Source organism: Sorghum bicolor, chromosome 5, assembly GCF_000003195.3.
Source record: "Sorghum bicolor cultivar BTx623 chromosome 5, Sorghum_bicolor_NCBIv3, whole genome shotgun sequence".
Lineage (NCBI taxonomy): Eukaryota > Viridiplantae > Streptophyta > Magnoliopsida > Poales > Poaceae > Sorghum > Sorghum bicolor.
Window position 1 is genome coordinate 62,913,480 of NC_012874.2, and position 72,089 is coordinate 62,985,568.

Here is a 72,089-nt window from a genome sequence, read left to right on the forward strand (position 1 = left end):
ATTATTTTTATCGTTTTCATTTTCATTTTTTCGGTTACCACTACCATTTTCGTTTAGGCCTAAAAATCGGAAAAAAAAACTCAAAAACGATTTTGAAAAATCGAAGATTATCGTTTTCGTTTTCATCCCTACAGTCAGTAATCTTTCAGCTCTTTCACTATACAATTCCTCCCTAACAAAAGAATTACAAGAAAAATGATGAAGCAATGAGGTAGGCAACTTGCCTTATGGCCTGAAGGGCATTCTTTTGGGAAGTATTTTTCAACAAGGGGACTAATTGCCTTTGTTATTTCCTCTTCGGATGCATAGCATGTCACCTCAGCAGGCAAAACTCGCAGAATAAATCTAGTATGCATTCAGATGGAGAGTTTATAAGTGTGAGAGCAACTCAATAATCTGGATCAGCAAAGAAAAATTGCATCTTTAAAAATAATTAAGGGAAGACGGGCTGCAATAGCACCAAATCCGAACCTTGACATATGTTTACGAGTCGAAACAGCAGATGACATCATGTTTTGTACAATCTCAACTGGACCAGGGTCTCCTGCTCTTTTATGCATTTGAATGAATATGCATCCATTGCAGCCAGACTCAAGGCTTGAAAAGAGCCTCTGTTCATAATACAAAATGTCATATAGGTTAGCATATAATGCCATAAAACATAGTAGAAAGAAAGAAAGGAAAAAAACAGATACCTAGCTTAGTCAATATGTATTGTTTTTGCATATAATATAAAGGGATTGCCAGAAAGGTTTCCAACAGAACTGAACAAATGAAATACACAAGCAGATAAGACCTGGATGATGACTTAGCTCAAGGTTCAAATAAAAAGTTGCTGAAAAGGTGCATATAATACCAATTTCCACCACTTCATTAGTCAAGATTTCATACATGATCTTCATCCAACAACAGATTGTTTAAGCTGAAGTGTACTGATCTACTTATACATGAACACTCAGTGATGTTGCAACAAGATTAAATCCAGTATCAAGTGATTAGCTAGATACAACAATAATCAACCTCCAAAGTCATGCCTGAAACAATTTTATCCTGTACAACCTAAATTTAAATTTTGAATCTGAGCTAGAGAAGATTATTAAGCACGAAAATATTTGACTTGGGTCACTATAGGACTTGGATCTACAGTATAAATTTGTATGATAATAGTAAAAGGATGGAAAAGTCTACAGTAATTTAAAAGCATTACTAAGTTCCGATGCTGAAGCCACTGCTTAATAAGAACAAAATTTAGAAAAGATAAATGGATCAATCAATCCTCAACTATGGAGAAAATGCTAGAAACTTCAGTTTATTCTTTGGTATAAATTATATGCACTATACCATAACAGAGAGGAGCACTGCAGCAGATACAGTAAGCTGTATAACTACACCAGAAAGCAAACATACCTTTTTCCTGTCCCCTATTTCTTTCAGGTCCTCATCAATTAAATCATCAATATTTTTTTCACTGGGTTCTTTTGGTTTATCAATGGACCTCTTTGGTTGATCAGCAGTCACTTTTTGCACAGTTTGCTCAGAAACTGGAGGGTCTTCCACACGTTGCTTCTTTTCTTTTGGTTCATCAGCAGTGACTGTTTGTTCCTCATTGTCCTTGCTCGTGGTATCAGAGGTATCAAGTACCTCCTGTTGCTTCTCAGATTGAGTGGTATTGTCCTTGCTCGTGGTATCAGAGGTCTCAAGTACCTCCTGTTGCTTCTCAGATGGAGTGGTATTGTCCTTGCTAATGGTATCAGAGGTATCAAGTACCTCCTGTTGCTTCTCAGATGGAGCGGTTTCATCTTTCTCCACATCATTCCCATTCCCATTGTCAGCTTCCTCGCCAGAGTGGTCTTCATCCTCATCATCTGAGGAATCAGAGTCCTCAAACTTTATCTTTTTGTTCAGTGGCTTGTCTGGAATGTTTTTAGGCTTGTCATCCGATCCTTTCCCATCCACTAAGTCTTCGTAGAACTTCAGAAACAACAATGCAGTACACAGCGTAATGAGCCAAAAGCATATTAGCAAGATTGATCGTACAACTTAAAGCAACAAGCAAAATGACATCATTTCCCTGGACAGAAAGCATGGTAACTAAACTTGTAATAATAACAAGGTATGATGGACAGTTGGACAGCAGTGCCATCACATTGCACAACTTACAACTGTTGTATATATAAACCAGGTATAATCATCTTTGTGGAATTGTGCACATAAAACCCTAAACACCTTCTGATGACAAACAATGGGATTAAGCGACAGTGTAAACTCATCAGCAGGAAAATCACCAGCAAAACCGGCGACGAGTCCGCTGCAATTCACACCGTCCCCTCAGCCAGACCAGGCAGGCCGGAAATTTGGCGAACACCTAACCAGCGTGCACACGGGGGCCAATGACACGCACGGAGAAGCGGAGTAGTGGAAGAGCAGCTTACGGAGTCAAGGAGGGAGAGCGCCTCGCGGGTGGCCTGGCGCTCGCGGCCGCCGTCGCAGGTGATGAAGAAGCCCTGCACGCCGGGGCGCAGCGGGTAGGCCCCCTTCCGCACCGGCTTGCCGTGGGGAAGGAACTTGCGCTTCCTCCCACCACCCTTGGCGCCGCCGCCGCCCGTGTTTGGCTTGCCCTCGCCACCGGGGGCCATCTCGTGGTCTGGGGTTTCGTTGGGAGTGGTCAGGTGGCCGTAGGGTTTTGGGGCCCGTGGGGATTGCGGCGGCGGCGGCGCTGCTAGGAAAGGGAACTGGCGAAGTGAGGCCGCTCCGGACGAGGTTGGCCGAGCGCTAAATCACCACCGTCGGATCATGGGTAGAGGGGAAATTGCTCCTGCTCCTAAACAAATACAAGAACTTTTGGGCCAGTTTCAAATTTGAAAACAGAGTAGATTTAAATCAGTTTTTGATGATTCCACCAAATTATGTCACATTTCTCAAATTTTAGGGTTTGTTTAGGAAATATTCCCAAGTAACACAATTCTCAATGCTCAGGAAAATCTGTAGCTGTTCCCTACCATCAGATCTCAAGTAACAACGACAGCTGGTATACCATTGTCCATTGAAACAGCTCGATCATCAGTAACATTTCAGCATCAGTTGAAATGAAGACATAGAGAGGGCTAATCCACAATTATCTTGAGAAGATAGTAAAAGGAGTCCCGAACAGAAATTGTGGTCCTGGGAAATTTGCAATCAGTCATCAACAAACAGAAATACTCAGCACCCGAAGAACAGATAAAGAAACAAACCATGACTCAACCTGCCAAACTATTTCAGTTCGCATCGGTCCTCATCTTTTACACAAAATCGCTGGTTCTACAGAAGCATGTCACCCCAAAACACACACACATCTACTCCCTGAGTAGCGAAGAGTATCCTGGGCACCATATAAAATACTAGTAGCATGCAGGTCTCTCTAATCAAGTTTTACTGTCAGGCAGGACCGACAAGGACTCCCTGAGCAGTGCCTTCCTTCTTGCCGCCTTCGTCCTCGGCGTCATTGTCAGCCTTCCGGATCCTGATCTTGTACTTGAGCTCGAACTCGGTGATCTCCTTCTTCTTCCTCTCCAGCGCCTCATGCATGCGAGCAATCACCTCTTCGAGTCCCTCCTTGTTGCGCTTCACCGCAGGCAGGACCTCCCTGATGGTCCTCTCGACCAGGACGCCGCCGATCATCCTGTAGCAGCGCCTCGAGGGGTCCAGCGGTTCGATCGCACCGATCACAAGGGAGTGCTCACTGACCTCCATCTCCAGCTCTGTGATCTTGGTGTAGAGCTGGTTCATTTCGGTACGCATGTTGGCATAAGTGTTGGCAATTACTTGCTCGTTTATGGCTTCTTTGCCATCACCACCTGCTTTGCTTGCCATTTCCCTTGTGATGCAGATAACTGGAGTATGAACTCACGAATGACAAGACCTGCACAGAGAAAAGGCATCTTTTAACCACAGGGCACCAGGCCAGAGTTCATCACAGCATCTGAGGCACACAATAAAAGACTTACTATAACATTAAAGAGTACGAGGAGAACTAAATAAAGAAAAAATGAAGATATAATGTTACATTGCAAAGGTATACATATTGACATAGAGAAACACATTTCTAGTGTGCTATGCTGCCCCAAGTAATGTGTGCGGCAGTTCCTAGGACAAACCAGGCACAACACGACACCAGGTTGCAAGGCAAATTAACTCATGAACTACTGAGTAACCTTTCTTACGTACATCTCATAATATCATGATTTGCCTGATTTTTTGTAAGCTATATTTGTCCATGCTGAATTAAATGTAGCCTTGCCTATTCACTGAGTAAGTTGACAGCTTTGTTTCAGACTTAAGGAGGAATATGGTACGTATTAGTTAGAGATGCACATCCAAGCTGTCACCCTTTTTATGACTATATAGCAGTATATGAATTATTGCAAACGCAGGCTTCCTGCTCCGTTCCCTCACGGAATTTTTGGAAGAATAACATACCGGAAAGGATAGTCCACTAACATCAACAATTAATGAGTTCAGCAGAACCCAGACATGGAATACCATATTCCAGTTAAGTGAGCAGAGAAATAGATAACGAAAATAGCAAGGAAAATACTATAGCCAACTTGTAAAGAGAGAAAGAATTTGCATAGCAGAGCCATTAATTAGCCTACCATCTACTAGCATCATTCTGCGTTACTTGTGATGCAACAGAACTGCGCAGATCATGATCTGGATAAAAAGATGCTTCCTCCCAAACACAAGAACTAGCGCCACCTCAATACGGGATTCTAGATGCAAGTGGGAAATGTCAATAGTTAATTGGGGACACAAGATTTCTCAGGATGGTTGTTGAGTAAGAAAGAAATATAGGAGCCCCCAAAATTCCCAGAATGGTTTCAGACATACAGTAAGAAACAAGTTTATAGACACCTGATTTTTTTCAGAATGGTATCAGTAAGAAGGAAACATGGGATTCAATACATTAATCTTTAACTCTTGCTGATGGTAAGATTATACACAGAAAAAAGAGCACATTTACCCTTCTTCAGTAGTTCCCTTCATGCTAGTGAGACAAGGCATAGGTATATGAGGATTCGGCGGGAGGCAAAATTGCTGGCCCGTCAGAGCTCCAGTTTTTTCTAGACAGACAGATACTAAAACTAGCAACAGTTGATTGAAAGAAGAGAAATCTAACTGTAGCCGCCGACGCCCCCGAATATACCCATCTCACTTAACTCGGGGACGGGGTCAGTTGAGCCGCCGCAAAATAATTTGAAAACAAACTGCTACACTAATACTGCCGCAGCACGCAAATCCGTAACAATCTACATGGATGAACAGCTCAGGAAACAAAAAAAATCGCAGTTTGGGTGTTCGGGATAGCGAAATAGATCCTACAGGACGGAACTCGCTCACTGTCAAGGCAATCGATCCAGCGGCTTGCTTACCAGGAAAAGAAGCAGCGATCCAAGCTCGGATGGAGAGGGAAGCCCTGAGTCGGAGGAGACGACCTCCTTCAAGTGGCGGGACAACGCCTAGGCGGCGCGGGACGGGCGGACGGCGGAAGGAGTCAGGAGGCCGTCGGCCGTCGCGGGTGGGATGGGGAAGAGGGCGGACCGTCGAAGGTGCCTTCGTGTTGGGTAGACTGGGCTGTTCAGAAGATTAGCTTTGAGCCTTTGATTCAGCTGACGGCCCAACAAACTAAAATAAGCCCAGCAGTTACTAACAGCAGCCCACGTCACTTTGTTAAACTCTGCTAAAAAAGGTGTCAATTGTGCTAAAAAAAGTCAATTGTCAAATATATTTCTCCAAAAAAGGTTAAATGTCAAACATTCATACAAGAAAGAGTCTTAACCTCCCTTTAGGAGAACAGTGCCTGCAAGGCGCCTAGGCGCCACATCTTCCAAGAGAGATATAAAACAATCTACGTTAATAGTTTAGGGGACCAAATAGACTTTACCAAGAAAATATATAGGAAAAAATCTTCAAGAAAACTACCTAAGGAATATTTTTTAGAAAATATGAAATTTAAAATCGTAAATTAGATTTAATCATAGGAAATTTATCTTAGACCAGAAAAATATATAATCAGTTTAAACTTTTTTTAGTTGGTCTGAGTGGAGATAATAGTAGTAAAAGAAATTGGACTCTGACAATTGAGTGGTGGTATTTTTTTTACAAAGTTGAGTGGTATCTGAACTCTCAGTCATGCCTCTATGGGTCCGACCCTTAGCAGGAGCAACCGACCAAAATATATATGCGACGCAAACTCGACCGGAGATAGAGAAATGAGAGTGTATGCAAACATGGAGAGATTTGCCCCATGTAGAAATGTAGAAGCATATAAGACTTTGATACTAAATATCTAACAATGATGTGGCACTGAAATTGCAATCCACCGAACACCCCCCGAAGTTCCTCAAATCCCCGCCACCACCACCACCACCACAAAAAAACGGTCAAGAAGCAGCAATCTTCCCATTGGAAATCTGAAACTCAAACGGTCGAATTCAATAGCTCTCTTTGTCCGTCCATTCGCTTTCGGATTTCACGGGATTTCTGGCCGTCGATCCAATCGACGATTTCCCAACAAAAAAAAAAAAAAAAAAACACGTGGCGCGGCCTGCCGCCTACTCAGCTGTAGCCAGCTAGCCCAGCTAGGCTTTTGTAGCCCGTTGGGCCGTGGCGTGCCCCAACAGCAGCAGGTCTCCACTCGCCACTCTCGAGCGCCGAGCGCGGCAGCGTGCGCGCTCTCTCTCTCTCTCCCGTTCCCGCCTCGCACGGCCGCCACCCTTTCCTACACTCACACGAACCCCGACCCACCCTCTCGGTCCCGACGCCCTGACCTCCGCAGAGGCCCCACCTGTCATCTACCTACCCAGAACCCAGGCGCGTACCCGCACCGCACCACTCCCCTCCGCCACGCACGCACGCCACCCGCCCCCCCTGTCGGTCCCACGTGTCAGTGACGGAACAATTGCGCGGGAAACCCCGCTGCTCGATCCCGCGCTCCCGTCCCGTCGTCGCGCGTGCCCCGACGCCCGCCCCCGTGCCCGCCACCACCACCACGGTACACCCCGATGCGGTCACGTAGCACCCTACCCCCTTCCACTGACGAGTGGCCCCAACGGCCATCTAGTCTTCCATGGTCCCACCAGTCATCCGCATGGAGTGAATCGCGGCGGGTGGCGGTCGACTCGCCGCAACCCGCCCATAAACCCACCACGCCCCCCGCACGGCCGCACCCATGTGACCGTTGTGCTCGTCGCCGCTTCGCCCCCCCACCCCCTGTTCCCCCTCCACTCCGCCTCCTTCCTATTCGGCGGTGCGGCTCCCTTCCCTATAAACCCCGCCGGCACCGCACTGGAGGAATCCCCCCACAATCCCCAATCCCCGTCGCTCGCTTCCCGCCGTCCGGATAGCTATGGCCACCGCCGTATCCACCCCCGTTGACCTGTCGCCGGCGCCGGCGCCGGCCCCGGCACCGAGACGGCGTGGCCGGCCGCCGAAGAACCCGGCCCCCGCCGAGGCGCCGGGCAGCAGCCCGGTGTCCCCGCTGGCTGCGGCGGCATCGGAGGCAGACGCGGGCGGGGAGTACGAGCGGCAGAGGGCCGCGAGGATCCGGGAGAACATGGAGCGGATGCAGAAGCTCGGCATCCTCGACCTCGCGCACACCCTCAGCCAGTCCGCCGCCGCCTCGGGCAGTGGGGGGCGGCGGCGACGGAAGCCCGTGGAGCAGGGGTCCGTTGACGCGGCCAGGGTGAAGCCCTCGCCGCCGCCGCCCTCGCGGAGGTCGCTCAGGTACGGACCGAAAATCGTCTTGTTTGCGGTGGTGGATCCGTGTCCGGGTTACTTTCTTGTGATGCCTAAGGCTTCTTGCCTCCGGATTCCGGAAAGGTGGCGTTACGAGGCTGTGGAATGTGCAAAGATCTATCTTTTTTTATTTTTGGTTCAGCACGTTCTGTGTCTTCGTGAATCTAATGTAGTGACGACAGTCGTTTATTTTTCGTCGTCTGAACGGATCTACCTGCAGTTCCTGTTCGTGGAATGTTTTACTATTATTTCCACCCATTAGCTCAACACGTTTCAGGATATAAGTATTGCTGTCTATTTCATCTCGTGCTTGTAGTTTCATTGCTGTATGGATCTGAATGGATGTGGCTGTCCTTTCTTTTGTTTCATAACGATCCTGTCAATATCAATAGCATGCGCACAATCTTGTCCTAATGGCATTAACTGCTAATGCTTTTCCCCTGAGGCACTACAAAGTCCTCAGTCATGTTTTCTGCTCCAAATTTGCTTGCCACATGTCAACTAAATAGGTTTACTAAACCTTGAATGTAGATGTCCTGCAATTATTATCTCATTGGATCTTTCATGACATTAGCAGTAATCATCTTGAAACCTTTTTTTCGTTTTTTTAGGTTGAAGGACGTGGAACCAGTAAGCTATTGTGAAATTGAGCCAAAGAAAGAGGAACACTCTGAAGATGGCAAAACAATGGTAATAGAGGTAGGAGCAAAGGAAGAAATATACACTGAAGAGCATGACAAGCTCTTGGGTACATGCAACACTCCTTGGACTCTCTTTGTCGATGGCTATGGCAAAGATGGAAAGCGCATCTATGATCAAGTGAGGGGCCAAACCTGTCACCAGTGCCGGTAAGTTTCTACTTGAGTTACTATTTGGCAATTCTCTATATTTGAATCAGTTGCCTTTGCCATATGTGATGCTATTCTATATAGGAAGATGAACAGAATATTTACAACTTTAATAACAGTAACAATAATGCAGTTCCCTTGATATCGGAGAGGGTGCTGGGGGGGGGGGGTCTTAATACAATGACATTCTTCTGCTAGTGCACTGTTAAATATTTTTTTACTACCTCTTTTCTAATTGATGTGGTTTGTGTGTGTTGGATAAACATCAATGTGCACTCTGAAGTGTAGAGGTGAATTTTAATGTGCTCAAGTTCATTTTTTCTATGTTGTATAAATGGCAAGTTAATTTTCTTGTTCAGAGGTTTTTATAGTTAATGATCTGGAGGATGCCTGATGTGTATAATCTTGTAGCATATTTACTGTATTAGTTTTCTTCACCTTTGGTATAATGGCATAATGCTTCCATGTTACAGACAGAAAACTCTTGGTCATCATACAAGCTGCTGTAAATGCCAGATTGTCCAAGGGCAGTTCTGTGGAGATTGTCTGTATATGAGGTGAGCATTTCTTAATAGTAATAGTAATTTCTCATTATTTTGGTTAAATGTTGACCTGATCTGCTGCTAGACAAAATTAAGCATAGAATTATCTTCATGACCTGTGTCATCTCTGTTATTTTCTTAAGGACATGTGTTATATGCAATTTATGACTTACAATGAATTCCCTCTTCTGCATATAGCATATACACCTGAAAACAAAAGGATAATTTTAGCTCTAAAAGTTTAGCTGTATACATCTTTAGGTTAGAAATAAAAATCTGTCTAGGTTTATCCTAAGTCAAGCCCTTTTTACTTGGACAATCAATATCTAATATTTTATATAGATTGCCCACAGAAGACTGATGATATTTAGACTTACAATAAAAACTACATATCACAACTCTTTTCATTTGAGAAGCTATATGTTCATAGACATTGGTAAAGTTATTTTCTTCTGATTTACTTATTTGTGATTAAAAATATAACAGAGATTTTCCAATTTATGGTTCACAAATTAAAACAAAATTACCAGTGCTGAAGCTGTACATTTTTCTTTGATTTTTTTTGTACACCTCTCTAGGATTTGGGTTGCAATATATATAAAAAATACTTAACTGGAAATTTTCAGTTGCATGTCTGTGCTAATTAAAAGAATTCCATGTGTTCCCTACGCTTAGTTGAAAAATGTTTTTTATAAGTAGTTGAAAAATGTTGAAACACTACATGCATCTGAATGCGAATTGTGCTCTGTTTTCTTTTCTCCTTGCAAAGCTGTACTTGACAGTTAGTTGTACTTGACAATTAGTTTGTTTCTGGATTGACACCTTGTTGCTGATGCAGGTATGGTGAGAATGTGTTAGAAGTTAAAAAGAATCCTAATTGGATATGTCCAGTTTGCCGTGGCATCTGTAATTGCAGTATATGCAGAACTAAGAAAGGATGGTTCCCTACTGGTGCTGCGTATCGCAAGGTATATTTAATAGCAATATTCCCTATTACCTTTGAAAGGCACAAACTGCTAACTGAAGTGGAAACAACTTAAAATAATCTCCTTTGTTTCTGGACCATGTGTGTAGTCTATGTCTAACCTACTTGGTTGTGGTTAGAGGCTTTGTTATTATTGTGTTAATTTATCTTAGGAAAAAGCTAGGTAATGGACCGGATCTAATGTTGGTATTATGCATATACCTATTTGTCAATAATCCAATAAATCAGACAATCCTGCATCTTCCTTCATGCAGGTGGTTGGACTTGGGTACAAATCTGTGGCACACTTTTTAATTGCAACACATCGAGCCTCATCAGTTAACCCAGAGGATTCAAGCTCAGCTGACAAAAAGAAGTTGCTGTCTGCTAAATCTGAAACCTCGTGCATTTCTGATCATGATGGCCTGGATGCCAATGAGAATCCAGAGGATGGAGAAACGAGCAGCAAAGCTAAGCTGAACAAATCAACTCACTGCCAAGTGAAGAGTTCTGATGGTGACAAAGATGATAGCAGAAGCGTGGTGACATCTGATTGCCAGGATGATGAAGCCAACAAGGATGCTGGGTGTGTCACTCCATCTTCTAAGCCAATGTCAAGGAAGAGGAAGTACGTTGAACGAAGCCCTGACTGCATCGCAAGCAGGCTGCGGTCACGGCTCAACATGCCATGAGCACATGACCAGTGATCAGGTTCATGGATCTCTTTTGCTGCACTACTGCAGGCTCAGCCCCTTTTGCGATGAAGTTCTGGCTCTTTTCACTTACAAGCAGTTCATGGCATGTGAGTGAAGATGTTTAGTTTCAGCAGGTGATCGTCGCGGCAGTGTTTTGCATAGCTATGTATTTATGGCATTAGTGCCAATAGTTGATTGTAGATTTGTTGTGCTAGTATCTGATGTGAGGTGTTGCGGTAGCCTGCAGTTTAATGTACAATTCATGTTATTTGAGTGAAGATGATTCCTAGAAATACCTGTCTCATAAATTGTTCTGATTCAGTTGTGTTGATGCAAAAACCGACTTTCTCATGGCATGACTGCCATTGGGAGCAGATCAGAGTTGTCCGAGCTGCTGAGATGAGCCCTAGTCGTTGCAAAATAATATCTTGTATTACAGACTAGGTGTGAAATATGGTCACATTGCAAAATCATTATTTTATACATCGCTGCTCATTATATTAAATATGGTCATATTGACAGACTAGTTGAAACTAAATTGACAGCAATCTTCTCCTTTGCCTGGCACACATACATAACAGGAATTGAACAGCATTCAAGATGTGACTTCAAAGAAAACAATATGCAACCAAACAAAAGACTGGACACCTTTATTTCTAGTATACATGTGGTCGCTTTGCCCAATCTTACCAATTGGCTTACTGTGTAGTTGTCTGTTTGGCCTATCTTGCCCATGTAACAACGGCATACCTTGTCAAATGCTTTGTCGAATAGACGAAAATGAGCAATCCTCCATGATTTCTTGAATAAGAAGAGACAGAACACCACCCAGAGACCAACCACATATCCTATGCAAAGGAAAATGTAAGTACCACATGTTCCATCTCTCTTTTGGTCGCCATGCTTTGGTTCTCTGTTGTCGTCAGTGCAATTCTTGTGAAGAGGATACCCACAAAGACCAACGTTACCATCATATATATGAGGATTCTGTGAGTGAAGGGATTCAAGCTGTGTCCCTGATGGGATTCTTCCCGTGAGATTGTTGTGCCACAAGTCCATAAAGCCTAAATATGTTGTATTTTTTAGACCGTGTAAAGCATATTTTTCATTAAGCAGAAGAGCGAAGACATTACAATAGGTGATCCTTGGTAAGCCTAAGCTAACCACCCCCACATACACCACTGAACACAAACACACGCGACAGAAGAAAAACAGGCGCAAAAGCGCGAAAGAGAGGTTGAGCTACATGGTTAACCCCAGCAACCGAGCCTAATACACAAAAAAAACTCTCAACACATTGATAGCCAGCGGTGATAGGAACCGTAAACGACAAAGCATCCACAAGAATTCCAGACAGCAGATCATCCGTCGAAGCAACCACAACAACCTCGGCGACAAAGCATCCGTCGGAACGCCTCGGTCACCGAAATGGCTATGACCAACAATGCGGCAAGTGCCGCGTACTCCTCTGAGTCACGGAGGGCAGGTGGCCCTCGGGACCATGGGCGAGGAGGACCTCCATGAGATGCACACGTCGACGGCAACACAACCTCCATGACAACATCCTCCACAACACCAGCGGCAAAGCCTCCGCACCATTCACGCGGCAAAGCATCCGCGACCGGGGCCAACACACTCCCAGCAGCAAAGCATATGTATGAGAAGGGGCCTAAGCGACGACTACGGCTACAACAAGCACCAGCTGGACATACCAAGTGAGGAGAAGCATGAAACACAATTAGGCACAACGCTGCGACCAGGGTGACCACACGGGAGGAGCGAGGGGCAGATCTTCCGCTTTTGCCGCGGTGCTCCAGTGATGCCTTTAGGAAGGAAATTGACACCTCCAGATGCAAATCAATGTTGGAGAACCCACGAGAAAGACTTTCATCCCCAGCCTGTCCACGACAGACAGAAACTTTAACGACGCCTTCAAGAAGGTTGGTGACACAAGCCTTGCCACCATCGTCGACCCAGATGAACCAGGAAGGGTTTTCACCCAGTTTCTGTGAGTCCGCAGATGGCAAGGTGGAAGACCACCGTGCCCCGTAGCATCGACAAGCTAGGGCAGCCACAACAGCCGAGCAGGCACCCGTGCACAGGCGCCGGCTGGCTGCACGCGCATCTAGGGGCGTGCGCTTGGGTAACGCTGTTGGGCGCCACCGGAGCCTCGGGCCGATGTAGCCAGGCGTCGGGGGACACCAGAGCACCGGCACACTGCGACAAAACCCACCGTCGGAGGATGTGGGCACGCGGCATGGGCCGCAACCATGGTTCGCGGTACGCGGCCACGCGCTAGATCCGAGCAGCAGGGCACCAGATCCGCGGCCAGGGAGCATGGATGCGCCGCCTCAAAGCCCGCCAGCGGTGTCCAGTTGCTGAGGAGCTCACACCTTAGAAGAGAGAGGGGAGGGGGGAGGGAGGAATACGGGGGAGGGTGGGTGCTGCGGGGAGCCAAAAAAGGGGCGCCTCTGCGGGCGACCGCCACCGCTAGCTAGAGCTGTGGCGATGGCGGCCGGAGTTGGCCTACGAACGCCAGGGCGAGTGGCGGTGCGGCGTGTCGCCTCGATTCGCCTAGGGGACTCAGACTCAGACTAAGGGTTGGCTCCATAAAGGTTGTTTCTTGAGAGGTCGAGCGATTCTAGTGGTTGCATAGCCCCAATCCTTTCTGGAATCTTTCCAGACAAATTATTCCTTGATAGATTCAAATTTACAACTGCATTTAGAGAGGCTATTTCTTCTCGAATTCTGCCGGTCAAGTGATTTGATGACAAGTCAATGCTCACCCTGTGAGAACTATAGTAACAACGTTCTTGCCCCTTCATGGTCATAGACAAGTTAACTGTATATTGGATGTCATATTCGTAAGATCCAAGGAACCCTATTTTCATCCCCCATAATTTTGCCAAATTATGGGGTATGGTACCTGATATACTATTGCCTGCCAAATTTAGACAAAATAGGCCTCCAAGACGGGCAATGGCTGGAATGCTTCATGTGAAATTATTCCATGCTAGATCAAGGACATCACTGCCACACGTTCGGGCATTAGCACCGGTCGGGAAGGGCCTGTTGCCCCGGTTCCCGAGCCGGTGCTGCCCTTCCGGGACTAAAGGCCCACCCTTTAGTCCCGGTTCCGTTAACCAGGGCTGCCACGTTGCAGGACCCTTTAACACCGGTTGGTATTACCAACCGGTGTTAAAGGGTTTCTTTTTTTTTTGGTTCACTTCTTCGGTTCTGTTTATTGTTTATATATAATATATAATAATAGGTTTTTCAATACATGTTTTGCTGATACAATAATATATTTATATTACACGCATATTAAGCATATATAAATGAAAATTATAGGCTAAGCTTAATAGTTAAGCTTTGCCTATAATAAAATGAATAGACCACATCAAAAATTAAATATATATGTAAAAAGCTTTATATATATATAGTTTTATATGTACAAAATTCGTAACACATATATACATAGAGTTTGTTCTCTCAATGTCTACAAACGATACAAATGATCATCGTTGTTTGGTATAAGAGTTTCGTTGCCGTTGAAGTGAAACTCGCCGTTTGGATTGATCACTTGGTCGCGGAGAAATCCTGCTATCGTCTCTTGGATAGCTTTGATTCGGTCTTGTTGTAGGACCTTTTCCCTCAGCCATTCCGTCTTTAATTTGAAATAAATAAAAAAGGTATTAGTTATCTAAGTTATTCAATATAATTCAGGAGATAATGAAAAGAGACATGTAACGTACTCTGAGCGTCTCTGTGGGTGTTTGATTGACTTGTGCCATCATGAATTTGCACACGTAATATGCACATAGATTGTTCCCCCTTCTTGTCTTAAACACCACTGTACGATGTATATATATATAAAAATATTCATAACCACGACAATAAGAAGGCTAAAAGTTAGCGAAAGTTTGTTAGCTAGTAGAACTTACTTGTGGATGTATTATGTTAAGCGGCGCTTTACATCCACTGAGATGTTCACGGTCAATGAATCTTTCCCAAACCCTATACACAGCCATTGTGGATCGTGAACTAATAATTACAGAGTCATATTATGATATTTTTGTAGCTGAGATCGACATTAGGTACCTTTGAATAATGTTTACCATTTGTTGATAATTTTCTTGTGGTTTTCTCATTGAGTCAAAGATTATCAATCGGTTCTTGGGAATTTCAATGACCATGAGTATCCAGTGAAAGCTGTTTACACACACATATATAGGGTCAGTCCTATAATGTAAAATAAAATATGCATGCACTTAATAACTATATAACTCACTCGAAGTTGAAGGGGAAGAGTATTTTTTGTTTTTCTTTTTGGTTTACAAAGAACCTCATAAGATTGGTGCAGATTTCTGTCTCATAATCTGCTGTCCACACTGCCTGCGGAGCCTTGAAAACAATATAAGGGTCAACGAACCCAATACTATTGTCATTTCTCATTCTGAGCTCTCTCATTTGGTGCCTGCATATATACATACAAATCCTAAGTGTGTAAGGATTATATACATGTAATTAAAGAAGTTAGAAGTATAATAAAAAGGAAAAATACTTACAGACAAAAGCAGCTGACAAGAGATTTGTCAAGAGCGTCGAGGTGGCATAATTGGTGCAATTCTTCGAACTGCACGTATATGAGGTCATCTCCACGGAAGTAGTGATGTTGTCTAATACGAACAGAAATCCAATTCTCTCCCCTTTTAGACGCCTCAATGCACCATTTGTTTATTGCAAACATTTGTGTGCCGAGCTCGTGTAAACGCTTAGGGTCGAATAGACTCCTGCCCGGTTCATATCTTGCCCTCCATTGATCAACTACCTCGGCTTTTTCAAATGTATGACATCCAAGAATGGCGGTAATTTCTTCTATATTTAAACCGCTCTGTCCAAAGTAACTCTCAAGCGAGTCTAGCTCAGACAACGCTAAGGATTTCTTTGGCATCAAGTCTTCATTTGAGCCGTATTGATTTGGCACAATCAAAGGGGGCACCGGTTTTGATACTTCTCCGAGCTGTGGGACCCCCTTTCCTACTCTCTTCTTAGTAGGCTGTGAAGACTTGACCAGAGACCGCTCATAGTCCGAAAGTGCTGGCTTTTTCTGAGCTTCGCGTTGCTTCTTTTGATGGTCCGCCACCTTCTGCCTCAGTTCCGATGGCTTCACGTAAAAGTACGGCTTTTCTGGGTTAAGCCGTTTTTTCCTTTCCTCCTTTATTTTATCAAAAAATTGTTGGACCTCAGCTTTAGATGTAGCAATTACCTCCTCTTCACTCTTTTCGTAAGGTAATTTTTCTGGCGTCTTAGCTCTCTTTGCTGAGGCAGCCTTCTTTGGAGGTGGGACCGATGACTTCGGTCCTTCTTGGACGGACCGCTTCTTACTACCTCGCTTTGGAGGCGAGGGGACCGACCGTGCACTCTTTGGAGAGGGCGGTGCAGGCGGTGGAGGGGGTGGGGCCGATCTTTTTGGCGTTGGAGAACGCGGTGGAGGAGTTGGAGAACGCGGTGGAGGAGTTGGAGACCTCGGTGGAGGAGGTGGAGACCGTGGTGGAGGCGGTGGCGGGGTCGGTGTGGCCGCCGCAGGTGTTGGAGGAGATCTAGCATTGTCACCGCCCGCAGCACTATGATGCGCTGGGGAGAGAACTGGACTTAGGTTGGAGGAGTCCCTGCAAAGAAAACAATTACAAGTTTTGTGAGTAGACTTTTTTTAAATTTCAATACATAATAAATAATATAAGAAGTAAAATCACACACAAACCTATGCTGAGGAATAATTATGAAGCGCTTGCGCCAACAAATAAATGTCTTCTCAGCTTCACCTAAGGTCTTCTCTCCGTCTCCCCCTTCTATGTCTAGTGGCACATTGCCACAACCTTTCTCAACCCTATCAACCGAGACGCTAGCATATCCACCAGGTACTGGTCGATTATGGATTCTTGGAGTGCCCGTTCGGTCGATAGGGTTGACAACAGCGATAGCCACCTTTTTGGTGGCATTCCCATCTGGTACATGCAGCTCACAGGTAGTAAAAGCCTCTGTGACATCATCCACGGGGAAGTGTAGCTTCGTGTCATCCTGAATGGTTGGTACTTCCGTGGATGCGCAGCTGCTTTTCAACTGGCCTGGGGGGCTAACATTGACCTCAGGCTGTGATGTACCTTGCCCTTTCGTCATTTGACTAAGTGCTGCTTGCACTTGCCTTTGAATCTCTGCCTGCATCCATTCTTCACGAGCTTTCTCGCGCTCTTGTGACTGCAGAACAAAAGCTTCCAGGCGGCGGATCCGCTCTGCCTCCTCATCCTTCTTTCTCTGGCGGCTTCTGTAGGTATCTTGATCGGCTTGGAATGATTGCAGCCATGGAACTGCCCCATAGCCTCTCGTACGCCCACCGTGCTCAGGATTTTCAAGCGCATAGGTGAGTTCATCCTTCTCCCTGTTAGGCCTGAACTCACCAGACTGAACCGCCTCTCGTGCACGGACTAGTCTCTCTGCTGCTCTAGAGATTTCTTGGCCCCAAACTAGCGCCCCGGTGTCTGGGTCCACGCTTCCCCCATGACCGTAGAACCAATGCTTGGAGCGCTCGCTCCAATTCTTTGCTATTGTCTCGGGTGTGACCCCCCTAGCAAGCATCTCCTGTTCCATTCGGTCCCACTTGGGAGCAGCACTCTTATAACCACCTGATCCCATATGATGGTGGTATGCCTTTTTACTGGCATTCTCTTTGTTTCTATTGGCTCGTTCCTCGCCCTCTTCTGATGTTTTGTACTGCACAAAGTCATCCCAGAAGGCCCTCAGCTTTACATATTGCTTGAGGTTGAAATCTGGAGTCTCGTTTTTCTTGACATATTTATTGTACAAAGACTTCTTCCAATTCTGGAAGAGTACTGCCATCTTCTTCATAGTCCAGTCATAAATTCGCACCTTCAACTCTTCATCGTTGGTGTCGAAGGTGAAAACGTCTGTGACGGCTTTCCAAACTAACTCCTTGTCACGATCAGAGACAAAACTGATCTCAGGAGCACCTCGCTTCTCTCTCCATTCACGACAACTGATCGGTATTTGATCTCTCACAAGATATCCACAGTGATTAACATATTTATTTGCATGCTCACCAAGTGGTCTGCCTGTAGCTATCTCAAACTCAGAGATTACATAGCGGCCCTCCAACGGCTTCTTTGGCCCTCATGGAGGTACGCTTCTCCCCGTAGAGGTCGATCCAGAAGGCTACACGTACATATAGAAACAAAAATACTAAATTAATAACCAAGTAATAAGTCTAAAACCTAATGTAAGAGATGCATTATTTATATATGTTTATATTTACATACCTCGCCAGTATTTTCTTCTTGTTGCACGACAAGTTGTTGCTCAGGGGCATTGCCCTCTTGTTGCTCAGGGGCATTGCCCTCTTGTTGCTCAGTAGGATTGCCTTGCATGATGTCGTGGTAATCAACGAAGTACTGACTACCGTCGTCGATTATATTTTGAATGGCAGCTTCCATATAATCAGGATCATCATGAGGACGGTCAGCCATTTCTATGTCTGCAACCATACATATATATATTCTATATAAGATAAGAAATACACTAATACTACTACAAATGAAAGTGTTGGAGTGCTCTAAAAATAATACTAGGATCTTTTAAGCCAAGTAATATATTAGAATAAAAAACAATACTAGAATAATACATACATACAAAAAATATTACATATATATGTGTGTGTATATGTACAAAAAATAATATACATACATACAAAAAATAATACATATATAAAAAATAGAACATACATACATACTATATATATATATACTAGAATAATATATTAAAAAAATAATACATACATACATACATACAAACATTTATAATTCATACATACAAACTATATATATGTGTGTATATGTACAAAAAATAATATACATACATACAAAAAATATTACATATATACAAAAAATAGAACATACATACATACTATATATATACTAGAATAATATATTAAAAAAATAATACATACATACATACATACAAACATTTATAATTCATACATACAAACTATATATATGTGTGTATATGTACAAAAAATAATATACATACATACAAAAAATATTACATATATACAAAAAATAAAACATACATACATAATATATATATACTAGAATAATATATTAAAAAAAATAATACATACATACATACAAACAATTATAATTCATACATACAAACTATATATGTGTGTGTGTATATGTACAAAAAATAATATACATACATACAAAAAATAATACATATATAAAAAAAATAAAACATACATACATACTATATATATACTAGAATAATATATTAAAAAAATAATACATACATACATACATACATACAAACAATTATAATTCATACATACAAACTATATATATGTGTGTGTATATGTACAAAAAATAATCTACATACATACAAAAAATATTACATATATACAAAAAATAAAACATACATACAAAAAAATTTACATATATATACAAAAAAATATATACAAAAAATTACATATATACATACTATATATACTAGAAATATATACAAAAAATTACATATATATAAAAAAAATATATACATACTATATATAATATACATACTATATATAATACTACAAATCAAAACAACATATATATAATATACATATACACAAAAAAAATTACATATATATACATAAAAATATATACAAAAAATAATACTACAAATCAAAACACCATATATACATATATATATATGTATATATATATGGTGTTTTTATTTGTAATATTATTTTTTGTATATATTTTTATGTATATATATGTAATATTTTTTGTGTGTATATATATATATATTTCTCTAGTCTAGTGTATATAAATACGTAATTAATCAATGACGTCGTTCTCGATCTATACTTAGCACACAGCCGGCCGGAGAAGATCGCGCGTGGGGAAGATGATGTACTGTGCAGTGGCCCGCGCGCTCGATCTGGCCGTGGCCCGCTGCGGCGGCGTTGGCGGAGGGCCGCGGCGGCGCTGGTGGAGAGCCGCGGCGGCGCTGGTGGAGACGGTGGTCGCGGCGGCGAGGGAGTCGAAACGACGGCGGCGAAGATGAACCCGGCGGGGCGCTGGAACGAAGACGAAGACGATGAACTGCCGGATCCAGGGCTCCTGCTCATATTTATAGGGGCAGACCCTTTAGCACCGGTCCGTGGCTGGAACCGGTGCTAAAGGGTCCTAGGCGGGCTCGGGCGGGGTCCTGAAATTTTCAGGACCCTTTAGCACCGATTCCCACTATGGGCCGGTGCTAAAGGCCCATTTTTTTAGTTTAGGGTTTTTCAATTGTTTTATATATACGGTTTATATTATAAATTGTATAGTAAATTAAATATTTTGCATAATGTTTTTTAAATAGTGACATATATTGTAATTTGTTTTAATGTACACATGAAAATTTTTAAACTTAAATATCTTATTGTATTTTTATAATTTACAATGATTTTGTAAGAAATGTTTAGTATTTTGTTAATGCAAAAATATATTATTCCAATAAATTTACAAAAACTATATCCAATGAACTGGAAATTTATTTTCACATCATATTGACGTAAAACTTTTTATTTTTGTTATTTATTACTAGGAATGCTACTTGGGTATAATTTTCATCAAATAAAAAATCATATAAAAATATATATCTTGATGAACACACCCTTTGACCGAACCCTAGATTGTCCCAAATGGAAAAGTCATGAATACAAAGTTTGCTACACTCATCAAGTTCTACATTTTGTCTAATGGTCAACTTTTCATTTGGAAAAGTTTGAACCACTGAATTTTGAATTTTCATGGAACTCATAGCCACGCAGCGGTTTCGGAACCCTACATGGTCTCGAATGGAAAAGTCATGAATACCAATATTGTTCCACTCATCAAAATCTACATTTCATATATAGACCATTTTTGCATTTGACAAAGTTTTGGGAAGGTGTAGTTGAAAATCCACAATTGACACATATAGTTTCATATAGTTTGTGTGAGAACTTAGAATTGGTGGGTATTGTTAACTTAGATTTTCTCAAATGGAAAAGTTGTGTATATAAAAAGTTTAGATCTTGAAGATATCTAACAACTTGGTATTCAAAATATTTTCATTTGAAGTAATTTAGTTTGTCATTTGACCAAGTTTGACCGAAACCCGTCTTGGATTTTATAGAAATGTAACTAGAATTGGCTCAAAATTATCCAAATGGAAAAATGGACAATATATAAAATATAGATTTTGATGATCTCTAACAACTTTGTATTCAAACTTTTTTCATTTCAAGTCATCAAATGGGCTATTTGACCAAGTTTGACCAAAGTCAAAGCATTGGTTTTTACAAACACACCCTTTGACCGAACCCTAGATTGTCCCAAATGGAAAAGTCATGAATACAAAGTTTGCTACACTCATCAAGTTCTACATTTTGTCTAATGGTCAACTTTTCATTTGGAAAAGTTTGAACCACTGAATTTTGAATTTTCATAGAACTCATAGCCACGCAGCGGTTTCGGAACCCTACATGGTCTCGAATGGAAAAGTCATGAATACCAATATTGTTCCACTCATCAAAATCTACATTTCATATATAGACCATTTTTGCATTTGACAAAGTTTTGGGAAGGTGTAGTTGAAAATCCACAATTGACACATATAGTTTCATATAGTTTGTGTGAGAACTTAGAATTGGTGGGTATTGTTAACTTAGATTTTCTCAAATGGAAAAGTTGTGTATATAAAAAGTTTAGATCTTGAAGATATCTAACAACTTGGTATTCAAAATATTTTCATTTGAAGTAATTTAGTTTGTCATTTGACCAAGTTTGACCAAGTTTGACCGAAACCCGTCTTGGATTTTATAGAAATGTAACTAGAATTGGCTCAAAATTATCCAAATGGAAAAATGGACAATATATAAAATATAGATTTTGATGATCTCTAACAACTTTGTATTCAAACTTTTTTCATTTCAAGTCATCAAATGGGCTATTTGACCAAGTTTGACCAAAGTCAAAGCATTGGTTTTTACAAACACACCCTTTGACCGAACCCTAGATTGTCCCAAATGGAAAAGTCAAGCCGACACAACAGTGAACTTCTTCTTGACGTATGACCCTTGGTTATGATCCTGCCGTAACCATGGAGTATCCTCATTGTTTAACAGAATGCTTGGGTCTTTGTTGACTATGAAGGGCGGAATTCGATCATCCCTTTCGTAATCGCCTGACATGTCTGACTTGTCCTCAATTCCGACAATGTTTCTTTTCCCAGAAAGGACAATGTGGCGCTTTGGCTCATTGATGATTGAGTGGTCATCATTTTTTCCTCTCTTTGGTTTCGTAGACATATCTTTGACATAGAACACCTGACTCACGTCTGCAGCAAGGACGAATGGTTCGTCTTTGAACCCACTATTGTTAAGGTCCACGGTTGTCATCCCATACTCCTTGTCGACTGTTACCCCACCTCCGGTCATCTTCACCCATTGGCACCGGAACAAAGGAACTTTAAAATTAGCTGCATAGACTAGTTCCCATATGTCTTCTATGCGTCCATAATATGTTTGCCTGTTCCCATTTGGATCCGTGGCATCCACGCGTACACCACTATTTTGGTTGGTGCTCCTTTTATCTTGGCCAACTGTGTAAAATGTGTTACCATTTATCTCGTACCCTTTGTATGTGAGGACATGCCATGATGGTTGCGTGGCCAACAAATAAAGCTGCTCATCAATGTTTTCATCACCTTGACATTTTTTGCGCAACCAATCGCCAAAAGTTTCCATGTGCTGACGCATTATCCAAGCTTCATTCTTCCCGGGCCACTGGGACCGTAGGTAATCTTTGTGTACCTCAACATATGGTTCCACCAATGAGGAGTTCTGGAGAACTGTGTAGTGTGCTTTATTGAAGTAATCGTTTCCCGTACCAATATATGTTTTCTTCCCAAGTGTTCCCTTTCCGCTGAGTCTGCCCTCGTGTCGAGATTCAGGAATGCCAATTGGGTCAAGGTCTGGAATAAAGTCAACACAGAACTCTATGACCTCCTCTGTTCCGTAGCCCTTGGCAATGCTTCCTTCTGGCCGGGAACGACTATGGACATATTTCTTTAGGACACCCATGAATCTCTCGAAGGGGAACATGTTGTGTAGGAACACAGGACCGAGAATACGAATCTCTTTGACCAGATGAACTAGGAGGTGTGTCATGATATCGAAGAAGGATGGAGGGAACACCAACTCAAAGCTGACGAGACATTGAACGACATCATTCTGCAGAGTAGCTAGTTGCTCTGGATTGATTGCCTTCTGAGAAATTGCATTGAGGAATGCACATAGCTTTACGGTGGCTAGACGTACGTGTGGAGGTAGAATTCCTCTTAAAACGACCGGCAGCAATTGCGTCATTAGAACGTGACAGTCATGGGACTTCAAGTTCAGGAATTTCTTCTCTGGCACATTAATTATTCCCTTGATATTGGAGGAGAATCCAGATGGGACCTTGATGCTGCTAAGACATTCAAACATGCTTTCCTTCTCTTCTTTGCTCAGAGTGTAGCTAGCAGGGCTTAAGTAATGACGTCCATCATCTGTCTTTTCTGGATGCAGGTTGTCTCGTTCTTTCATGCGCTGCAAGTCTTGTCATGCTTCAAGTGAATCCTTAGACTTCCCGTAGACACCCATGAATCCGAGCAAGTTCACACAAAGATTCTTTGTCAGGTGCATCACGTCGATCGCGTTGCGGACCTCTAGGACATTCCAGTAAGGTAGCTCCCAAAATATGGATTTCTTCTTCCACATGGGTACGTGTCCCTTAGCATCCTTGGGAATAGGTTCGCTGCCTCGTCCCTTTCCAAATACCACTTTTATATCCTTGACCATTTCGAGTACATCATCCCCGGTTCGATTGAGAGGTTTGGTCCGGTGGTCTGCCTTGCCTTTAAAATGCTTGCCTTTCTTTCGTACTGGGTGGTTCACAGGAAGAAACCGACGGTGGCCAAGGTACACGACCTTTCGACATTTTTTCAAAAATACACAGTCAAGGTCTTCATAACAATGTGTGCATGCATTATATCCCTTGTTTGACTGGCCTGAAAGATTACTCAGAGCTGGCCAATCATTGATTGTTACAAACAGCAATGCTCGTAGGTCAAAGTGCTCTTGTTTGTACTCATCCCACACGCGAACTCCTGGTTTGCTCCATAAAAGTTGAAGTTCCTCAACTAATGGCCTATGGTAGACATCTATGTCATTGCCAGGTTGCTTCGGTCCTTGGATAAGCACCGGCATCATAATAAACTTCCGCTTCATGCATAGCCATGGAGGAAGGTTGTAGATACATAGAGTAACTGGCCAAGTGCTGTGACTACTGCTCTGCTCACCGAAAGGATTCATACCATCTGTACTTAAGGCGAACCGCAAGTTTCTAGCATCATTTGCAAAATCTGAGAATTCTCTGTCTATCGCTCTCCACTGGGATCCATCGGCAGGGTGTCTCAGCATATTGTCTATCTTACGGTCTTCTTTATGCCACCGCAACAACTTTGCATTGTCCTTATTTCTGAACAGACGTTTTAATCGTGGTATTATAGGAGCATACCACATAACCTTGGCTGGAATTTTCTTCCTATGACGTTCTTCACCCTCAACATCGCCAGGATCATCTCGTCTAATCTTATACCGTGATGCCTTACATACTGGACATGCATCCAAATTCTCGTATTCCTCCCCACGGTAGAGGATGCAGTCATTAGGACATGCGTGTATCTTCTGGATTTCTAATCCCAAAGGGCAGACAACCTGTTTTGCTTCATACGTAGTGGTGGGCAATTCGTTGCCTTTCGGAAGCATCTTTTTTATGATCTTCAATAACTGCCCAAATGCCTTGTCAGATGTACCATTCTTTGCTTTCCATTGCAGCAATTCTAGTGTGGTACCCAGCTTTTTTTGCCCCTCTTCAGCGGTGGGATATAGCGATTTCCTGTGGTCCTCTAGCATGCGCTCGAACTTGGCTTTCTCTTTATCACTTTCACATTCTCTTTGTGCATCACGGATGGCATCACCAAAAGCATCATCGCCCCGATCATCTTCTGCCGCCACCTCTTCTTCATTATCTCCCCCCATTGCAACATCATTGAAGCCACCGTACTGAGCAATAATATTGGCATGGTCCAATTCTTCTTCTTCTTCTTCTTCACCTTCATCCATTATAATCCCGCTTTCTCCATGTTTGGTCCAACAAATATAGTTTGGTACGAAACCAGACTTTAATAAGTGTGAATGAAGAGTTCTTGAGTTAGAATATTCCGTCAAATTCTTGCACACGGCACATGGACAGCACATGAAACCGTCCCTCTTATTTGACTCGGCCACACTTAAGAAATAGTGCACGCCATTAATGAACTCTTCGGAGCGCCGATCGGCATTATACATCCAATTACGTGTTACCATCTGCATTAAAGATAACATATATATTATGAAAACCATGCACACATATAGTTTCTCATCTTATTGCACAACATGTCTAAGATACATAGTTGATTAATTTAGAAAAGCTTGGCTACAACAAATACAATCGCAACTAGCATTAAAAAAAACAAAACTAAAATGCACTTAAGCAACATAATTAGTTCGCGTCCGATCCCAACTATAATAGATAGATCATTCGCTTGATCAACATCATTGAACTTCTTTCGTCGGCTCACTGCCTCACCACCTTCAGCCTCAACCACATGTGCAAAAGATTTCTTAATGTGTTCAATGTATTCTTCCTCCCAGTACCAACCTGTACATCCGCCGGTACCGTCCCACTGAAATTAAAAGAGAGAATCAAAAGTTTAATTAATATCATTTAAAAAAATATGCACATATATAAGCAAATGTCTGGAAATAACTCACATTACGATCTGGACACTTGTAGAATATACGACCCTTGTTTACTCCCTCTTTCGACACTTTGTACTCCATCAAAATCTTCTGCCCACACTTGCCACAAGTAATGAGAGGGAGTTCCGGACGGTATCGCTTTTGAACCCGTTGAGAGACGGAAGACCCGGTCACGGTTGCCATCTACTATCCATACTCAATTTTAAAACAATTATAAATTCCACATTTACTAGTAAACATGTATGATACAATGGACATTATATGTAGTAATAAAAATAAATCAAGTGATATTAACAAACCAATTAATTTGAACTATCCTACTTTCTATGATCATAAAAATATACTATAATTCATTCTTGCAAAATATATTAAAACTAGGTCAACCATGAAATATGATATATATATATGGATACTAATTCATGTGAATGATTCAAAATAACAAAGTGGATTTGAGCTAAAAAATGATGGGAACATCACAAGCCAAAAACAACATGAAAAAGACAAGAAAGGCTGAAGTTAGTCACCTCTAAACGCGAAGAGACGATGACGGAGTCGAAGAAGATCAACGATGGGCGTTGGAGATGAAGAACAAATGAAGAACAAGCAAGAAGAAGCTCCAAGAACAACAATGGTGCTCTCGGTTTCAAATGGGCAGAGGGGAGGAGGGAGCCGGCCTATAAACCGGACCTTTAGCACCGGTTCAGAGCAAAAACCGGTGCTAAAGGGTTACCTTTTAGCACCGGTTTGTAACACAAACCGGTGCTAAAGGGTTTGCCTCGGCCCGTGGCTCTGGCCGGTGCTAAAGGGACCCCTTTAGCACCGGTTCTTGTTAAAAACCGGTGCTAAAGGGTCCCTGCCCCGACAGCACATGTCAGTAGCCGTTGGGCAGGACCCTTTAGCACCGGTTTGTAACACGAACCGGTGCTAAAGGGGTCTTTAACCCCGGGCCGCAAAAAGGCCGAGGTTTTTGGCCATTTTGGGCATCGACCAATGCCTCATTCTGTAGTAGTGCATGCAGTTCTGTGTATGTTTTTAAAAGAGTAAAATCCATCGCCGCTCCTTAAACTTGGCCAGTGGTGTCATCTAAGGGCTTGTTTAGTTCTAAAATTTTTTGGAAAATCGACACTGTAGCACTTTTGTTTGTATTTGACAAATATTATTCAATCATGGACTAACTAGGCTTAAAAGATTCGTCTCGTCAAATCCGACCAAACTATGCAGTTAGTTTTTATTTTCGTTTATATTTAATACTCCATGCATGCGTCTAAAGATTCTATGTAACGGGAAATCTGAAAAATTTTGTAAAATTTTTTAGTAACTAAACAAGGCCTAAGTCCCTAAACTTCTAAAGTGATATTTGTGAGTCCGTAAACTTGGCAGACTGTATCATTTAGATCCCTGAACTTTCAAAGTGATCACCACAGGTTTCTAAACTTAGCAAACGTTATCATCCCTATCCAAACATAGTCTAACCTACTTTATAAGCTAACATAAATCCAACATGTGTCAATTAATCAATCATTATTTATCTCATATTTATCATGAAAACATAAATAATATAAAATAATTTACATCGACAAAAACAAATTAAAGTATTAAAATAATTTACAATAACAAATATATTAGGTTTAAACTAAAGTATAAAAATAGTAAAATGAATTAAATATTTATGTACCATTGATAGTATTACAACATAATATTAAAATTCCTATAATATTAAAAGTTCTCTCTATTAAAAGTTACTTCTAGTTTTAGTATTATGTTAAAACTTTTCATAATGTTATTATAGAAGTTTCCTCTAATAGTAGTAGTATAGTTAAAACTTTAATAGTAGTATTATGGTATTTAAATATTTAATAATAATGTGATAGTATTAATAATAGAGAAAAGTTAACCTTTAATAGTAGTATTATAGTATTAAAACTTTTAATAGTAATATTATGGTATTAAAATATTTAATAATAATGTGATAGTATTAATAACATAGAAAAGTTACTTCTATAATAATACTATTAAAATTTTAAAAATAATACTAAAATTAGAAGTAACTTTTAATAGAGAAAACTTTTAATACTATATATAGGAATTTTAATATTATTTTATAATACTATCAATGATACATAAATATTTAATTAATTTTACTATTTTTATACTTTAGTTTAAACTTAATATATTTCTTGGTGTAAATTATTTTAACGCTCTAATTTATTTTGTTGATGTAAATTATTTTATATAATTTATATTTTCATGATAAATATTAGATAAATAATGCTTGATTAATTGACACATGTTGGATTCATGATAACTTATAGAGTAGGTTAAACCATATTTGGATAAGAATGATATCTCTTGCCAAGTTTAGGGATCTGCAGTCTTCACCTTGAGAGGTCAGGGATTGGAATGACACCACCAGCCAAGTTTAGAGACATGTGATGATTACCTTGAAAGTTCAGGGATCTAGATGACACCGTCTGCCAAGTTTACGAAATCACAGATATCACTTTAGAAGTTTAGGATCCTAGATGACACGGCCGGCCAAGTTTAGGGACCGGCGGTGGATTTTGCTCTTTCTATGGCATTGTTTAGTTCGCAAAAATTTTCAAGATTCCCTATCACATCAAATCTTTAGTCGCATGCATGGAGCATTAAATATAGACGAAAATAAAAACTTACTCCGTGATTGGACAATGTTTGTCAAATAAAAACAAAAATGTTATAGTAGCCAAAAACCAAAAAATTTGCCAACTAAAAAAGGCCTAAAATCAACTGTAGTTTTCCAGATAACATATTGTTACCTAATATGAGTATGCTGGCCCTCCTTTGCTGATTACACACCGGCAATTTTCCCTCCAAATGGTTGTTGGCTAAATTCAATTCTTTTACATTCAGATCGCAAATGTTTGATGGTAGTTGCCCAGACTAATGTTTGAATGCTTGTTTGAATCCAACTTGAGATACTGTAATGATTTCATATTTTCCAAATTTGTTGGCAATGTGCCATTGATTCCATTGTTCGTAAGGACAATGATGTTACCTTTGAAAAGGTTGTAGCAAACCAGTTAGGAAGACTGTCAAATATTGATGTGTTTGATATGTCTAGCTCAAGATCAACCTAGGACTGTAACCAGGTAGGGAATAAGAGGACCCATCTGGCAAGATGCAAAATATGCCCTGTCAAGTCTGAAGGGTGGTAGCCACTCAGGATCCACTGCGATCTTCAATGAATTACGTGACAAGTCAATAAGCTTCAATGTTTTTAGGCCAGCAAAATGCTGTTGGGTGATTGTGATTACACCATCAAGATTATTGTTGCTGAGGTCTAGCTCGACCAAATTCTTTAGTGTACCAAGCTCAGAAGGCACAGGCCCGGTGAGATGGTTTACCAATGAGATTGTTGAACCCCAGATACAGTCCCTTCTGCCTACTAGGGTAACATCGTGGTAACCTTTGGAATAAATCTCTTATGTTGCCATAAAAAGAGTTGCCCCTCAAGTCTATCTGTCTATGCTTTCCAAATTGCACAGATTTGTCATGTTTGCTGTCATGATGTCAATGACTCCAAAACCAAAGCTAAAATCAAGGGCTTGGAGGGACACCATCACACCATACCTCCCAGCGCATCAGGAATTTGACCGTATAAGTTGGTTCGTGCAAGGTCGAGATGGTGGAGGCCAGTCAAATTCCAGAACCAACATGATGCTACTGGGTGGTCAAAGGTGTTCCTAGAGAGACTGAGCTCCACAAGGTCTGTAAGATTAAGATGCTGGAGAGATTGGTTTGCACCTGTAAGACAGCAATGGGAAAGATCAACGAAGGACCCTCAAAGAAGGAATCATGTTCACAACATGAGCCCAATCAACCGTCCCATTAAGGATCACATAGTCCATTGTCGAGGTACATCATAGGCAAATTTGATAACCAAGAGATATCCGTAGAGTACAATTCTGGAGCACCCCACGGGAGTAGGAAGTCATCATTGTAAAGTTTGAGAAATTGCCGAGCTGAGGTGGCACCCTCCCATACAACGGCATGGTAGAGAGGTTGAGGTATCTCAGGTTCTTGAAACGGCCCAAGAACTCTGGCACTCTGTGCCGATATTTTCCACCGGATGTTTTCCGCCCGTCTCAGAGCAGCGCACCAATATTTCTTATGTCTGTGTTTCCTATGCGTCCGTACAAGTAAAGAGACGGTCCATCAGCCAACCCATGAAGCACACTGCAGTGTCCAGTTTTCTCTTTCCTCTCTTATTAATGTTACTATTTCTCTTTTCTTTCTTCTTAATTCTCGGTTGACTAGTAGTTAGCTTCTCTTTTCTTATTATATATTTCTTCACTCCGGCAAATTGCTAGGTGAGTGTTGGAAGGGTTTTTTTTTTTGCCGGCATATGCCCTCACTCTCCTACACATTGGATTCGGTGAGAGAATTTCTTTCTTTCTTTCTTCTTTTCTTTTCTTTTCTTATTTTTCTTTTTTCTTTTTATTGTCATCTATTTTATTCTTTGATCTTATTATTCTTTCTACTTTGCTTATTCTTTGATCCTTTTTTATTTTTTATCTTTCTTTTTCCTTTTTTTTGTTTCTTTTCTTATTTCTCTCTTATAATCACATAGTAGTTTTTTCTATTTCTTTGTCGTTATTTCTTTGTTTTTGTTTTTCTTTTCTCTTTTTTGGTATTTTATTTTTCTTTTCATCTTTTAGTTTTAGTTTTTCAATTTTTCTGTTATTTTATTCTAATCAATTGTTTTGTTTATATTTTTCTCTTTCTTTTTTATTCCTTTTTTCTTTAATTTACTCTAGGAAGTTTTTTCTTTCTTTCTAATTATGTTTTTCTTTGATTCATGTTTCTAATTTTCAATCTTTCTTCATTTCCCTTTTTTCTTTTCTTTTCTTTTTTCTTTTCGTGCATCATGCATTTTTATTTTCCTTTTATGTTTTATGTGTTTATTATTTTTTTTATGTTTTTACCTTTCTTCTGTTCTGTTCTTTTCTTTTCTTTTCATTTTTTATGTTTATGTAGTATGCAAGTGATATCATATGTTTTTTCTTATGTTCTTGCGTTATACATGTGATGTTGTTTTTATGTTCTCATGGTATATATGATGATGTTATATGGTGTTTTTGCGATATTTGCGTAACATATATGTGATGTTTTATGATATATTTAGTGATGTTCACTTAATATATATGTGATGTTCTATAACGTATTTAGTGATGTTCTATGGTGTATTCAGTGATGTTAACATACATGTGATGTTTTTTATGATGTATTTAGTGATGTTCCGTAATATATATACGATGTTCTATAATATATTTAGCAATGTTCTATTGTGTATTTAGTGATGTTCACTTAGTACACATGTGATGTTTTATGATGTATTTAGTGATGTTCCGTAATATATATACGATATTCTATAATATATTTAGTGATGTTCTATAGGGTATTTAGTTATGTTCCCGTAGTATAAATATGATGTTCTAGGTATATTTTATGATGTTCTTTGAATTTTTTCGCTATTACGCATTTTATTTTTTTTCTTATGCTTTGCTCCAAATTTAATTATTTTTTATTTATGTTATATATTTATTTTATATATTATAATAACAATTCTATGAAACTAAAATTAGAATCCTGAACATTTTTATTGTAAAGACGAAACATTATTTTTAACCTAGAACATCACATCTATTCCATACTAAAAGCTATCTTTTATAGAACAAATGTTAATTAATAAAATTTTATCTAAATATATTCATGGTCCTGTTTTGAAGACTTTATTATAAAAAATTTAATAGTATAATCAGAATCTAATTTAGATACTCAGATTAGTAGTTATAACTTTTTTTATTTGTAAAAAATGCTATGCACGCAAATCAATTAATAGAATAAAAATAAACAGACTCCTTCTCTGGGCGTATAGACTCCATGGGAACTCTCGCATGTGGCTGACGAGTGGGCGGGAAACAAGACGTGGAGTCTGCCAACTCTCACATGTGGGCTGACGAGTGGGCTGGAAACAAGACATGGGAGTCTGCCAACTCTCGCATGTGGACTGACGAGTCGGCGGGAAACGAGGCGCGGGAATCATCGGACAAAGTTTTCTGTCCGAATGACCAGACTGTAGCAGTACAAGCTGAGATCAAGGCTCTCAAGATGATGCAAGGAGAGCAATGAGGGACTTATCTCGCCTGACAAAGCCATGTTGCCGGGATAATCAGTGTACATGCCGTTGTCAAGACGGAGGCCGATGACATGGCCGTGTGAAGTTTGCGTTAACGAGATGCCGTTAGGGATCTCGGTTCCGTGTTAACAAAGGACGGGAAAAGCCCTCGCCGTGGCATGTACATCAAGAAGAGATTACAACAGATCAATCTACTTAACAAGATACTAACCAACTCTATCTATCCTGGTTACAATGTATCTAGACTATACACCGTAACAACCTATCATATATCTTAACACCCTCCCCCAATCTTAACCTGCCACAAGATTAAGATTGTCTCTGAAGGCAAGCAACTTAGCTAATGGTAGCGCTTTTGTGAACCCATCGGCTAGCTGATCACTAGAGCCAATATGCCGTACATCCAACAATCTTTGAGCCACTCTCTCTCTCTCTAACAAAGTGAAAATCAATTTCAATATGTTTTGTTCTTGCATGAAACACAAGATTAGCTGTTAAATATGTGGCTCCTATATTGTCACACCACAGTTGAGCAGCAGAGGGATGTTGTATCTTCAACTCAGCTAACAACTTTTGAACCCACATTATCTCAGCTGTGGCATCTGCTAATGCTTTATACTTGGCTTCAGTGCTTGAATGAGATACTGTGGACTGTTTTCTTGCACACCATGAAATCAGATTACACCCAAGAAAGACAGCAAAACCACCGGTTGAGCACCGATCGTCAATACACCCAGCCCAATCAGCATCAGTAAAGGCACTAACTAGCATAGACTTTGTTATGATATGCAACCCTAGTTTGGAGGTTCCATGTATGTACCAAAGTATTCTCTTGACAACACTCCAATGAACAGTTGTGGGATTATGTAGAAACTGACATACCTTGTTAACAACGAATGAAATATCAGGTCGAGTCAATGTTAGATATTGCATAGCTCCCACCACACTTCTGTACTTTGTTGCATCTTCTGGTCCGAGTGGATCCCCCTCTGTTGCGCTGAGTTTTTCAATACTAGATAAGGGTGTGTTGATCGGTTTGCAATTGTGCATACCTATCCTTTTGATAATATTGTCAGCATATTTTCCTTGAGACAAAATAAGACCCTGAGAATCTCTTTTCACTTCAATTCCAAGAAAATAATGTAGATAATCAAGATCCTTTAGAGCAAACTCTTTCTCAAGATCTCGGAGTAAGGCATTGGTAGCTTCTTGTGATGAGCTGGCTACTATAATGTCATCAACATAAACCAAGACAAACATAGTGTGCTTCCCTCTATTATAGTAGAACAGAGATGTATCTGCTTTGGATGACTGAAACCCCAACATTTGTAATTTTCCACACAATCTAGCATACCAAGCACGTGGTGCTTGTTTAAGTCCATAGAGGGCCTTATCTAATTTGCACATAAAGGTTGGTCTTGACTTATCAATATACCCTGGTGGTTGCTTCATGTAAACTTCTTCTTCTAGTACTCCATGCAAGAAAGCATTTTGTACATCTAACTGTCGTAGCGACCATCGTCTCGAGACTGCAATAGAAAGAACTAATCTGATTGTTGCAGCCTTAACAACAGGACCAAAAGTATCCTCATAATCAATTCCATATCGCTGTTTAAATCCCTTTGCGACAAGTCGAGCTTTATACCTGTCCACGGTGCCATCTGCCTTCTTCTTAATTCTGTACACCCACTTGCAATCTATAATATTCTTGCCCTTTGGAGGAGATACAAGATGCCAAGTTTTATTTTGAAGAAGAGCTTGATGTTCACTCTTCATTGCTTCAACCCATCGTGGGTCATGCAAAGCTTCATCAACAGAAGTAGGTTCACCGGTGTCAGTCATGGCACACATACCCCAGCGATGTCATGGCAACACAAGCTCATCATCTTCCAGCTTCTTCCCTACAGATGCCATTTCATCTGCAAGGATCTTCATCCTCGTGAAGTACTCCGTTATGGTGGACGCCCCTTTGGATGCCGTGGCCAGGGCCATTCGAGTCGCAATAACTCGTGCCCTAGACTGAGAGGCAAAGAGAGCCTCAATAGCGGCCCATGCCTTGGCTGCAGTAGTTGCTGAGGAAGTGACTTGCGAGAAAATTTTCTTAGAAAGAGATGTGAGCAGGAAGTTCAGCACCGTTTGATCCTTGGCGACCCATTTGTCGTAGTCGGGGTTGCGGGCTGGTGACTTCTTGTCATCGTCGGTACCATCACTTTTCACCGGGATTAGATACATCTCTGGTGGCTTCGCCGTTGACTCGATGAACTACGCGAGTTGAGCCCCACAGATCGTAGATAGGACTTGGAGACTCCACATCGCATAATTGCTCTTGGTAAGCTTCTCGCTCACAGGCAAGAAGCCGATCTGTGGAGACGTAAACACTACGGAGGAGGAAGCGCCCATGGATCAGTTCCACAAGGAGACGGGCTCTGAATACCATGTGAAGTTTGCGTTAACGAGATGCTGTTAGGGATCTCGGTTCCGTGTTAATGAAGGACGGAAAAAGCCCCCGCCGTGGCTTGTACATCAAGAAGAGATTACAACAAATCAATCTACTTATGAAACAAGATACTAACCAACTCTATCTATCTTGGTTACAACGTATCTAGACTATACACCGTAACAACCTATCATATATCTTAACAGGCCGGTCAGATTACTGCACCGGACGCCTCTCCAGTGGCAGCAGTCTTCGTCACCTTGATGCCACGAGGGGTCGCCGGCCGGGTGATGCCTCGCTTGAAGGCCAGCAGGGCGTCCCTCTCGCGGGGTATGCAGGCCGCTGCGCCAGTGCCATGGCGACCACCAGCAGCTGGCGGAGGCTGCAGTGCCTGCGACTGCGAGGCGGCTGCGGCCGCGAGAAGGAGAAGCAAGTGCAAGACGGCGGAGGGATGCATGGGCATGTGGGCTTAGTTGATGATTGTTGGTTTGTTTATTGTTGAAAGAGACACATGAGGAGCACTCTGTGAGATCGAAGTGAGAGTGGATGCGCTCGTGTGGCCACCATCTCCATCGATCGATCCTGATTATGGCCTTGTTTAGTTCCCAAAAAAATTTGCAAAATTTTTCACCTGTCACATCGAATCTGTAGACGTATGTATAGAGTATTAAATATAGATAAAAATAAAAACTAATTACACAGTTTGGTCGGAATTGACGAGATGAATCTTTTAAGCCTAGTTAGTCTATAATTAGACAATATTTGTCAAATACAAACCAAAATACTACTATTCTTATTTTGTAAAAAAATTTGGAAGTAAACAAGGCCTATATATAAAGCTGGATAGCAGCTTCAGTCTGCGGCCAAGTCACGGTCGTCGTCGAGTCGTCGCTGCCGGTCAGTCAACATCCGTGTACTGCCACTGCCAGTACAGAGAGGGCTTTGAAGGCCGATGCCAGTCGCTACATTCACCAATTGCAATTCCATAATCATATGGTTCGGATGAAATTAACGAAGTTGCAGACAGTTCTGTGCCAATTAATTAAAAGCATTCAGTGTTCTCCCTCTACTAGTGGAAAAATGTTGAATGGCTACATGCATCTGAATGAGAATTGAGCTCTGTTTTCTTTTCTTTTCTTTTCTTTTCTTTTCTTTTCTTTTCTCTCTACGTGTCTGTACTTACGGCTACTACTTGTTTCACTTTGTAATGGATGCAGGTATTGTGAGAATGTGTTAGAACCTAAGAAGAATCCTATATGCAGAACGAAGAAAGGATGGTTCTTATATTGATTTTTTGTTTTTTTGAGTGGTTCCCTACTGGTTCTGTGTATAGGAAGGTATATACAATGGCATAATATTCCCTTTCATTTACATTTCAGTGGCACAAACTTGCTACTTGAAGGGGGAACATAACTTGAAAATTCATGTATTAATGATAATTAATAATCTCCTTCGATTTTTGGAACATGCGTCTCTTGTTAGGTTGTGTCTGTCGCCTATGCCCACCGTACTTGGTTGTGAGTAGAGGCTTTGTTGTTATTGTAATTAAAACAGGAAGAAACTAAACAATAGACTGGATTCAATAATTTTTTTTCAAGAACACGACTTCACACATATTTCATTAGGAGCTTAAGCATTTCTGCCCTCATTTTGTAGCAAAATGGTGATTTTGCCCACATTTTTTTAACTTTGTGATTTTACCCCTGCGTTTTCTAAACAAAGAGAGACTCCTATTCCATGAAGTCTCCTTAACGGTGTTAACATTTGAACGAAAGGATGAGTTTGCCCATGTCATTTTGCCCTCGTTTTATTTTGCTCTCTATGTTTTTCCCCTATTTTCAGATCAACTTTTTGGCAATTTTAATATAGATTTGACAATTCGATCAATGCAAAGGTCAAGAAATTTTAGAAAAAATCGAGAACATCTCGCTTCTCGAGAAGATAATTTTTTTTTAAGTTTGACAAAAATATATTAAATAATATCAATATTTGTATATGTGAATAAGTATATTATGAAAGTATATTTCATGCTCAATCTAATGATACATATTATATATGACAAATATTAGTATATTTTTTATATATTTGGTCAAATTTAAAAAGATTTAACTCCCCGAGACGAGATGTGCATTTATTTGTGGACGGAGAGAATATGCTAATATCTTCTTTTTACTATAAATTTAACATATTTTATTTGAAGTGGGACCCACCTTATCTTGACTTTCCTTATTCTCCCTCTGTCCCAGACTCCCAACACTGGCGTGCTCACCCGAAACGGCCGGCGGCCAGCCGAGCAGGCAAAGCCTGAGCAACCCTCTTCGATCTCGCGATGTGCACAACACTAAGCTGTAGACGACGATGAGAAAGAGCACGGCGAACCAGAACTATCCATTTGGCATCGTTGAGATGCGCTGCATTTATTTTTTGGAAATTAAAATGCCAATCTTACATCAGCACTACCTCGTCACAAAATACAGTAGATCAGGTTCTTCGTATAGATTGGATTGGATATCCCTTGTAGATCCCACTACGTTTATATTAAATTTCTGTTTGAGAATCATGCCATTTGGAACCATGCCATTGAGCAAATAACTAAAATACTGTTTTGACAAGGCAAAGAAAAACGATAATATGATGAAATAAATAGTAACACTTGTTATAGGCTAATTCGTGGTCCATAGAATGAACACCATCATCAGCGCATATAAATATGACACATCTATCCAAGGTGCAACCATGCATGCACACATCCAGTAAGCGCAAAGCTCGTGGAGCAGCAACAGCGCAACAGCTAGCTAGCTAGCCACACCAGACAGCAATGGCGGCGGCCACCGGAACAACAACAAGCTTGTCGCGGCGTCTGGTTGTTGTTCTAGCGGCAGCGGCGGCCATGATCTGCCTGCTTGTCGGCAGCGCGGCGGCGCAGCAGGCGAGCGGCGTGGTGGCGATGTACAACCAGTACAACCCGGCGCAGGTGGAGTGGGACCTCGGCGCGGCGGGCGCCTTCTGCGCGACGTGGGACGCCGAGATGCCGCTCGCCTGGCGGCAGTGCTACGGCTGGACGGCGTTCTGCGGCGGCGACAGGTGACCAGGCGACGGCGCGGGTGGTGGATGAGTGCCACAACGGCGGCTTGGACCTGGACGCCGCCGTGTTCGGCGAGATCGACACTGATGGAGCCGGTGCAGCCAGCGGCAGCCTCGTCGTCGACTATCAGTTCGTGGATTGCCAAGATTAGAACTCCGACCCAAAGACTGAAAGACGGCTGCTACATTTTTTATTTATATATTCATATGTGAAATTATTGTCCTGCTGAATTGTATTTGTTTTCAAAATTATATTATGCAATTGACCGTGGATATATGTTTGTATTTTCTGCTACATTAATAGAAAGAAAATGCCGATTTGTTAAAAAAGTATTTAATGGTTTTCATTTCGTGGAAATACTTGCATTTGCATTCTGATTATATTGGATACGAATCGGATGTAGTAGTATGTAGCAACATATATATACTCCATCCGTCCCAAATTATAAGTCATTCCAAAAATCTTGAAGAGTCAAAGTTTTTCAAGTTTGACCAAATTTATATAGCAAAATAATAATATTTTTGGTACCAATCAAGTATTTTTATATTTCTCTCTATATTTTTAATCAAACTTAAAAATGGTTTGACTCTCCAAAATTCTTCGAATGACTTATAATTTAGAATGGAGAGAGTAGCATCGGATCAGACAGAAGAGACACATTGCGTAGCACGTACGTCCAAAGGAAAAAGTCTATTTTTCCTCTCCCAACTTCCATGGAAGTCTGCTTTTCCTCCATCAACTCCAAAACCGGACAAACCACCTCCCTCAACTTTTCAAACCATGCATTTTACCTCCATCAAGCGATTTCAAAGGCGGTTTTGCTACAGTGAATAGTGATTTTTGTCTTTTTCTTTTTTAATTAATTATTTCGGCCGAATCTTTAAAAAATTATAGTAAATCACAAAAAATTATAAAATAGAAAATCCAATTTTGTTGGACTCCATATAAGTAGATCTACACAATGAATATATAATATGGTATGCTTTAGTATAAAGTTTTTGCTATAAAGGTTTTGTCCTTTTATTTATTATTTATTTTTGCTAAATATTTGAAAAATCATAGTAAATTACAGAAAAATCATAAAATATAATTTTGTTAGACTCCACATGAGTATATCTACACAGTAAATATATATTATGGTAGGCTTTAGTATAATTTTTTATTGTAGCTTTAGATATATGCTTTTCTGTAATTAATTAAAATAATTCATAACTGCAGCTTCTATAGTTATTTTGTCAGAATAAAACATAAATATATTATATGTGCATTGTATATATATATACTTATGTGGAGTCTAAGAAAATTAGATTTTATATGTTATTATTTCTCTATGTTTACTATGATTTTTCAAAGATTCAGCCAAATAAATAAAAAAGAAAAAGAACAAAACCTTCATAGAAAAATTTGTACTAAAGCATACCATATTATATGTTTACTATGTAGATATACTTATATGGGTTTTAAAAAGGTGAATTTTCTATTTTATGATCACTATAGCAAACCATTATTTACTGTAGCAAAACCGCTTTCGAAATCGCTTTAGAAAGATAAAATGTACGGTTTGAAAAGTTAAGAGAGAAAAAACGGACTTTCATAGTTGGGAGAGAAAAAGTAGACTTTTTCCTGTCCCAAAATACTACCTTCCGTGGCCCAATTAAGAAGGTGGCAATGGACTGGGCATGTATACCATGTAAGTTGCAACATGGGCCAGAACAGGAAGGCCTGCTGAATTATTGTCCTGCTGAATTGTATTTGTTTTCAAAATTATATTATGCAATTGACCGTGGATATATGTCTGCATTTTCTGCTACAGCAATAGAAACAGACAATGTCTCCACCGATTTGTTAAAAAATATTTAATTGTTTCATTTTGTGAAAATGCTCGCATTTGCGTTCGGATTATATTGGATTCGGATTAGATATATAAGGTCTGCTTGGGACAGCTCCTCCACCTGCTCCTGATCCACAACATTCAGATCAAGATCTAAATTTTTTACCAAAAAGGCTCTAACTCCACCCACTCTAATCCACCAAATTATTGGTGGATCAAATTTAAGTTTGGTGGAGTTGAGGAAAATTATTCATGCTACAAATTACACACATTTGGCTCTAAACCAGTACATTCTTTTCTTTCTTTTCTCGCATCCCCGTCGCAAACACACGCCGAGCTCGTTGTCACCAAGAAATCACCGCCCGCCCGCATCTTGATTAAAAAACAGCAGGCTTACTGTTGAGCATCTCCAAAGGTTTTGGCAAATTGACTTGGCATTTGTTGCTATTTGCAAACTCCCAAAACAAAATGCAAAGCATAAAAGTAGGTCATCTCTAAGAGAATTGGCATATGGACTTGGCAAAGGATAAAAATAGAAGGTCTCTATGCGCGCGCGCTTTCTTCGCGCGTGACTTTGCTCGCGCGATCGGGTTTGCAAAGTCGTCTACAGTTTGGCATTTTTGCCAAGTTTGCTCCCTCATTTGCCAAGTTGCCCAAATTGCAAACTCCAAATGCAAAACCGTTGGATACCTCTTTTAATTTGGAGCTTTTTGGCAAATTACTCAAATGCAAAACCCTTCGAGATGCTCAGGTATAATAGTAGATGTGCTTGAAAATTGTTTTATCTAACATCGATAGTTCCGTATTAATTAAATAAGAGTTGTCCATAGGGTATATATGCATATCCCACCTGGCATAGTGGCCCATGGGTCCGCCCCGGACATGTGTCATGACTGCTTGTAGCATGCACCCAAGGTGGTCATGTCATCAAGCAAGGTTGATCTCCACTACCCCATGATTTATGATTCTTCACCAGCTTTAATTTGAACGGCAGGATAAGTCCTTGCTGTCTCTCTAGTATTTATATTACCCTGATCTTAGTGTCGATTTCCTCATGGGGCCTAGCCTAACTAGACTGTCCCAGAGTTCTTGGCTTCTTGCTCTCTACGAAGAATCTGAGACATCGTCTTGACTCTTGACCTCTATTTTTGAGGAAACAGGAGGGGTGTGAGCCCCTACTGAAAATTTATTCAAAGGAGTTAAAACTTACAAAGGAAGGAGTAAAGCCAGAGGAAAACTAAGAAACAAAAAAAGAAATGAAAAACAAGGAAAAGGTAACTGAAAGGAACCAGGCTATCCTAGATTTACTATCCATTAATCAATCCTTGGTGAATAACTCTTTTTAGCTCTCAGCAAAAGAAGCTGAAACTCAGTTCTGAAATCAGATTTCATTCTCAGCATACTTGGCTGCAGTTGTCGAAAAATTGCATCATTTCTCACTTTCCAAATAGTCCAGCACATTAGAATGATAATTTCCATGAAGAAGGGAACATCAAGCTGGTCCTTTAGGCTCTGCAAAATCTGAAAAGGGTCTAGGTTGGTGTTTATCTGCAGATTGATCCAGCCAGCACTGCAGTGCGAAGGGGCAACCCAGAAACAAATGGTCTTCAGATTCATCTTCAGTACTGGAGCACAAGACACAACTGTAATCTTGTAAAAACATGTGTTTTCTTCTAAGGAGTTCCCTGCAGCTTAGTCTGTCCTTGATGAGAAGCCAAAAAAAGACTTTGTGTCTTTTCTGACATGAACTATTCCATAACCATTTATAAACTGGATGTAGATTCCTGTGACCACTCATTTGCTTGTAGGCTCTTTTAACCGAAAAGATGTTTGAATTCCAGATGAACACCCATCTGTCATTTAGCTCATTCATTTGCATCTCTACTATCTGAGTTTGGAGTTGGATCATTTGGGTATGGGCTTGTTGAGACAAAGGCAGGTGAAAGAAAAGGGGACTGTACTTGCACTTTCAGCAAACGAGATATTTTTCTTCTTCACAAAAGAGTATAGTTCTGGGCAGCTGTGCATGACTGGCTCATTGCCCCAAAGGTCCTCCCAAAGAAGACATGATTTCCCATTGTTTATCTCCACCCTAGCCATTCCTTTAAATTTGTCCAGAAGCTTTAAGACATCCTTCCACCAAAAGGAGCCTTTTTTAGTATTTCTAGGTAATTTCCCAAAGTCATAATGAACCTCCCAGATCAATGAGACCCATGGGGTATCTTCCTTGTTAAAAAATTTACTCAAATATTTTAACACCAGAGCCTCATTTTGAGTTTGCAAGTTTAGTACACCGAGACCTCCTTCATCTTTTGATCTACAGACCACAGGCCATGCTACTTTTGGTTTCTGCTTGGCATTGACATCAGCCCCTCTCCAGAGGCAGATCTTCCTGAATTTATCAATCTGTTGGATTACAGTTTGTTGCAGAAGGAAGGTGCTCATGCAGAATGTTGGAAGGGCAGAAAAAATTGAATTTGTTACCTCCAGCCTCCCTGCCTGGTTTAAGAATGCTGAAGTAGCAGCCAACCTCCTTTCACATCTACTGACTAGAGGGGTGAAGTCTACCACCCTTGGCTTAGTTAGGCTTAATGGCAGTCCTAAGTAAGTGAATGGTAGGCTACCAACCTCACAACTGAAGGTTCTGGCTAAGTGTTGCATTTTTTGCTCACTTGTATTGATTGGTACTATAAAAGATTTTGAATAATTCACTTTTAATCCAGTTGATTCTCCAAAGCTATGAAGAAGAGCTTTTAGTGCCCATAATTGCCTGGAGCAAGCTTCCATTATGATTAAAGTATCATCTGCGTATTGGATCACAGGAAAGTCTGTAGTATGCCTCAGAGGAATTGGTAGATTAAATAATCCTTGTTCTCTAGCTTTGTTCAAGACTGCCTGGAGGAGATCAGCAGCTAAGACGAACAAAAGTGGGGATAGGGGGTCCCCTTGCCTTACTCCCCTCCTGCAATGAATGGTTTTGCCAGGTACTCCATTGAGGAGCACCGATGAGTTGCCTGAGTTTAAAATTGCTTGTATCCAATTAGTCCATTTTTGCCCAAATCCTTTTGCTCTCACAATCTCCAGAATAGCCTTATGCTCAATCTTGTCAAACGCCTTCTCAAAGTCTAGTTTCAAGATTATGATCTCTTTCTTTGACTTGTGACAGATGTGTATGTATTCCAGAGCCCAAGCCAGGCAGTCTTGAATGGTCCTGGATTTAATGAACCCATACTGGTTCTTGTGAATGAGACTCTTAATTTTGCTTTGTAATCTGTTGGCTAGTAACTTGGTTAAAATCTTTAGTGAGGTATTTAGAAGTGAGATTGGCCTGTAGTCAGAGACCTCTTGGGGGCCATCCTTCTTTGGAATTAGGGTGATATATGAGCTGTTGATGCTTCTGAGACATAAATTTTCATCAAAAAATGCCTGGCAGAGATTATAGAAATCTGAAGCTATAAGTGACCAACAACCTTTAATAAATTCATTAGTGAAACCATCTGGCCCTAGAGATTTATCATTTGGCAATCCATCTACCACATCATCTATCTCCTTTTTTGAAAAAGGAATTTCCAACTGCTGTAGTTCTTCCTGTCTCTGTACTAGTCCATTTAGATCAAATACCATGCTACTGAACTCAGATGTCCCTAGTCTTTGCTTGAAAGAATCCCAAAGCAGAGCAGCCTTTTCTTCATGTTGCTGGCAAGAGTTTCCTTGGGTATCTTTGAGAACTGCAATGGTGTTTCTTCTATGTTTGATTGTGGCATGAGCATGAAAGAATTTTGTCCCAGCATCTCCTTCCCTCACCCACTTTATCTTCCCCCTCTGTTTCCAATAAATTTTCTGTTGCTTCAAAAGGAAGATCAACTTCTCAGTCACCAAATTCCTGAAGTTCCATTCAGGTAAAGAAAGATCTCTAAGTATCTCAATTGTTTCTAGGAAGTGTAGGACTGACTTGATGTTATTTATGGTTCTAGCTAGATTTGGCAATTGTTGTTTCCAAGTTCTCAATCCTTTTCTGAGATTTTTGAATTTTGCAGTGAGAAGCCTGGCTGCATCAGAAATACCCTCCGGTGATACCCATTCTTGAACTACCACTGAAGCAAAGTCATCATGATTAAGCCAATAGTTTTCGAAGCGAAAAATTCTGCCTTGAGGGATTTTGGTGCCAATCTCTACCACACATGGCCAGTGGTCCGAGGTCTCCATCACTAGAGTTTTGACTAGAGTGTTTGGGTATCTACTAGTCCATGAGTCAGAGGAGAAGAACCAATCTAGCCTTTCTAGTAGAGGGGGAAATTGCTTATTAGTCCACGTGAAGTGTCTTCCATGTAAAATTCAATGAGGCTAAGTCTGTTTATAGCTTCATTAAAAAGAAACATTTCATTTACATCATCCCCCTCTCTATTTTTGTCCTCAGGTCTTCTCATCAAATTAAAATCCCCCACAATAAGCCAATCAATTTCCTCTGGCATTTGGATTTCTCTAAACCAATTTAGGAAGTCTCTTTTACCAATAGTTGTCCATGGTGCATAAACTGTTGTAAGTAACCTGCTGTCATTGCTGAACTTGGAAGTGAACTGAATAGAGATAGCATACTCATTACTAAAAGTCAAATTGCCTACGAAGGCACTGCTCTTCCACACAACTAGGATGCCCCCTGAAGCACCTATAGAAGGTAGGTATTCAAAGGAATCAAAGGCTGGGGGCAGAAATTTCTGATGAAAGCCATGTCAAACACCTATCTTTTAGTTTCCTCTAAACAAATAATCTCACATTTGCTCTCGGTGATTTTGTCTCTGACAGAGTCCCACTTCTTTCCCGAGTTCACTCCACACACATTCCAGTTTAGAATCTTCCAAGTTCTGTTGTTGGCCATAAATAAGAACTGTAGTGGCTAACGTTTCAGCAGTTCTTGCTGTCGTCTTCATCATTCTTCCTTTTGCTTGCTTCATCATCTTCATCATTCTTCCTTTTATCTGCTTCATCTCCCCCCTGCTTGCTCTTCTCATCCTTTCCCTTTTTCTGTTTTTCCCTATTGGGTTTGTTTTCTTCTTCTTAAAAAGGATATGATCATCAACCAGATCTGGTTGAATCTGACAAAAGGAAGTACCGATCTTTTTCAGAGATGAGGATGATAGAGTTGGGGGTTCAGAAGAACAGCCCACACAGTTTCTTGCCTTGCAAACATTTCCTTTGTATCCATTGTAGCTTGCCTTGACCCTATCACTTCGTCTGACCACTGAATCCACTACTGGAGTAGCAGGCCTAGATTTTCTAATTCTTTTTTTCCTAGAAAGACCTCATCCACTTCCTAGTCCTGAATGGCTTCCTCAATTGCCTTGACTCCAACAGGCTCTTCAGCAAGGTAAGCACAACTGTCTGAGGTATTGGGCTTCTTGTTCATAGAAATGAAAGCAGTCCAATCACCCTCATCTCTTAGTAGGTCGGGAAGGCCTGAAAGGATTAACTGCTTGGCCTAGGAATATTGGGCCGGAGCCCGAAGAAGAGCTTGAAATAAGCCCAACCATTTCGCAGGTATTTCAATGAGGAATTTGTCAGCAGACCCACTCTTTTTAGCTGGTTTTGGCGCGAACCAAGGAGGATTTAAATGGCTTGGATATGGAGCAGGAGGTTTGTTGAAGAAGGTCTTAACCATTCCCAACTGAATGTTATTCTGGAAAACCGGCTCTATATCCACCTCTGCCTCATGTTGAATTTGATTCACATGTTGTGCTACCAGATGCTGCTCCAGGTTTTGCTGCTGACCTAAATTTTCTTGCTCAGGTTGGATATAATTCAGATCATGTTGAGTTGCTAAGTTTTGGTCCTGTATTGCCAAATTCTGATGATCTTCTAAATCATTCTCCTCTACATCCATCATCAGCTCATCCTCTGGAATCTCATGGTGAAGGAAGTTTTCCCAAGGGTTAATTTGGGGGATGGCAACATTAAAATCCAGGTTGTCTTCAACATTCCCCTGGGTTTCCTCATGCTGTTGTTCTAGCTCAAAATGTGCCACCATCTGAATCTCTTCCTGCACTTGTTCATTACTAGGATGAATTATCATCTCCTGCAAATCATCCACCCCTAGAACCTCATTCAAGTCCTGCTCAACAATGACTGGAGCTTCATTTAGGTTAATCTGTTGATCTCCCTGCTATCCAGCAGCAGGTAGCTCCTCAGGCCAGCCAGGCCAGTTTTCTTGCTGCTGTTCCTGAAAGTTCTGTCCACGTGCTAACTCTTGACCTTGCATGTGAGCAAACTGATTCTGATCAGCATGTACTGCAATGGGTGCCAGTACCTGTTGACCCAGGCCAAAAAAGTTAAAGAGCGGTGGACCTTGGTCTGGTTTTGGGGAAGGGATTGGGTCCTCATCTGGTGGTCCATTGCTTATGTTTTCATGTTGTAATATTTCCACCTGAATAGTCCAAGAATCACCATCATAACCCACTGTGTCAGAGAAGACAATAAAGTGTGGAATCGAAGCAAGATCAACTACCCTTGCTCTGACCAACATCCTAGTTAAATGGTTAGGATTGTCGTCCCAGCTAATAGCCTTTCCAAGGGGCCCCATAACTGTATCCACGTACTCTTGCTTCCAGTAACCATTCGGGAACCCCATGAGCATGAGCCAACATTCCTGGTTGAAGTTAACTCTCCTCCAATTTCTTCCTTGATTATGCTTGGTGAAGGAAATGTGGACATCCCCATAGGGGTGGGGGCTTTCTGACACAAACCTATCTCTGTCATATTCATTCTTAAATCTTACAAAGGCCTGTCCTAGATGACAAGGCTGCACCTCTCTAATGTTTACTCCCCTATGCTCCTCCAGAATTTCCCTAAGAATCTCCTCCACTGTAGGAAAGTGAAGAGGATTACCATGCAATGGATTGATTGTCACGATCACCAAATCTTCATTCTTGCGCATTGGCCTTCTCCCAGCAACCACTCTAACCATCCTCGGCCTATTGGGCACATCTTCTACATGCATTCCTCTTGGCTTGAATGGACCCGGATTGGCCCTCTGGTAAGCCATGGTTGGCGCTTCACCCTCACCTGAAGCTTGTGATGGCGCTTCACCCTCTCCTGAAGTTTGTGTCGAAGGTGTAGAGGGTAGAGAGAAGTTGTGGAACTGAGGTTTTCTATAGGCTGTTGACCTCCCCAGCATCAACGTTGTGTCTGGCGAGAGGGTCTTTGAAGCCTCTGGTCCACCTGTCAATGGGCGCAGTCTATCTGGCCAGCAAACCACCATAAGCTCCCTTGGTGGCACAGTCTGCGAGGAGTATAGTTGAGATCTGGCCCAAGCAGTGAATGATTTGAACACTGGTGGTAGCATTAGCGTTGGCTTTGGGAAGATCAAAGCTTGCTGCCACTCTGTTAGCTGCTGTAAAACCCCCCTCTTTACTCCTCGAATTACTATTCCCTAGACAGGTGCTTGCAATGTGTCCCCCACGCCTGCAGGCCCAACACTTAATGCTAAATCTGCATGCCTCTCTGCGGTGATCTTCTGACAGGCATCGAGAGCAAAAACCGGGATGCTGGCTTTTTGAAAGATTTTCTCTTAGCCAGGGTTGACTGGCTAAAGAGCCAAAATTCAAACTTCGACCAAGTTCAACACTGGGTCCCTTTTGGAAGAACTGACCAACCGGTTGCTTCCCTTTAGAGGAAGAATGCACATGAACATTTTTATCAGGGAAAGAAATGCGACTGAAAACACTTCTTTTCTTTTTTTGATGATTGTCTAAAGGAACTCTATTTGCACCAGTGAGCACTGAACTTCTAACTACATCAGCGTAAGAAAGGTTCGATCTGAGAACACTAGGACTGGCTTTGGCTGCTTTCTTTTGAACTGACCAAGAGGCTTCTTCTTCAGAGCAGAAGGATTTCCATTCTTTGAACCAATGAGGTCCACCATTACTCCAAAGATGAAAGTAAATCTTGTAAAGGGAGCACTCAAAGGAATGAAGCTTAACAACATGAAAACCCACACCACTGAGAGAAACTGAGAAACGAAACACTCTATCAGACAAAGGGAGAACCTCAAAGTCTTCAGCAACACCACCAATGGTGGCCTGAAGAAGGAAACCCACCGAGACAGGGGAGAGCTTAAGTTTGCAACGCCCAAAAGAGGCAACAAGGAAGAAAGCACGACCAGGCACCGCCGGAGAAACCGAACAGCCAAACTTACTTTGGATTACATCCTGAACGCCCACCCCTGGGTGAAAGTTCAGGCCCTGGAGGTCCAGCGCCATTAAAGCGACAACTTCAGCGCGCCAGAAATGGTGGCGATTTTGCCGAGTCCCTTTTTCAGCTGATGGTCACCGGTGCATGTGCCCCATCGCCGATGTGCTTCACAGTTCTTGAAGTGCTTAGACAGAGATCGCGCGCTGGTGATGTGGCCCAAGCACGCGCCCGACCGCTGGGCGCTCGTCGTGGCGCAGCTCCCCGGGCGCACGCCGCGGGAGGCCTAGGAGCACTACGAGGCGCTCGTCGCCGACGTCGACCTCATCGAGCGGTTGGCCCCTTCCTGGCCGCGCTCTGTTACGCGCCGGGCGCCGCGGAGTTGCACAGGCTGGAGCACCACCGGGCCAACAACGACGGCGGGTCGCTGAAGCTGGATCTAGCATAGCACGGTGCCTCGCGTGCGCTCCTCCGTTGGGACGGGAGCCGCCGCCGCAGAAGGCGAGACGACGGCGCGGCAGTTGGAGTTGGATCTAGATCGTCAGCGGGAGCTACTCGTCGAGGCCGGCGGGACAGAGCAGCGGCGGGGCGTGGGCGGCGGCGGCGGCGGCGGCGTCCGTTGCTGTTTGAGCCAACGATCGGATTTGAATCCGACTCTTGACCTCTATATTCATTTCTCCGGCACACTACCACACTACCACCTTTGTTCTCCAACCTTACCTTACAATACAAAGTTGAGGTATCTTGACCTCTGGTAAGCAACATTTTCTGGCAGACTGCCTCCTTAACTTGGTACCGAGCTAGTCCAGCGTACAAATTTGATCTTTCATCAACAAATTTAATCTTACTATTACTAATTATATGCCCCAGCGGAGGCTCCACATCAATTCCCTCTAGACGCTCTAACAAAAGATAAATCACCGAAATTCTCATCGTCACGATTCACGATCCAAAGTCGTTCCTGTTGGGTTACACAGATGGCTACTCACTAGCACAATTTAAATAACCGTGTAAATAACCAAGATCACATGTATATATATGATCATAGATTATACCTTCCCGACGGATGGCGCGGCGGAAGACTTGGTGGAACTCGCGTAGTTGATGTCGAGGAAGTAGTCATACGGTACGACTAAGTGCACAACGCAGCAACACCTCTACAGACGTCCACAAGTACGGAGAGGAGAATGACGGCAACACAGCATGCCAGCACTCCCGATGCCGCGGACTGCAACAGATCAACCAGCACGGCACAAGAACCCTCCACGGCCTCTCCTGTATGTCCGTGCACAAGCATAGAGAGGAGGCGACCAACTAGTGGTGGCGGCGTGTGTGTGGTGTATCTCATTAAGTTAATCACCGGCTGGCCGCGTCATTAGAATATATAGATATGCTAATGGGCCAAAAGCATGGGCCGGTTGGGCTTGACTCGTGGGTATTTGTCCAACAATCTCCCACTTGCACAAGAGTCAACCAACCAACATGCTTATGTGTTGCAATATCCTAGATTCAATCCAATTGATCCATTTGTCCTTTGAGTTCTTTCTCTTTAAGTGTGTAACCCCATAGGTTCATGCAATCAACAGCTATGATCCAGAAACCATTTCTGCTCAATAGTTAGCATTGGCATCTAGCAAGGTGTACTAACTCCCGAAAATTCACGAAGATCATATCTTGCACAACCTATTAACACTCACTATTACTATGTCTCTCTGCCACACGACACCTAGCCAAGTACAAGGCGAGTGTAGTGCTACCCTTGGTTCTTAGCCATTTCTCGCTCCGATACCACTCTTGGGCTACACGGATGGCTACTCGCTAGCACAAATTAAATAACCATATAAATAACCAAGATCACTTGCATGTATATGATCATAGATTATACCTTCCCGACAGACGACGCGGCGGAAGACTTGGTGGAACTCGCGTAGTCGATGTAGTCGACGTTGAGGAAGTAATCGTACGGTACGACTAAGTGCGCAACGTAGCAGCACCTCTACAGTCGTCCACATGTACGGAGAGGAGAACGACAGCAACACAGCATGCTGCGCTCGCCGATGCCACAGACTGCAACAGATCAACCAACACGGTACAAGAACCCTCCACGACCTCTCCTGTACGTCCGTGCACAAGCACAGAGAGGAGGCGGCCAACTAGTGGTGGCGGCGTGCGTGGTGTATCTCATTAGGTTAATCACCGGCTGGCCGCGTCATTAGAATATATAGATATGCTAATGGGCCAAAAGCATGGGCCGATTGGGCTTGACTCGTGGGCATTTGTCCAACAATCTCCCACTTGCACAAGAGTCAACCAACCAACATGCTTATGTGTTGCAATATCCTAGATTCAATCCAATTGATCCATTTGTCCTTTGAGTTCTTTCTCTTTAAGTGTGTGACCCCATAGGTTCATGCAATCAACGACTATGATCCAGAAACTATTTCTGCTCAATAGTTAGCATTGGCATCTAGCAAGGTGTACTAACTCCCGAGGATTCACGAAGATTATATCTTGCACAACCTATTAACACTCACTATTACTATGTCCCTCTGCCACACGACACCTAGCCAAGTACAAGGCGAGTGTAGTGCTACCCTTGGTTCTTAGCCATTTCTCTCTCCGATACCACTCTTGGGTTACACGGATGGCTACTCGCTAGCACAAATTAAATAACCATGTAAATAACCAAGATCACTTGCATGTATATGATCATAGATTATATCTTTCCGACGGACGGCGCAGCGGAAGACTTGGCGGAACTCACGTAGTCGATGTAGTCGACGTCGAGGAATTAGTCGTACGGTACGACTAAGTGCGCAACGCAGCAACACCTCTACAGACGTCCACATGTACGGAGAGGAGAACGACAGCAACATAGCGTGCTAGCGCTCGTCGATGCCGCAGACTACAGCAGATCAACCAGCACGGCGCAAGAACCCTCCATGGCCTCTCTTGTACGTCCGTGCACAAGCACAGAGAGGAGGCGACCAACTAGTGGTGGCGGCATGCGTGGTGTATCTCATTAGGTTAATCACCGACTGGCCGTGTCATTAGAATATATAGATATGCTAATGGGCCAAAAGCATGGGCCGGTTGGGCTTGACTCGTGGGCATTTGTCCAACAGTTCCAATGAACACTTTTAGTAGAACCTTCTCGATGACCTTGCACAGTCTCTCAAACCCTTAAGGATCACCTTATCATCCTCCTAAAAGGATTCCTAGCACTCTCTACAAGGACAAAGACTATAAATTCGCTAATTGATTATCGACTCTGTCAAGTTAAACGAAATCAACCCGGAGCCAACAATGATCAAATGCCAATGTCAGGAAAATACTTGGAAAAGATGTTAATCAAACTCCCTAATCCCTTTATGAGTATTCATCAATCTCTTAGACATGAGGAGTGGCCTCAATGCCAAAAGTCTCTTCTCTAAATCGTCTGGTCAAAGTTAGAGATTTGACGGAGCGTCCAACCTGATCTATGAAAACCTCATAACTGGTCAAATCCATCTCTTACTGGAAACAAGGTCAGTCAAGACTCCATCTCTAATCTTGGTGGCCTAGTAGTCATGCCAAATCTCATGAATTATCTATCATGTTCTTATGATTTAATCAATTCTCAAATCACTGGATGCACTTGATAACTAGGCCTCAAAACCTAGCTATCACTAGCCTAACATGTCACCTAAACTACCCTAGAGACCCCTTGCACAAGCATGATGAAGTTCACCTAGAAATCAGACTTAAATCACAAGTGAGCAACATGAGTACTATCACTACGTGCAGCCAGTGGCAGAGCTGGTCAATTTTGACGCCTAGGGCTACTATCAATTGACGAGCTATATCGTCTATATATATATATATATATATATATATATATATATATATATGGGACTAATATCGATAATAACAAAATAAAGCTCAAAGATGCATAAGTTTAAATGATATCTAAATTTCATATTTAAATCCATGATATAATTGATATAACATGAAAGTAGTTTTAAAAAATACCTAACCAATTATGGTTTGGTGCACTCTCCTCTCATATCTTCATCAAGAGCTTCATATGGACCTGAACCTACACATGAATTTGGTTTGTAAGAACATTAGCAATACAGTCCATAAAATATAATTGAACAGTTGACAAAAAAGATAGTAATATATGAAAGCAACATACCACTTTCTCTAGTTTGAGACAATGGAGGTAAATTTTTGAACCGAGACTTTAATTCTTGAAAATGATATAAAATGTCATCATCCTTGATGTTTGCAAAGACATCTCGCTCAATATATATAGCAAACCATCCTGTGATCCAACCATTCACCTCCCATCTTATTTCTCAACTCATTTTTCACAAATTTCATAACTGAGAAGGCTCTCTCAACAGTGGCAGTAGCATCCACCCCTTATATTCCTCCTCCTCCTTCTTACCACCATGGTTCATCACATGTGCCACACTTTGCCTTTGATTTTTGAAATCCTCATAAGCCCTTTCTAGACTTATTGTGATCTATACCATTACAATGGGCATCAATCAATTCACGCCCATCCTTCCATCCACGAAATCCATTAACCGTGGAAGCATCAACACCATAATTTGTGACACTGGTTGTGTAATTGGTGCAGGAGCAGGAGAAAAAAGATATAATTGTCCTTGTCCTCTTCATTATGCAACTCTAAAGACTAGAAATTTGACGATCAATTAGCAATCATGGTTCATGGAGCCTGAATGCCTAATGGAGATGCTGCGTGCACCCCGCAGCCTGACTAAATGCCTGATGGTGACGCAGCCAAATTAACAATTGCCAAATTAAAAAAATTGATTTGGGAATTACCGATGCTACCTGCCTGATTGCCTGATGGCGATGCGCCCTGGGGCTATGACCTCCCTGCTTCCCTGGTGCCGTACTGCCGCGGCGCCGTGCAACATGGCAACCTGCTGTGCTGACGAAGTGACGAGCGAGAGCAGCGACGGCGCCCGGTGCCCGCGACCTGGGACTTTGGCGAATGGCGACGGCAATGTTGCGCGCCTGCGACGGTAAGTCAAGTCGAACGAGAACTACCTGCGCGACAGTTCGAGTTCGGAATTTCGATCATCGTCAGTTCAAGAGCGAGATAGAGGAAAATTTTGGCTGCCGTGTCCAGCGTCCAGCGGCCACCGAGTGCTCGTCTTGTTTTTTGGGGCCGGAGGTTTAGAGGATTTGGTCCAATGACTAGGGCCAGACCAAAAACATACCTATACTCTAAAGAAAAATTTGGCCCACGACTAGGGCCATGGCCCCAGTGGCCCCAGGCCCAATTCCGCCCCTGCGTGCAGCCAAAACACACGGGACGCGGCTACCGATATTGAATTAACTCAGTTGCATCTACTATACTCAACTTTCTACCCTAGGAGTCTTAGTTGTAAGGGGGCAAACCCAACTCAAATTAAACCACCAGGTACAGCCGTAGCTGGTAGCCATCGCCGTCACCTGCAGCTTCCAATTCCTCCTGGATTATCACCCTTGAATGCATATGCACGGCTGCAGGATCTGCTCAAACATGCATGATGACCAAAATATCAGCTGTCTCATGGCGAGTAGGTCATCAATGATTGCTCACGCCAACTGGAAAGGTGTTTGATCTCTCTTCTTGATAGCCATTAGAATTCTTCATAGGCTAGCTATTTGGAAACCATTGGGATGCTCTTTGGACACTTGCAACTGTAAGTAGCTCTCAGCCAACCTCTCTAATAGTGTTAGCTTTTAGGAGCATCTCATAGTATTATTAGGCCCACATGACACACTTACATGTTCTTGGAATGTGTATATGAGCCAAGCTCTTGCTAATCAAAAGCTAGTTTTCTCTCTCTCTCTCTTTTATTAAAATATGAAAAAAATACTTAGAGCTAGCCTATGAGCCAACCACTGTGGATGCCCTAAGTACTCATTCACTCACTTGTCACTCATAGCAGCCAAAGGTGGTCATGTCTAAGAGTTTTGTTGCCGAGGGCCGAAGGCCTAACTAACTAGACCAACAATGGGAGCCAATTCAAACCCTAACTACTCCATTGATCACATTGAACATAGCTAGACCAACAATGGCTTCCTAGTTGGCCTAAGAGCATCTCCATGTGTTTCCTATAATTTACTTGTGAAGGACCGAGCAGGCGACTAGAGCACTTGAATATGTGAGCCAATTCAAACCCGCCATAGTATATCTCAATTCTTGACATCAGTCAAAATATGCCCTCCATTAATTCTCCGGGTATATCCTATAAATATCTGATGGGAGACACTAGAGTAGATGATGAATTAATGGTCTCTAAATTTAATACAACTCTTCCTGTCCCTTCCTGTCTGACCTTCGCTCTACTCCTACCGGCCTTGTTTGTAGCAGAACAAACTCAACTCAAAATTGTTGTCAAAAAAAAAAAAAACTCAAAATTAAACCCCCACCAGTTGCAGCAGTAGCTGGTCACAATTAACAAGCACACTGGTCGCCAATCGCGGATCAACATGACACGCACAGCTCGGTAATGGCATGCATCACTCGGCTTCCACGTCTGTCACTACCATCTGTGGCACCCGACAAAAGCCTAAATATACTTGGCAAAGAGTACATAGTAAATTTTTGGTCGATAAAGAGGTCTTTTTATCGTGTGCTATTTTTCGAACACCCGGCAAAGCCAAAGATATGAACGAAAAAAGGAAAAAAAAACCAAGGTAGATGTTGCCGCCCCTCCTTGTCCAAGCTTGTTCACTTCTGCTGAAATAGTCAACCATCTATACATCAAAGAACTCTCAATGCAATCTGATAAAATGTCTTGTTTGCATTATAGTGCTCTACAATTATCTTCTAGAAGATACCACGAGTTTGATTAGTTCCAAAAGTCCAAGCGGCAGCCCAGCGAGGAAAGGATTGGCAAGAATCACATACCTTGGGCAGCAGTAGGAGTAGTGAATATCATGGCACATGCCAAAATAAAAAAAATGTGGAACATGGCGTGGGGGTGGGAGGGTGAGAGTTGGGGGATATAGAGTTTCTATGGAGCGTAGAAAGTTATGAGTTGGAGAGAAGATTTAGCAGCTTTTTATTTTTAAGAAGTTCTTTTGTCAAGTTTGGAGTGGTGTTTTCTTCTTGTTTTTTGCCAAAAAAAAAAAACTCAAAGAGAACGAAAGCTCATTTGCCAAAGTTTCTTGAGATGCTCTAACAACCCACCTTTGGACGGCCCTCTCTCCCGTCTCCATCCATCCAACCGCCCAGAACCAGAATCTACCTCTACATGTATTTTTGTTTACAGTAATGCTATGTAGACTAGTGATCGTGCACACAAGATTATTATTAACACTATACTAGAATATCTCGACCATAAACAAGTCACCACACACACAAACGAAAAACTAGTAAATGAACTATATAACCACACAATGCAAGATCACTGACAACACTGAATCACTGACATACTTCGCCCCACCACTTTCATGGGATATACTTGCATGATCGCATAATTATAATATAAGGATGGTGCATCGGAGTCCAGGCTATTTATGGTGACTAAACAGTCCCATAGAGATGCATCGGCAAACGAGGCAGGGCTTGTAAGAAGAGTGGCTCAGCTAGCGCGAGACTTGTAGTGGATTCCTTCAGCTCAATTGCATGAACATATGGAGGCTTGGTCCACATGAACCCCTGCAAAAGCCGTGCGAATAGCATCATTGTAACAGAACTGGCAAGTGACACCGCTGGACATCCCCTCCGGCCAGCACTGAACGAGATGAACCTAAGGTCAGGCTCGGTGAGGACCACATGTGCATGCTCGGACTTGTTGTCTATCATCAGATGTCGCTCTGGCTGGAACTGGAGAGGAGCATCCCAGGCATCAGAGTTTCTGCCAAGCCCCACCCGGCTCAGAAGAACATGGCAGCCCTTTGGAATGAGGTAGCCAGAAACTATGGTGTCTTTCATGGCGACATGAGGTAGGTTGAAAGCATGGTAAGGGTGCAAGCGGAAGGCCTCCCTTAGGCACGCTTTCAGATAGTTGAGTTGAGGGATGTCAGATTCTTGGACGAGCCTATCTTTGCCAACCACATTGTTTAGTTCATGTACTGCTTTATGCATCACCTCTGGTTTGTTCATCATCTCCGCGAGTGCCCACTCAACCGCGTTCGATGGATTGTCAACAGATGCAAACATTATCTCCTGAAAATGACACCATATATTAAGAAGGAGAAATCACTGCAAACAACATATGAGTACGTAGAAAAAAGGAACAACCCTAAAAATTGATCAAATTGGAAGAATCAAAATATAGAACACCTAATTATTCTTACAAACAAAGATAGAGACACGCATGCATGTGTGTGCACACCCCCCCACATGTAATTCCAAACAATACTCTTACACAAGAAGAATTCAAGACTTTACTGTGTACAAATAATTCTATTGGGATTGCAACACAATAAATAATACTAATGTCTTACCGCTGTCTGTGCTTTTATTTCATCAAACGATAAAAGGGGTCGCCCTTGTGAGTCCTCAAGAGAAACTAGGACATCAAGAAAATCTCTGGCCTCTCTGTTGTCACCATGTTTCCGAAGACTATGCCACTCATGGATCCTCTCTTGTATAATAGGATCATGCAACCTGTTTAGTGTGCTCATTACACTCTTGGCAGCCTTCTTATGACCGTCAAGATCGAGGGCAGTAACTATCCACGTCCAAACAGTAGGGGTGTAATCTGATATGGAGAAACTGTACACGTTGTTGAGCAGTGTGAAGAGCGCGTCTACATGCGCCACCTCCTCAGGACCGGGGCTCCTGCTGCCATTGTTGCCAGAACCAACAGCAGCAGCAAAGAAATGTCTCGTGCCGAACATGAGGCTCCGTACCATGTTACCACAAAAATGCTGGGCTACATGGCGTACATCAACGATGCCGCTGTTAGTTCCATTAGCTGATGTGTTGCATTGGTTGTACACAAACCTGATGAGGTGGTCGGCCTCCTCCGCTCGTTGGCGCTTTAGTCGCTGCTCCATTGACATGGACAGGATCTCGGAGGTGAGAACCCGCCTCATCTTCTTCCACTGCTCCCCGTACGGCGACAGGCTTGAACACCTGTACCCGAAGCTGAACAGTCTGGAGGCGAATGTCAGGGGGCGAGACGCGAAAACTGCGTCGTTCTTTCTGAGAACATCACGGGCTACCACTGGGCAGGCAACAACTACAACATGCACGGCTCCAAAGCGGAGGCAGAGGACATTGGTGTTCATATCCTTGAGAAGGCGATGAATCCATCGAAACACCGGCCTTTTCAAAACCAGACCGTGCATGCTACCAAGAACAGGCAACCCTGCCGGCCCTGGCGGCAGTCGGTGCAGCTCGGTTTTCTTGAGCGAAGTTGCTTTGACTCGGTAGAGAAACAAAGCTAGGCAAAGCAAGGTGCAAAGTACTGTAAACAGAGCGACGGCATATGCATGGCTAGGTGCTGGTGTCATGCTTGATGGTGGGTTCAAGCTCATCTTATATATTTGTGTTGGTAAGTACATGGATCTATGTTCACCTCAGTGTGCGGTCTTATTTGGGCAAGGCTGCAAGTTTGTGTTGATGCGCTTGTTCTATTGTTGATGAGCAATGTGGGAGCATATATATACTGGTTGAAGAGAGAAGACCTCTACGGCACCTGATAAACTTAGATTGGCATCCTGTTGTCATTTAGTGGTTTTCACATACATGTCACAAATACTTAATAGTCACTAGTACACAGAGGTTCTAAGCCGGCGGGGGTAAAATATTTCTACAGGCGGTTTTAGTTATAATGCGCCTGTGTTGAAAATTTGTACGGCTAGAATTGAAAACCGCCTGTATAAAAGGCTCAGTACAGACGGTTATTGTAACAAATCCGCCTGTGTAAATGCATCATTTACACAGGCGGTTCACATAACTGAACCTGTGATTTATCTTCCTATAAATACCCCAGAACCCCTTCTTCCTCCTCGGGCAGAACTGTAGGTAGCAGCCACATTCCATTGGAGCATATCTTGGAGGTCCAGTTTTTCCAAAATACAAGAGGGGAGGTTTTGATCTTCATTTCTTGGAAGGAGGTGGCTAAGAAATGTTAGTTGATGCCTCTAATGCCTCATTTTGTGCCCTCTTGCTCAATTTGAGCTACTTTTTGGATCTAGGGTTTCACCATGAGAGAGAGAGTAGAATAGCTAGGTATGGTCTATTTTGCTCAAATAAAGTTGCTTATGATGGATATATGATGTCTCTCCTATCTTGTTTTTTATGTTTACTTCTCTAATTTGTGAATCCAAGAAATATATATGTAGTAGTTTTCATGAATGGTGTTTTCATGCTTGGGAGAGAAAGATAAGTTTTCTTTTTAGTTTTTTAAATTATATGGTTTAGGATGTTATTTTTTATGTAAATTTGATTTAATTACGCGATAAGCATTTTTATATATGAGGTTGCTTCAGATGTTGCCTCTCCTCTCACCATTTCCATGTTTCATTCTCAAATTTTTTAGTGATATAATATATTTAGTTTCAATCAACAGTGTTTTTGTACCTTGTCAAATTTATTTTAGTGATATAAAGATATATATATTTATGGTTTTGTCTTTATTTTTGATACTTGTTTTACTTTTTCAATTTGATTTAATTGTTAGGTGTTCTTTTATTTTTGATGACAGATTTTTGTAGACAATATTTCAATTAATTTACTAACTTTTCAACAGGTCAAAATACAAGGTTTGAGGTTTTGATCTTCATTTCTTGGAAGGAGGTGGAGGTGGCTAAGAAAGGTAAGTTTTCTTTTTAGTTTTTTAAATTATATTGTTTAGGATGTTATTTTTTATGTAAATTTGATTTAATTACGCTATAAGCATTTTTGTGCCCTCTTGTATAAGATGTTGCCTCTCCTCTCACCATTTCCATGATTCCTTTTTCAATTTGATTTAATTGTTAGGTCTTCTTTTATTTTTAATAACAAATATTCGTAGACAATATTTCAATTAATTTACTAACTTTTCAACAGGTCATGATGGAGAGGTCCTTATGGATGTATAACTTATCAAGACTAGATCCATCATATATACCTGAGGTGCATAGGTTTGTTGATGCCGCTAAGAACCATGCTTTGAGAACAAAGACGAAGCATATATATTGTCCATGCTACGACTGCAGAAATATTCTTCTATTTGAAGATACTGAAGTAATCATTTCTCATCTAGTCTGTCGAGGATTTATGAAGGATTACTTGATTTGGACAAAGCATGGAGAGGGTAGCTTAGCGCCTTATACAGTTGGGGACCCAGCACACATCGACACCGATGGTCTAGGCATGCCTGCTGATCAGTTTTTCCACGACACACCCAGAGTGAACATGTTGTGCCAAATGTTACCGCTGGTGGATCTGCTGGGGAAAATGATGGTGCAAGAACTCATGTCTTACCAAATGATACGGCTGCAGAACACGTACTATGCAAAGAAGCTGATCAGTCCGCTGACTATGGGTGTCGAGAAGATCCATGCGTGTAGAAATCATTGTATCCTGTACCGAGGTGATGATTACAAGGACTTGGATAGTTGTCCAAAGTGTGGTGCAAGTCGGTACAAGACAAACAAAGACTATCGAGAGGATTGTGCTGCCTCCATGTGTAAAGCAGGGAAGAAGCGAAAGAAGGCCCAAAAGAACACCCAACAGAGTTCAAAACCCATGAGCAAAGATAAAGAAGAGGTTGACTATTATGCACAGAAAAAGATTTCTGCTTTAGTGATGTGGTACCTTCCAGTGGTAGATTGACTGAGGAGTTTGTTTGCTAACCCTGAGGATGCAAAACTTATGAGTTGGCATGCTTCTGATGAGCACAAAAATGATGGCAAGCTTCGCCATCCAGCCGATGGAAAGCAGTGGCAAGATTTCAATGACAACCACCGAGACTTTGCCAGCGAACCAAGGAATGTTAGGTTCGCACTGTGTACAGATGGAATGAATCCATTTGCTGAGAGGAGCAGCAAGCATAGCACATGGCTGGTGATTCTCACCATCTACAACCTCCCTCCATGGTTGATGCAGAAGCGAAAATACCTTTTGCTAACCTTACTTATCTCTGGACCAGTTCAACCTGGAGTTGACATGGATGTTTTCCTGGAGCCATTGATGGAGGAAATGAAAATGTTATGGGAAAAAGGTGTTCAAATGTTGGACGAGTATCGCAAAGATTCATTCACGCTAAGAGCAATTATTTTTGTTACTATCAACGATTACCCTGCTCTCTTTATTTTATCAGGGCAATTCAAGGGAAAGGTTGGTTGCGTGGTGTGCATAGATGGAACCCATTACGTGTCCCTTAATGCATCTAAGAAGATAGTGTACATGAGGCACAAACGCTTCTTATCGAAAGGACACAAGTACCGCCTGAAAAAGATGGATAAGTACTTTGACAATAATGATGAAAGGAACTCAGATACACCACTAGGTAATAGCAAAGGCCATAGAGTTTTCAAAATAGTCAGCAACATTAAATTTGTGTTTGGAAAGAAGACAAAGGATGGAAAATTAAGAAAGGATGTCAAATCAACTCTAGGGGCAACATTCAAGAAGAAGTCCATTTTCTTCGAGTATTTGCCATACTGGAAAGACTTGGATGTACGACACGCGATCGATGGTATGCACATCCAGAAGAATGTGTTCGAAAGTCTAATTGGCACATTGCTAGACATCAAGACCAAGACAAAGGAAGGACTCAATTCACGCTTTGACATGGTGCAGTTAGGCATAAAAAAAGAGCTTCATCCTGTTCTTCAAGAAAATGGGAAGTACCATCTCCCAGCAGCAAGCTACAACCTCAACATAGATGAGAAACATGCGATGTGTGAGTGGTTGAAGAAATTGAAAGTCCCATCTGGATTCTGCTCTAGCATACGGAGCTTTGTGTCAATGAAAGACCTAGCACTCACCAACTACAACTCACATGATTGTCATGTCATGGTGACTACTTTCCTCCCTATTGCAATAAGGGCTATAAATCCAGTATTCTTAAAGATGGCAGTCACACGATTGTGCTACTTTTTCAACAAGATCACATAAAAGGTAATTGACCGTGATGAGTTAGAATCCCTTCAGGAATTCGCAGTGGAAACAGTGTCACAGTTTGAGATGTGTTTCCCCCCATCATTCTTTGATATCCTGGTGCACCTTGTGGTGCACTTGGTTCCACAAATACAGGCACTGGGCCCCATGTACCCACATGAAATGTGGACTTACGAGCGTTTTATGTCAATACTAAATGGCTATGTATCAACTCGTGCTCGTCCCGAGGCGTCCATGATAGAGGGGTATTGTACCGAAGAGGCGATTGAGTCCGGTGGACCATTCTGCAATAATGTCCTAAAAGACCAGGTTGCAATAGGTTTGCCTCCGTCAAGACATGAGGGTAGGCTACATGGATGTGGGAGGATTGGACGGAAATCATTCATCCCACCAGATTATAATACAATACTTGAGGCACATCACAGCATCTTACATCAGCTCTCGATAATGGAGCATTTGATTGAACAACACATGGATGAGCTTCGAGAACATAATCCTAGGCAAACAGAGGATTGGGTAATGAAGGAACACAAGAAACAGTTGTACACATGGCTAAGGGAGCAGGACATTCCATATGGGGAAACAATTGAGAAACAAACCATCAAGGCTTTGGCATCTGGACCATCATGCCAAGTCATAACATGGCAAACCTATGACATAAGTGGATTCACATTTTATACCAAGTCTAAGGACCAAAAGAGCATTACACAAAATAGTGGTGTTCGATGCGAGGCCGTAGATGACAAAACTGGTGATATTATTACATACTTTGGCTTCATCGAGGACATATGGGAACTAGACTATGGTACATTTCAGATCCCTGTGTTTCGATGTCAATGGGTTGAAGATAAACATGTCACAGTGGATAATTATGGGGTCAGAGTTCTTGATCTAAGTAAGGTGGGATATAAAGATGATCCATGGATCCTTGCTAATCGTGCTGCACAGGTTTTCTATGCTGAGCAGATTCTTTCTAAGAATGAGAAGAAAAGTACCGACAAACCGAAGCATGTAGTTTTTCCAGGAAAACAACAAGCAGTTGGAGTTGACGGTGTATCGGATCTGGAGGATTTTAACCAGTTCAGTGATATGTCCCTCTTTGTGGACCATCCTATGAAGATAAAAAATATTGAGCGAAGCATCCCACAGAGTTCTTTGCCATGGGTGCGCCCTGATGGACAAGGAAGAATATTAGCGGCCTAGATTGTATCTGTGATTCATCATGTAAACGCTTTGTCAAATGCAAAAATGTCCTATTTATGAATTGTATATCTTGATGAGTGGAACAAACTTTGTATTCATGACTTTTCGAGTTGGGGACGTCTCGGGTTTCGAAAACGTGTGTGTAGCTGTGGAAATGTGAAATTTCAAATTTTGAGTGGTCCAAACTCTCTCAGATGAAAAGTTGACCCTTACACACAATGTGTATCTTGATGAGCTAGACAAACTTTGTATTCATGACTTTTGTATCTGAGGCTTCCAAGGGTCCGGTCAAAGTGACTTTTCAGAAAAAATCCAAGATTTGACTTGGTCAAACTAGGTCAAACTAGGCACTAAATGACCTCAAATGAAAAACTTTTGAATACATGGGTGTTAGAGCTCCTCAAGATACACATTCCATACATAGGATATTTTGGCATATGGGAAAGGATTGGTAAACTCTAGTCACAAAGTATTGAATGTGACACAAACTTTATGAAACTATATGTGAGACTTGTGGATTTAGAACTACACTTTTGAAACGCTTTGTCAAATGCAAAAATGTCCTATGTATGAAATGTATATCTTGATGAGTGGAACAAACTTTGTATTCATGACTTTTCGAGTTGGGGACGTCTCGGGTTTCGAAAACGTGTGTGTAGCTGTGGAAATGTGAAATTTCAAATTTTGACTAGGTCAAACTAGGCACTACAAGTCCTCAAATGAAAAAGTTTTGGATAGAGAGGAGTTAGAGCTCATCAAGCTCTACCTTTCATACAATATGCAATATGCATTTGAAATTTAAAATAATATAAAAATAATATATAGGTGTGAAACAATATAAATATATTATAATATCATTATACAAATAATATATAAACAATATAATTATGTTACCAATATAGAATATAGAAATAATTATGTTAAAATATTATTATATTATAATATCAATATGCAATAAAAAAATAGTAACAAAAAATATAGAAAACAAAAATAATAATAAAAATTACAAAAAACTTTGTACAGGCGGGTGGTATTCACCACCGCCTGTAGAGGTATTTCTACAGGCGGTGGTCAATGCCAACCGCCTGTAGAAATGGATTTCTACATGCGGTTGGCATTGACCACCGCCTGTAGAAATACCTCCACAGGCGGGGGGGAAAACCACACGCCCCTACAAAGTTTTTTGAAAATATACTCCGCGCGCAGACCTGAAATTTTCTAAGTCGCCAAAGGCGCCAGTCTCTATTCAAACACGCCGCCAGGCTGCCCAAATTTCCCATCGCCGGCGATCTTCTCCTTCTCCTTCTCGCCGGCATCTTCTCTTCGAGGTAAGCTCCCGGCTGCGACGTGGGAGTGGGTGCGCGTGCGGCTGCGGCGAGAACGGCTTCGCGCGCCGGCCGATGCGGTAGCTCGGCGGCGGAGGCAGAGAGCGCGCACGGCGGCCGCGGCTCGCCGGCGGCGACGCGGCCAGTGCGGCCGTCGTGGGGGAGTCGAGGCGGCGTTGGGAGGTGGGGGGAGTCGAGGCGGCCAGGGCGTCAGGGTGGTCACCCGAGGCGGCGGCCTTGCGGCAGTGCAGAGGGTGAGGGTGAGAGGGAGGGGGAGGCGCATGGGCCGGTGGGCCGTCAGCCCAGCTGGGCCGGCCCACCAGCGGCCATTGTTTTATTTTTTTTATTTTTTATTTTTCTTATTTGATGTATATGATGTATAATTGTTATAAATAATTATTAAGTGTTCTAAATAAATATATATGATGTATTATTAATTATTAATTGTCCTAAATACTTACTAATTGTCATAAATAATTATTAATTATTAATTGTCCTAGATAAATGTATATAATGTTTTATTTGTCTTAAAATTATTAATTGTCCTAAATAAATGTATATGATGTTTTAATTTTCTTACATACATTATGCATATCCTAAATAATTATTTTTTATTTTTCTTATTTGATGTATATGATGTATAATTGTCCTAAATAATTATTAATTGTTCTAAATAAATATATATGATGTATTATTAATTATTAATTGTCCTAAATAATTATTAATTGCCATAAATAATTATTAATTGTCCTAAGTAATTATTAATTATTAATTGTCCTAGATAAATGTATATGATGTTTTATTTTTCTTAAAATTATTAATTGTATATACATTATTTACAATGCAATTCATATTTGCTTTTAGTTTAAGTGTCTATGTATATACATTATAGCATAAGCTAAGTAGTTATTATTTCTTTTTTATAATCCAATTATTTATAATGCAATTATATATATATATGTAAATTGCATATATTTATTTATGTGTAAAAATAATAAACAATTAATAAACTTTATATTTGCTTTTAGTTTAAGTGTCTATGTATATACATTATTTATAATGCTAATTAATTATTTGAATAGATTATCACGATGACTTCTCCAACCCCAAACCAAGCGTCAGGGTCTGACCGCATCGACCAAGCACCGGCAAAAGGTTCGGACCACACAGAGAAGGTGCAAGTATCACACAGCACCGAGCAAGCGCAAGGGTCGGACCACACAGAGAATGCAAAAGAACGTGAATCAAGTCCTTCGTACGAGACCTCCCCTAGCGACATTCCAGATCCTCGCATAGGGAGGAACGCTCGTCGTGAATTAGAACGTGACCCTGATTACATTCCAGAAGTAGATGAGGTGATGAATTACTCATCCATAATTAAATCTTTCTAACTTTTATTTCCCTCAGTATATGTACAAGAATGATTTATGTGTTTAACTTTTAACATGAACAGGAGGTGTTATCTCAGTTTCATGAGCTGAAAGAGATCCTATCCCAGGAAGAATTCACACATGAAGGTGCACCCGAACCGACGACGGAGACAACCACCGAGAAGACCACCGAGAAGACTGATGATAGGAAAAGGAAACGAGGTGACAGAGGATTGAATCAGTTTCCAAAAGTCACATTTAGAATTACTGATGTGAGCCCGACAGGACAACCCCTAGCTCCTCCAGAGGCCTTACCTAAGTGGCGTAACGCACTTGGATTCTTAGTTAGGGACCATCTTGACATCACAGTCAGGGAGTGGGCAAAAGTGGACCAAAATGAAATCACAAGAATGTGGGACAAGCTGCTTACAAGGTTTGTTTTACCTCAGGGTTCAGAAGACCTAGTAAAGGAGTACACATTGAAGCAGTGGGGAATCATGTTTAGGAATTACAAGTCCGAGTTGAATTCTAAGTGGGCAAAGAAAGGGTTGGACCCGACAAAAAGGTATAAAATCACTGCTGGTCAATGGGCGGTGTTTTTAGAGCAGAGGAGTACCGAGGAGTTCAAAGCTTTGAGCGAATCTAAATCCGAGCTCGCAAAAAGGAACAAGTACCACCATCACCTAGGGACAGGTGGTTACCAGCGCAAGCTTGCCCAATGGGAGCAAGAGGATGAAGCGCAGAGGGCTAAGGGTCTGCCAGCGCTTCCTGACCAACTTGGTCGCAGGGGCTCGAGGTGGATTCATGCTCGTGTACCGGCAAAGGAAGCCAAGTCTGGCTTATCATTTTCTGACCCAATGGTCGAAGAGGCAGCGAAGAATTTTTTCGCTGTGGCAGCTAAGCAGAAAGCGGGCGAATTTAAGCCCCAAAGGGAGAAAGATGTCCTTACTGTTGCTCTGGGTAACCCAGAGCATCCTGGTTGTGTACGAGGCATCTCATCAAAAGAAGGATGGAAAGAAGGATTCGGACCAGAGTGGGAAGCAATGTATAGGAAACGGGATTGCTACAAGGCAGAAATGTCTAATTATTTTAAGGAGGAGGCTAAGAGAGAAGTCGAAGAGGTGATGTCTAAAATCCTCTCCAATCCTCCTCCTGAGTTGATGCAGCGATTGGCGACCGCAATGTCTAGCCAATTAAGTGGCTAGCAGCCTCCTCAAATGCAGCTAGTCGTCGCCCCGACAACAACAGAACAAGCTCCGGTCGTCCCGAGTAGTATTGCCTCTACCGGAGACAAGGTCCGCTATCCAGTTGATGAGATCGATAGTCCTGTGCCTTGCTCCCTAGTCATAAGGTGTGGTTTTAACAATAACCGTACAAGGGAAGTAGCCACAGGACTTACGATCCCAGGGCATCAATTCCATGGTAGTGAGATCCCTGAGGACTACTGCAGGGTGGAAGTGTTGACAGTTGTCCAAGGATATGAGGACGACATGCTAGACATTCCCAGTCCCGAGGGCATTGATAAATTGGGACAAGCTATCAAGAATTTTATTCTTTGGCCTCGACGGGACGTCCTGCTGTCTCAGGTACTAGAACCATCACCCCGAGAAGTGCCACAAACTCAGGAGTCGTCCCATCCCACATCTCTTCCCACTCCACCAACCTCTCCAATCTTGCATCCACAATCCCCACCACCACCATCACCAATAATGCCTCAACCACCATCCCCGCCATCATCAAAACCCACTCCCCCACCATCACCTAAACCCCAGGCTTCACCACCATCACCTAAACCCCATGCTTCAACACCGCAATCTTCCAAACCACCGGCACAAAAAATGATGATAAGACACCATCGCAACCAAAGAAAACAAAATTCTCGGTCCCCAAATTGGTTTCCCCGTTCGAGCCAAAGAAGAAGGCCGCTGGTACGGCCCTATTTCTGTCCGGAATTGCAAGGAGCCACACTTTAAAACTTGTTGACTTAGCAGAGCATGAGAAGGAGGGGTCGAAAAGCTTTGAAACACGTATTGTCAATATCAGGCCACCAACGAAGGATGATTACAAATATGTCCCTACTAAATATGATCCAGGAAGACCACTACTTAGTTAGGACAAACTCAAAAAGATCCCAGCTGGTATAAAAAGGATGCATGACTGGTATATGAGAGCAGCTTCTGTAGGCATTGACACGACCAATGTGATTATACCACCAACAGCATTCAACAGTGAGCGGACAAAGGCAATCGTTACCTTCGAGGACATGTGGCTAATGATGAACCTGCAGAGACTAGACGTGCAGTTTGCATTGTAAGTGTCACTCGTACCATCTCTTTGTAATAATTCATGAGTTGCATCAATTTTCAACATCTAACATACAAGTGCTCATTGCAGAATGAATTTTGAACAACAAGAGATGCGGTACGGTTCAGATCCGGATAGGTCTGCCAGTAAAAGGGTTGCGTATCTGAGCCCGATGAAGATATGCGAGGAGCAGCACAACTTCAGAATCGGAGACAAACACGACTCCTTAGAAGGTTTGGACCCCGCTGAGCGTAAGAAGATAATAGATGAAAGTCGACTAGATTATGAATGTAAATACGACCTCTACATAGCCTTGGCACTGCCAAGTATCAAGATCGAGAATGTGTTGTTGCCCCATACAACTTTGGGTAAGTGTCAATTTGTATTCATCGTCGTATTAGTAATTTCAATGGGCACTTGCATCATAAATTTGATTCTCTCAGGGACCACTGGATCTGCCTCCTCATTAATCCTAGTCTAGGACGTGTGCTAGTCCTAGACTCTGCAGACTATGATCCTTCAAGTTATGCAAAATTCATTACACACTTGGAACGGTAAGCTGAGTACATTAAATATTAATACCTACTTTTATAAGAGTTTCAGAATAACTTCAGAATTGTGTATTCGATACTATAGGGCCTATAGGTATTATAAGATCAAAGGTGGAAGGTGTGATTCATCAGAACCGGGGCAGCCATTGAGATTATTTTATAAATGGCCGGTACGTACCAAAATATCACAAGCTTTCTTTTATAAATATAATATGCATATGACGATGTTGCAACTAATAAATATCTACTTTTTTGTCATACATCAGTGCCATAAGCAACCAGTCGGATCGGTCCACCGTGGATTCTACGTCTACGAGTTCATGAGAGAGACCAGAAGATATGTAACTAACCCTTCTAAGGTATTGCTCTAATAGTCGTTTATATTATTTGTGTCATTTTTTGTTGCTAAGCATGTGTTATATGAACTATAAATTTATGATGTTTCTAACTTCCTCTGCAGCAACATGAGTTGGAAAAGGCGAAGAGCGTGACTCAAGCTCTTCTATATAACATAGTTGAGGACCTCTGCACTTTTCTCTTGAGAGAAGCCATTTCCACCGAAGGGAAATATCACGACCCGACCAGCGTCCTAGCAAAGCCTGAGTTTATAGCGCTAAGAGATATTAGGCCTTGTTTAGTTCGTAAAAATTTTCAAGATTCCCCGTCACATCGAATCTTTGATCGCATGCATGGAGCATTAAATATAGACAAAAATAAAAACTAACTGCACAGTTTACCTATAATTTGTGAGATGAATCTTTTGAGCCTAGTTACTCCGTGATTGGACAATGTTTGTCAAATAAAAACAAAATGCTACAGTAGCCAAAAACAAAAATTTTACGAACTAAACAAAGCCTTAGTAGGCTAAAGCTATCTCGATCGGGTTATTAGAGCAGAGGTTTCAGATGTGAAACCTCATATGTCTGTAAACAAAAAACTTTGATGTGTGATGTTTGTAATTAATATAATTTTATGTACAAAGTAATGGTATATATAAATATATTGCATGTTGCATTGGTTGAATCTTGTAGCCTAACATAGTTTCAATATTAATGTATATAATATATATATATTAAAAATAGGGTTTGCTGGAAAATAGGGTTAAATTGGAAAATCTTACCACAGGCGGTTCTGTTATGAGAACCGCCTGTAGAATCCAATTTCTACAGGCGGTTTAAATAAAAGAACCGCCTGTAGAAATTGATTTCCACAGGCGGATCTCATAACTGAACCGCCTGTAGAAATCTGTTTCTACAGGCGGTTCTTAGTTAACCGCCTGTGGAAACTTTTATTTCCACAGGCCTATAGCCACTGGCGGTTCGTCATACAAAGGGGTTGCGAACCGCCAGTATAGTATCTCTCTGTACTAGTGAGTTATCCATGGAAACATACTCACTCAAGCAAATTTTACAAAGAAAAATATACATATGCTTTAGAAGAATATTTTTTCATGTCCAATAGTTAACATTCACTAAATCAATCAATATACTCACGGCTACAATCAACATTATATTTATATTAATTAAACCTTCAATATTCAACATTTTAATAATAATTATTCGTTGCTTTGTTACATTCTTTATTAAGTACGATAGAGCAAAACCAAGAGACAAAAGTACTTTAGCCCACTAGAATAAGGAATGAATATTTGCCCCGGTTATAAATAAACTTACGATTGGTAGTGCTAAAAATATTTCACAGCTAAACCAAATAGTGGTAGCTAAAGTACCATTAGTGGCAATAGAAGATAGACATATAAAAAAAGGTGAAAAGATGAACTCAAATTTTTAGCAAACCTTGCCATGAGTCAGTCCTTAAATCGAATTGGCCTCCTCCCAAACATCCTCCCACTTCAGTTAAAAGACTAGCCTAAGAGGAAATCAAACCCCTCTAACTTATTCTCTCTAACACACTGATAAGAAGACAGCGGATGTTAGGAATAGTTGTCTTGGGCTGCCACATCTCATATTTATAGGGATATTACATATTTTCAAGATTACCCCAGGTTTAGATATGAACCACTTAGCCGCTAGAGGCAAAACTGTACAAATAGTCTTTCATGCATCGGATGGCCACGGCCCTGCACGAAGTCACTTCACCTAAATGCAGGCTCTCCGATGAAGACATGTGTTACCCCAAGATCCTCCTGGTTTGGAGGCCTAAACCCATAAATTGTTATGGTATTAAGGCCAAAAACACCAAATCCTCTAGGCCACGTAACCACACAAAGCCACACCAATGTCGGTGCATGTCGTCTATGTCCTCCATAAGCAAAGTGACATGTTGCACACACAACTCACGCCTCAGTTAGGGTTACGCGCACATAAACAAAGCCCTGATCATCTCATGACAATCACTCATCATTCACATATATATAGGCACGTATCAACTACGTGCCCTCAGTTGTTTTCGAAGCCAATTCAACCCCTTTAAGATATTTGAATGCTTTTAAATTTATTTGAAACTAAAACCTTATTGGAAAATAAAACCTTATTCAAAAATCGTTTTTCCAGTAGCTAGTATATGACTTTTTTTAAAGAACAATAGCAGGAGGTCTGTCTTGCATTTTATAGTAGACAGAGTAGTACGACTTTTCAAAGTCGTTCAACTAGAGAATGACAACAGTTTATTTTTCATATTTAGCAGGCAAGGAATATATTTTTGTTACCTGCATATAAAGTTGTTGAAAAATGAAAAAAAACGGAATGCAGCTGCAGCACGGGCCATACAGCGCATGGATGCATCTGTATTCTTTCCAACTTTCTATACCCTTGTCGTATAATTTGTAGGGTAACTCAACTGAAATTAAAGCACCACCAGTTACAGCCTTAGCTGGTCACATTTCATAAACACACATCGATCACCAACGAATCGACATGAGACACATACACACTACTACAATTATTCGGGAGGAGTTTTGAAATGGGTTTCGGAGGTGGTTGGGCCACTGGCCCATCTCGGTTAATTGAGGCTGCGCCACCAGCTCAGCAACCACCTCGGTTAATAGGTTAACCGAGACAGGCCACCTAAGGCAACCACCTCGGATAATCATCCATTAATCGAGGTGGTCGCCATTACTACATAAAAATTTAGCCGAGGTGGGCAAAAGAGCTTAACCGAGACGTTTTGGACAACCGCCTTGGATCAAATGTCACGATTAATGGGACCTTTTTTGAGGTAGTTTGATCTCCGTTCTGGTTAATAAAATAAAATATCAAAAAAAACTTCCTACATACCCAAAAAAACCTGACATTTAGGACATGATTGTGGTAACCAAGGAGTAATTAATTAGGGATTAGTTTTCCTTCTTTGCCACTAATAAATAGGGTTACAGTTGCTCCAAGTTAACCAGGTCAACTGGCTAGCGCGTGGCACACTTTAGTGCTACATCTTAGGTTCAAACCTCGGTAGCCCCACGCGCGGATGGCATTTTTGCTTGGTGCGTTTTGGATTGGCGTGTGTTTGAACTTGTTTCGCCTGTGGGCTCGCAGTAGAGAGGAAAGGAGCAGGTGAGAGTGTGCGGTGCGCGCTCACAGTAGAGAGGAAAGGAGAGATGAGAGCATGCGGTGCGCGTAGTTAATGTGGACAAAAAGGATCGAGGAGGCGCCGCACGATTAATGAGCAGTCGGATGGTCGCGAGCGTAATGGGAGAGACGGGTAAACGTGTCCAAAGCCTCCTCCGTAATGATAGAACGTCAGGTTTTGTAAAAACAACATGGGAGCCTAGAACGTCTAGTTTTTGGGTATGGAGGTAGTAGTGGATAAGCCCAGCGAGCCCACCTACAGGCCTATTGAGCCCATCTGCACCGCCGCCTCTGTCGCTCACCAGAGCATCAGAGAAGGAGAGGTGCCACTGCAGCTCACCACATCGAACCTCCTGGTCGCTGGATCCGGCCTTCCCGCCATTGGATCCAGTCTTAGCTGCACCGACACCAATCGCCATCGCCGCCCATACGTCGCCATTGCCGTGGATCAGAGAGAGAGAGAGAGAGAGATGAAGGGCAACCCTGGATCTAAGTAATTAAGGAGGGAGAAAGGGGGATGAGGGCATACCGCTAGATCCATGCCACTAGAGTAGATGCGTGGCCGCCGGAGGTCCACACGCCACCACCAGTGCGGACCACGCCGCCCGCCGTGGTCCTAGAGACATGCACAACATGCCGCCGTGTCCCTCACGCTGTTGTGCTACTGCTGGGCCACGTGCCAGAGAGAGGAAGGGAGAGAGTAGAGAGAGAGGAAGAGAGTGGAGATGGAGGCATGCAATGTTGTGGGGAGGGAGGGCGGCTATGGGAGAGGGTGGTGTGGGAGTGAGTGAAGCCCTAGAGAATCTGTATATATACTCAGAGCCATCTACCGGGCTGAGTTGGGCTTTCTAAATCAGAGTGGGCTTGTCCTTTTTAACCAAGGCGGGTTCTTATAAACAACCACCTCCAAAAATAGCTCTATTTTCCTAGCTGGGCCTCTTATAAATAACTGCCTCCATAAATCAATTTTATGAGGCTATTTTTATAATAGCCTCAGTTAATAAAAATGCCCGCCTTAGTTAATCTCTGCCATTAATTGAGGCGGTTCAAATTGTTGCCCGCCTCTGAGGCTATTTTAAAGGCCTCACAAAAGATTTATTTGTAGTAGTGTGCCCTAATCCAACTGCCTCCGTTAATGTATTAACCGAGGCGGTTGAAAGGTCCAAATGGCTAGAGGGGGGTGAATAGCCTATTTTAAATTCTCTACAAACTCAACTAGACAAGTTGATTAGTAAAATAAATGGCGAAGCTATTCTAGCACTAGCTCAACTAAGCTA

The 72,089-nt window shown here is 41.8% G+C and overlaps 4 protein-coding genes and 2 pseudogenes across 4 annotated transcripts in view; 2 read left to right on the forward strand and 4 right to left on the reverse strand.

Moving 5' to 3' along the window:
- LOC8071932 overlaps positions 1 to 2,796 on the reverse strand; it is a 6,978-nt gene extending 4,182 nt beyond the window's left edge. The window contains exons 1-4 of the mRNA XM_002450931.2: positions 2,433 to 2,796; positions 1,408 to 1,971; positions 472 to 611; positions 225 to 345 (exon numbers count right to left, since the gene is read on the reverse strand). Of these exons, the coding sequence (XP_002450976.1) occupies positions 225 to 345; positions 472 to 611; positions 1,408 to 1,971; positions 2,433 to 2,636 (1,029 nt within the window). The 5' untranslated portion in view covers positions 2,637 to 2,796. The remainder of the gene's footprint in view (positions 1 to 224; positions 346 to 471; positions 612 to 1,407; positions 1,972 to 2,432) is intronic.
- LOC8071933 (probable prefoldin subunit 2) lies at positions 3,106 to 5,641 on the reverse strand. The gene is made up of 2 exons (XM_002450932.2): positions 5,412 to 5,641; positions 3,106 to 3,901 (listed from the first exon to the last, which is right to left on the reverse strand). The coding sequence occupies exon 2, from the start codon at positions 3,850 to 3,852 to the stop codon at positions 3,418 to 3,420; it is 435 nt and encodes a 144-aa protein (XP_002450977.1). The 5' UTR covers positions 3,853 to 3,901; positions 5,412 to 5,641; the 3' UTR covers positions 3,106 to 3,417.
- On the forward strand, positions 7,212 to 11,120 carry LOC8071934 (cell division cycle-associated protein 7). The gene is made up of 5 exons (XM_002449668.2): positions 7,212 to 7,764; positions 8,388 to 8,624; positions 9,098 to 9,181; positions 10,005 to 10,134; positions 10,406 to 11,120. The coding sequence occupies exons 1-5, from the start codon at positions 7,388 to 7,390 to the stop codon at positions 10,820 to 10,822; spliced, it is 1,245 nt and encodes a 414-aa protein (XP_002449713.1). The 5' UTR covers positions 7,212 to 7,387; the 3' UTR covers positions 10,823 to 11,120.
- LOC110435979 lies at positions 28,124 to 33,768 on the reverse strand (annotated as a pseudogene).
- Positions 37,182 to 37,599, forward strand: LOC8071935 (annotated as a pseudogene).
- LOC8071936 (tyrosine N-monooxygenase-like) lies at positions 54,708 to 57,047 on the reverse strand. Its single transcript, XM_002450935.2, has 2 exons — positions 55,924 to 57,047; positions 54,708 to 55,642 (listed from the first exon to the last, which is right to left on the reverse strand). Exons 1-2 carry the CDS (start codon positions 56,986 to 56,988, stop codon positions 54,998 to 55,000), a joined length of 1,710 nt encoding a protein of 569 aa, XP_002450980.2. The 5' UTR covers positions 56,989 to 57,047; the 3' UTR covers positions 54,708 to 54,997.

Excerpts from the sequence above, each read along its gene's own strand:
- LOC8071933 (XM_002450932.2), bottom strand. The coding sequence starts at position 3,852 with ATGGCAAGCAAAGCAGGTGGTGATGGCAAAGAAGCCATAAACGAGCAA.
- LOC8071934 (XM_002449668.2), top strand. The coding sequence starts at position 7,388 with ATGGCCACCGCCGTATCCACCCCCGTTGACCTGTCGCCGGCGCCGGCG. Across the intron at positions 7,765-8,387 it reads CCCTCGCGGAGGTCGCTCAG|GTTGAAGGACGTGGAACCAG; the intron begins GTACGGACCGAA and ends TCGTTTTTTTAG. Across the intron at positions 10,135-10,405 it reads CTGGTGCTGCGTATCGCAAG|GTGGTTGGACTTGGGTACAA; the intron begins GTATATTTAATA and ends TCCTTCATGCAG.
- LOC8071936 (XM_002450935.2), bottom strand. The coding sequence starts at position 56,988 with ATGTACTTACCAACACAAATATATAAGATGAGCTTGAACCCACCATCA. Across the intron at positions 55,643-55,923 it reads AAATAAAAGCACAGACAGCG|GAGATAATGTTTGCATCTGT; the intron begins GTAAGACATTAG and ends TGTCATTTTCAG.